Source organism: Leptopilina boulardi, unplaced genomic scaffold (genome assembly GCF_019393585.1).
Source record: "Leptopilina boulardi isolate dan_hultmark-lab unplaced genomic scaffold, ZJU_Lbou_2.1 LbouV2_62, whole genome shotgun sequence".
NCBI lineage: Eukaryota > Metazoa > Arthropoda > Insecta > Hymenoptera > Figitidae > Leptopilina > Leptopilina boulardi.
The window spans coordinates 185,192-257,280 of record NW_026138008.1 but is presented as its reverse complement, the minus strand read 5'-3'; the positions used below and the strand labels follow the sequence as shown (position 1 = coordinate 257,280).

The 72,089-nt window shown below is 30.8% G+C and overlaps 2 protein-coding genes and 1 long non-coding RNA gene across 3 annotated transcripts; 2 read left to right on the top strand and 1 right to left on the bottom strand.

Moving 5' to 3' along the window:
• Positions 1-42,909: 42,909 nt before the first annotated feature.
• Positions 42,910-43,709, bottom strand: LOC127290362 (uncharacterized). Its single transcript, XR_007844310.1, has 2 exons — positions 43,406-43,709; positions 42,910-43,077 (listed from the first exon to the last, which is right to left on the bottom strand). It is a non-coding gene; the product is annotated as an uncharacterized LOC127290362 (long non-coding RNA).
• An 11,078-nt stretch (positions 43,710-54,787) lies between these two features.
• LOC127290366 (uncharacterized) lies at positions 54,788-56,161 on the top strand. Its single transcript, XM_051318870.1, has one exon. It carries the CDS (start codon positions 54,788-54,790, stop codon positions 56,159-56,161), a length of 1,374 nt encoding a protein of 457 aa, XP_051174827.1.
• Positions 56,161-57,174, top strand: LOC127290364 (uncharacterized). Its single transcript, XM_051318869.1, has 2 exons — positions 56,161-56,311; positions 56,426-57,174. The coding sequence occupies exons 1-2, from the start codon at positions 56,161-56,163 to the stop codon at positions 57,172-57,174; spliced, it is 900 nt and encodes a 299-aa protein (XP_051174826.1).
• The last annotated feature ends 14,915 nt before the right edge of the window (positions 57,175-72,089 follow it).

Below are 72,089 nucleotides of genomic sequence, written 5' to 3'. Positions count from 1 at the left end.
GAATATTCGGATAAATAAAAATTCGACAAAAGAACAATTCTGATATATACCTAAATATTCTTTTTTATGAAAATTTTTCTAGATATAAATTTTATTAAATTAAAATTGTGTTATAGTTTAATAACTTTGTTGATAATAATCCGATTGAAGTGAAACTTTTTGAAAATGTGCCTCTCGCGATACTGAACATAATGAAAAAACTTCGAACCCAATCGGATGAAAAGTTTATAAATTATTCCATTTATTATTTTAAAACATGTTGTTTTTCAACTTAATTTTTACAAAACGATAATGCCATCTCAAAAATTTAACCATCGATTTATTATGACTTAAACAATATTCATGATTTTTTTCGCGTTTCTAAATGAGGCAGAACATGGTTAAAAGTTATAAACAAATTTTATTTTTTTCTAAAAGTTTAAGATCTTCCGCGTAAAAAACATTTACAACATTTTTCTCTATTTTTAATAGGAAAAAAGTTATAAGTAAAGCAAAAAAATATTGCTTAAATTTGTTATTGTAAATATCTCGAAAAATATTAAAAATTTCAAATCCAAAATTTGTACACTTATTTACACCCAGAGAAATGTTTTATTTGAATTAAATAAAATATATTTGACTTAAATAAAAATGGATATTTGTCTCAGAGCCTACTAAAGTTTTCTTTGTCTCAAATAAATTTTTATATTTAAATTTGAGACAAATAAATTTTTATTTGCTACAAATATATTTTATATTTAGGACAAATAAATAAAAAGTTTTGAATGTAATATATTTAATTGCAAAATTGCCTGGTATTCAGCCAAATATTCTGGAATTGATATAATTAAAATTTATGATTCAAATTGAAAATCTTAAATTTTTACATTTCGTGGTTATTTTTTTGTATGTTCCGTGGATATTGTTGAAACATAACAATTTCCATTTCTCTGTGTCAATGATAAGTTGATTTGAAATCTGTTTCACATTTGAGACACAACAGGGAGAAAGGCACTCAAAATAAAAGGAAAGTGTAATTTAATTCATAAACACTCGCGAATAAAAACATTTCTTTAATTATCCTGAAATTAGTATTTGTTTTAATCAAATAATAATCAATCCTTGTACAAACAACTGCTTGGTCGCGTTAATCTGTCACCTCGTATTCACTACGTCCGACATCTTTAAAGTTATATCGTATACAGTATTCTGCGCATGCTTGCGTTGAACTCGAATAAACTTTTATTTGAATTAAATATATTATTTATTTGCCACAAATGTACCTTTTTAAAAAGTACTAATAAAATTGTTTATTTGTAAGAAACATATACGACAATTTCAAACAAACATTTATTTATTTAATTTAAATAAAATATTTATTTGAAATAAATAAAAATGATTTAAATAGGGTAAATGCACCAGTGGTGGATCAGGCACCAATGGTGGATCAACAGCGTTAAAAAGGTTAAAATAAGCTATTTCTAATTGAACTAAATGTTTCAATCGTTTAGGGGAGGTGTATAGATAAGTTTTATGAAATAAAATCATTTGAAAATATTTAGGAAAACAAAGCTATACAACAATTGTTGATTTTATGCTTTTTCACATGAAATCTTAAAAAATAATTGTTTAGTCTAAATTTTTTTAATTTTTAGACTAGAAAGTAATCAATTCTTTCGATATAGAATACTTTTGGAAAAAAATTTACATCATTAAGTTATTTTTGTGCAGTGTAAAGGGGTAAATGATCCACGACTGGAGCAATGTCATTTTATTGTTGAATGTGGGTGTGAGGGGGTGTAAACGTTACAAGCAGGTCGAAAACTACACGATAGTGTCCTTGAAGACTTGTTAATTCATACTATTGTAAAGATTACCCTATATTTTTCATCTGAAAAAATCTGTACACCTTTAAAGTCAAAATTATAAATTTAGTAGGCTTAATTGATCCACCACTGGTGCAGTTACCCTATACGTTTTTATTCAAAACTAATAAATTTTTTCTCTGGGTGTAGCACCACTATCACTACAATTTATCAAAATACAGGGGAAAAAGCAGTCACGATTAGAGTTGATGATTAACTTTTCATCAAGTTTTTCAAGAAAAAATGACAATTTTAGGAAAAAATGTATTTTTCCACCAAAAACGAACAAAATTTTATTTAAAGGGATTTAAATTTATATATTTTGACGTATTTTTACGTGTAGATTACAAAAAAATATAGAGGGATGATTGGAGTTGATTTTTCTGGGGCTGTCAAGAAAAAACATAATTTTAGAAAAAATCATGAATTTTCTCCCAATAACGAAAAAAATTTTATCTTAAGGACTTCAAATTTACTATTTTTACGTGTAGATTATAGAAATAATTTAATAAACATGATAAGAAGTGGAAAAAGTGGACTTTTTCCTTAAGTTTATTTATTTAGTCGTTATAACTCTAAAATAAAATAGGGGCTCAATCAAAAATTTCAGTATTATACCAGAGTTGACTACTAGCGCAGTACTGGTTCAGTATTGGCTGTCGAGGCTGGGCAGTCTGTACTGAACCAGTACTGGTATTTTCATTGTATCCGTACTGGTGCAGTACTACCCTCCCAGTATTGGAAACCAGTACTGAGCCGATATTGAACCAGTACTGGCTCAAATACATTTTTTTTTTATTAATACTAGTTTAGCAATACATACAATTGAAAACGATTGGGAACGATTAGCGCTAAAAAACCTATCAATCGGGTTTAACCGTGTGTCCACGATTAAGAAACACGATTTAAACCGATAGAAATTTTCGTTCTATTGATTTCAATCGAATTCAGTCGATATTTTCTAGACGGGTATTCTGAAGGGATAAGATTTGAAAAAATTATAAAAACTGAACAAAAATTCTAAAAAAATCTTTTTTTTAATGCTTGTAACAGAGAGGAATTGAGAGTAAGCACGTAATGCAAATCGCGCTTTTCTATTAAAATCTGCCCCCTCGCGGTCAAAATATCGAAGCTTAGGTGGTTAGCTATATATATTGCTTAAATCGGTGAGGCTACACATATACGCATAATGTAATGGCTAAGCCGAATGACGTTCGGAATGGATCGGGCGGGCTCGTGTATCTTTGCGTGAATTAGAGAAACAAACTGAAAACGAACCGTGCGTGCGGGCCTCATTCAATGTTTTGACTTTTTTTTCAGATTTCATTATCGGCCAATATTTTTAAGGTTAAATTTTTATTAAATTTAGAATTATAAATGTTCTCTCGTCGAATATATACTTCAATAAGTACGAAATTCGTTTTCAAAAAATCTTATCATAATTATTAATTTATAATAATTAATTTAAAATGAAACAAATATTTACTAACCGCTGTAAAATAAAATTATTATTGATAAATTGTTTAAAATTATAATTTTTTTTAAATATTATCTTTATTTATTTAATTCAGTTAGATCATAAATAATAATGTGAAATAATGTGCTTTTGTCAAAGTCATAAGAAAAATCAAATTCTTTTTATTATTTTGCCGTAAAAATTTTTGAAAAATAATATTCTTTGTAATATTATAATAAAGTAACATATTTTAGAATTTAAAAATTTTAATAGTGACAACAATGTTTACAATTTAATTTTTAAGAATGTTCTCATTTTATTTAAAATTGAGACAATTTTTGATGTCTATTTAATAGTGTATAAAAAATATCATTTTCTTACATTAAACTTTCAAATTTTTTAAATTTTCGATTTGTAAATCTTTACACATTATAAGTACCTTATATTTTTTAAAATATTAAATTTAAAAACATTTTGTCAAGAGATTAGTTTTTTTAACTTAAAAAAATAAATAAAATAATCAATTTTAAAAAATATTTTATAGGTTTTTTTTAATCAGAAAAATTGTTTATGTAAGGCGTTGTCCGCAGTGGCGAGACATTAGGATATTTCAGACAGCTGAACTGACTGTGCTGGCACTTCTGGTCTGAAAGTCAAGTTTTATTGTGCTTTAACTTTTCAATATGATACATACGTTTTTGATGTACGAAATATCGCTATACTGTTAATAACAGTTTCAAGATATTTTAAAAGTTTTATTTCCCATCGGTATAAGTGATAATATATAAAAATTTCCGGAATTTTCTGAAGGGTTAAATGTTTTGAGTCTTTAGTATTTAAGTTTCCTTCAAAATTTCCAGAGCACTATGAATTATTGATCGATGCATAGGATTGTACATCGTCATGAAAGGATCAAATTCTAACAAGCCTAGCAAATTTGAATTGTTCCGCCTAAATTTATATCGAGACAGTAGAGTTGACATGCGTGAATGACTTTTCCCGCCGTATTCCTGGAAAAGCGCCATGATTTCTGAGAATCCCGCCAGGAATACGAAGAACGATGGAAGTGGGCTGGAGAATGACGAATGGGTGGGGAATTATTCCGTGTCGAATAAAAGTAACGATAAAGGGACGCGTCCTCACTAATTGTTCGTCGTTGGTCAAGTGTTTGACTCCGCGCCACATTTCCGTGTCTATCGCCGATGAGCTGGAGGTATTAATTTCAATAGTTAAATTCGAGTATCAAATATTTAAAAATCATATTTCGGAGTAAAATTAATAATTATAATTTAATAATTCTCATTTAGTGTGGCGTTTAATTAACATCCATTTTGTGGAATTGAGTTTGTGCTGTTTGCGTGGAGATCGAAGGGTCAAGGGAGAGTCCTCATTCGTTGATTTCAATTGTACTCCGTTGGTGTAATATTGGGGAAAAAAGCCGCCCGCTTCCGACAAAAAGGAGCCTACTTATCACATAACGAAGAATACACGGTGTTGCTCATTCACGAGGTTCAATACGTCTCCAGACCGCTTCCAAAGTTAAACCCGCTCAGAGCCAAGAATCCAACTGCCACGACGAACAATAAGTCACAAAAACCATTACTGTCTGTGTCTGTCTCAATCATTTCTTTTGTCTTTATAAAACTATTGATTTGATGTCTCTATAATCAAAAGCAATTATTTTACTATATCAATTTTTATATTTCATATTTATTTTTGTCCGACTCAATTTTATCTTGCTCAAAGCATGATTTGTGTAACATAATTTTGTATATCTGTGCGAGTGTGATTCGAATTCGTGGCTCGAGCCCGCGTGCGTTTCCTAATGTGTAGCTTGTAATTTGATTTTTGACGAAGGAACGTAAATTTGTAAGTCGTTGATTATGATAAATTTATTTGAGCAAGTTTATTTTAGAATATATTTTTTATATACGAGCTAATTATTGTTTAAATTATTTAATTTCCTGTTTCAATTATTGTTTGTTGTCAATTTATCTCAATTTAATTTTTATAAGTTCTAATTTTATTTGAATTTGATATTTCTAACTGATTTCAATAATTAAATATAACTAGTTTGTTACAGTCATTACCGAAAAATGCTGTTTCCGCATTGGCGAGACACTTGTTGTCGGCAGTGGCTTTTTTATATCTAATAATATTGTACATGTCCTAATGAATTTGATATAATTTTTGTACGTTTTGTCGACAATATTTTTCATAACTATAGTTTAAATTGAAAAAGATGAACTGGAAGAAAAGCTTATTTGTTTTTAATAACTGTGACATGGATTAGCGGCTCACAATCAAAAAAATATTTGCCTTTATTTTTATGATTGAATGAAACAATATTATGATTTAAAGGCATCAATTATTATACTATTTCTCTTTGATTCCTTTGTTTTTGTTACGTTTGAACGATAAAGACTCTGATTTTAAGATAGTGTCTCGCCACTACGGACAATTTTTTATGTCGGTAGTCGCGAGACATTATCGTAAATCGGCAATAACTTTTTTTCCAATATCTGTTCTGTAACTGTATAAGTTAAATTTGCAGTATAGAGTCACACATGTCCATGGATATATATACAGACTTGATGTTCTTGAAAATGTGAGTGCTATAACAAAAAAACAAAACGTGTCTCGCCACTACCGACTCTCCCTTAAATTAATTACTTAATTATTTTTACATTAAGTTTTTATTTTAATAAAATTGTTATTTATTTTTTTTATTCATTTATTATAATTTTAAATTTTATAATATAATTTTTATAATTATAATTTTTTGTTATAATTGTTATTAATTCTTTTATCGGGCCCACATATGAAAATAATTAATTTATTAATAAAAACAATTTTTTTATTTAAAAACTTATATCTTTACAATTTTTAATATATTTTATTTTATTTTTGAAGTTAAAGAAAAATTAATCTTTTGACAAAATTTTTCTAAATTTAATTTTTTTAAAAGATGTAAGCAATTTAAAATACCTACATAAATATGTATTTACAAAACCAAAATTTATAAAATTTGAAAATAAAAAATATGTAAGTACCTATATGATATTTTTTAATAATAAAAAATAGCAAATATATCAACCCGAAATTAAATTTTGAACTGTAACTTTTACGTGGGCTTGTCCAAATAAAAAAATGAGTTAATTTTAAATAAAATGAGAATATTCTTTAAAATTAAATTGTAAACATTGTTGTCAGTACCTATTAAAATTACCTAAAATTTAATACAATATTAATTTGTACCGAATTTTCTATTGTGTTTACTTTCACATTATTATTTAACTAAATTAAATAAATAAAGATAATATTTATAAAAATTATAATTTTAAACAATTTATCAATAATAATTTTATTTTACAGTGGTTATTAAGATATTTTTTTCTGTTAAAAAAAAATCATTAACTTTTATATATGGGTGATTTAACGTGAGATTTCATTGGACCCTTTAAATTCGGCCATATATTTTTTCTTCTTGTTCAAATTTTCGAGATATGTATTTTCAAAATTTCAGTTTTGTAAATGTAGACCTATTTTCCATCGCTGATAACTCAAAAAAATTAGATTTTTTCAATTTTTTTTTAATAATGTTAACAAAAAATTTTTTTCATTTTTTTTTTTAAATTACAATTCTTTATAAACAAATTAATATTTTTTTAATTTGGATGTGATTTTGGATGTGATTTTTTTAAACATACCTGGAAATAATAAGAAGATTTAGCAAAAAATTTAGAGTGTTTCTAATTTTCGAGCGTGAAACACGAGTGCCGTGATGAAAATGTTATCCTTAAAATCAAAGTACTTTAAGAAAATGAACTTTAATTTCTAAAAACCAAAAATTTCACTTATATTAATTGTACAAAAAAATTTTTCTGAATAAAAACATGAGAGCGAAACCTTATATAATAAATTTGTTGCTTTAAAGATACATTTACTTTAAAGTTCTTTTTTTTAATGTTTTTAAATTTTCAATTAATTTTTTGTTTTACTCAGTTCAAATTAGTTCGAAGCGGAATATCTTATTTTATTAAAATAATTTGGTTTGTTGATTTTCGTTAATTACAAAAACTTGGCCAATCCACGGCGCAAAATTAAGGAACTAAGTTTGAACAGCTACAGTGCCGCTATTCTCTTTTTTTTGCTCGATAAAAAAAATTCTAATACACTGAAAAAAAAGAGTCCGTTGCAGCATTTTTTAGAGTTCCCTCACACGACACGGAACTGAGGTCTGTAGCAAACTTTTCTGGGGAGCGTAGCGCTCCCCAAACTCGAAGCGAATTGCACTACGTTTTTTGAGTTATGTTGCGCGTTGACAAAGAGAGAGAGAGAGAGAGAACAGAAGAAGAGGTTATGATAACCCATATTAGAAAAGTTTATTAATTGTATTTTTATGAACAGTGATTTTGTTTTTGTTAAATATTGATTATTATGCATTTCATAACTTAAAAATAATAAATAATTTATTTCATATTTTTATTACACTTTATTACTTAGTAAATTATATATTTTAATTTATTGAAATTGTCATGAATATTTTATTTGTAAAAAGTTTAATGTATTTCAAATTATTATTCAAACTATTTGTAAAAAGTTTAATGTATTTCAAATTATTATTCGAACAATTTATTTATCCAATTTGTAATATTAATAATGAATTTTGTGCAACATTGTATCAAATAGGTATTGTAGAATTGTATTGTAGAAAAAGAAAAGTCTACTACTTACCTCAGTGCCGTGTCAGGGAACTCCAAAAAATGCTGCAACGGACTCTTTTTTTTCAGTGTACCTTTAAACCTTACCTTTTTGTATAATTGAAGTTAACGCATTTTAATAAAGACTATAAGTTGTTTCTAATAAATTTTTCAAACAAGTCGATTATATGAAGCCTCCCTTTTAAAGTAACTACTTTTGTACTTATTTTAACTCTGTGTGTTATTAAATTTACTCTTTTTAAGGAAGAACCCCCGACTTTAGAATTCACAGAGAGTTTTTAATGAAAGTTAGCACACTTATAGATATTAGTTTGAAAAAAATGTAGTTAAAGTTAAACAACCAATGATTAGATAATTTCAAAAAAAATGATCATACCTTACCTGTGAGACTCAAAATTAATTATTTTGTATAAAAAAACACCCTTTTTTATTAATCAGCAGTTACTAAGCACAACGCTTGGCAACGTTGCTTCTTAAAGGTTAGGGTAAGCAAGAAGCGGGAAATTTGAAATTTCGAAAGTAACATAGATCATATCTAATACTACATATCACATTTTTAATAACAATTTTTTTCAAAAATAATTTAATTACCTTTCTTATTTATAAATTTAATATAAAAATACAAGTACAATAGAATTTCCAATAGAAAATTTTGAGAAAAAGTTTACTTTTAACAATAACAATTATTTTAATAATAAAGTCATTAAAAATTTTAAAGCATATCTAAAATTAATTAGTAATTTTATTATACATTAATTACTAATTAAACATATTAAATAAATTTGCAAATAATAAATGATAAATTAAAAAATTTAATAAAACAAAATTTAAAAAATGTTTACAAGAACCGCAAAATTTATTGATGTCTTAAAAAAATGAGCTGTTAGGTAAAATAAAAAAAAATAACTATTTGGTGTTTTCACAAACTTTTCTGCTAATAAATTTAATTCCGACATAATTAAAACATTTGCAGTCGACACGAAGTAAAACGGGGAGAAACAAATACAGTGTTGCCAAGCGTTGCATTAGCACTACATAATTCAAATAAAAACTTAAATGGACATTGTTTTGACTCGCAATACAAAAGGGGTACCTCCTTAATAAAATTAATAAAAATAATTTCTTTCTTCCTCACATTTTACTTCAAAATTTAGTTTAATCAACTTCAAAATGTCATTATACCCTACCGAAAGAGTGGTACTGGAATGGTACTGAATTGGACTTGGCTTGAGTTCCACTTCAGTACCACTACCTGATAACCCATAAGAAGACATTTTTAAAGTACTTTAACAATAGTTTTAAAGGTATATAAGATCAACAAACCGTCTCTCACGATATACGTGTAAAACAGCAAAAAAAACATAATAGTTTGTAGAAAATTTCTGTTAAGTTTGGAAATTATATTGCAATCCCTCCTTGAACAATAGATCCCTAGGTCCTTTGTTGAAGGATTAAAATTTTAACCCGAGTTTTATTGTTTAAAAAATTTGTAATTTTAATAACTCAACTTTAAAAAATATATATTCAGATTCGTTAATATTTCCAGATTATGAATATCTAAAATTTATCATAAAATAATTACATTTAAAAAAGTTATAATTTATCTCGTATACCTTAAGTTTGATCAAAAAATGGACATCATTTTTGAAATTAGTTGACAAAGGAAATATCATATGCATAATAATGTATGAAAATAATATAAATCCATGAAAAACAAATATAATATTGAAATAAATATAAAGTTTTAGTTTAAACATATTGAAAAAGCTAGTCGCTTTTCACTTTTATGAGGGTATTAACGGTAACTCGACCTTTTTCGCAGGTAAATTTCCCAGTTCCATTTCAGTACCAAAATGCACCAAATTAGTACTGAGTTGGTACTGAGATCTCAGTTCCAATTTCCCAGTACCAATCCAGTACCACCCCAGCAAACACGTTCTATAAATGTTCTATAACAGTGATGTCACAGTTTTACAGAACAGTTGTTACAAAAGAGTGACAGAACTGTTCTATATTATGATAACGTCACAGTTCTATAACAATGTTATGTAACATGTCTATAACACGAAAGTCACAAATGATCTGTAACTGACGTTCCAAGGTAGTTCTAGAACTGTGCTAGAAGAATGTTATGTATCTGTTCTGAAATTTTGTTGCAGTTAAGTTCTAGAAAACATTTGTTATTACAAAATAGAACAATTCTGTAACTATGTTACGTCACAGTTCTATAACACAATAGTCACAAGTGACCTGTAACTGACGTTCTAACGTAGTTCTAGAACTGTGCCAGAACAATGTTATGTAGCTGTTCTGAAATTCTGTTGCTGTTAAGTTCTGGAAGACATTTGTTACTACAATTCGGAACAATTCTGTAACAATGTTACGTAACATTTCTGTAACACGTTAGTCACAAATAATCTGCAAGTGATGTTCCAACGTAGTTCTAGAACTGTGTCGGAACAATGTTATGTAGCTGTCCTTTGTCTTAAATATAAAGTTAAATTTGAACAGTTTAAATTTGACAGTGCCGTATATGTGGTTTTATATCCAAGATAGTAGTTGCTTATCTTAGCTTTTTTCTTTTTCTATTAATTTACATTAAAAATTCTGAAACACTTTCTCCGAACCAAATAATTCATGTTAATGCCATTAAAAGAAAGTGACTCAAAATTAATCAAAATGATAGCTTCATTGTTATTCCACTTCTGCACGTAAATAATTAATTTGATGTTGAATGTGTGATGCATATTTTATACTTGTAAATATATGTGACACAGACAGTTAAAAGAGACCTACGGTCCGAAAAAATCGATTTTCATTTTTTTATTGATTCTTATAGTAAATAAGCCGCTCTTTCCAACGCATTAAACCGCAGCTTTCTAGCTGCATTAGTTTTTTAACAATTTCACTTCAAAGTTAGGTACTTTGACAAAAAAAAAGTACAACAAAATCAAATTTGACAAACTTTTCTAAGATTAGTCAAATTCGCTTGAAACTCGTTACTCAGGGGTTTTCGGGGTCGCTGATTACGAATCCGCTGTTAGTTTTTGAAAATTCAAAATGGCGGATTCAGTATGGCGGATGGCTTTTTTAAAAATTGATCGGATTCGCTTGAAATTCGTTACTCGGGGGTTTTTGGGCTCGCTGATTACGAATACGATGTTAGTTTTTAAAAGTTCAAAATGGCGGATCCAATATGGCGGATGACGTTTTTAAAAATTGATCTGATTCGCTTGAAATTCGTTACTCGGGGGTTTTTGGGGTCGCTGATTACGAATCCGATGTTAGTTTTTAAAAATTCAAAATGTCAGATCCAACGAAATTTTTGAGTTTTACACAAATTCGAACAAATTTTAAATGTTGTCCTCCATATTGGATCCGCCATTTAAAATTTTTAAAAACTAACATCATATTTGTAATCAGCGACCCCAAAAACCCCTGAGTAACGATTTTCAAGCAAATCCGATCAATTTTTAAAAAAGTCATCCGCCATATTGGATCCGCCATTTTGAATTTTTAAAAACTAACATCATATTCGTAATCACTGACCCCAAAAACCCCCGAGTAACGAATTTCAAGCGAATCAGATCAATTTTTAAATAAGTCTTCCGCCATATTGGATCCGCCATTTTAAATTTTTAAAAACTAACACCATATTCGTAATCAGCGACCCCGAAAATCCCCGAGTGACGAATTTCAAGCGAATCTGATCAATTTTTAAAAAAGTCATCCGCCATATTGAATCCGCCATTTTGAATTTTCAAAAAATAACATCATAATCGTCATCAGCGACCCCCAAAACCTCCGAGTAACAAGTTTTAATTCATTAAAACGTTCACAAGCATCAAAACCAACTTGCTAAACTTCAAAGTCGTTTTTCTCGAAATCTTTTTTTCGGATCGTAAGTCCCTTTTAACTGTCCGTGTCACATATATATTTCGCCCTGATGTAAATTTGTAATAAAAAAAATTATTAATTTCATAATAAGACATGTTTTGTGTACACTGTTAGAAAAATCTGTATTAGATTTAATATACATGCGTATGAAGCGAATATGCACTACAGGTATTGAAATCTAAGATACATGTATATTAAATTTAAAGTGACAACATGGCGGCTGTAGATGCCTATTTCACCAAACGGTCATTATTTCCTTGATATTGAAAATTTATTTGAAATTGAAACAACAGTGCGTAATTCTTTAACTATTGTGTTGTTTATGTCCAAATAATGTTTTATAAGGGGAAAATTTTTCAAAAAAAACATTCTAAATACAAGAATTTTAATACTTATATGTGACATTTAGGTTAAGTACTATAAATGTCAAATTATATGCATTTTTATAATGTAAACTGATTTAAACTTGTATTTACATGAAAGAAATTACTTTGCTTTATTAATAAAAACCTTATTTTGTACACAAGAACATGTATAAATTGAGTAAAATGCAATTTTTTTATTTGAATTTTTTTCAGTGACAAAATTTAATATACTTTGTATATGAATTACACACTAATATACCAGCTTCTTAAATTTAAGTACTTTATGTATATTAAAACTACAAACATTTTTAACAGTGTATTTGATATATAGTTATTTGAATATTAACTTTGTGAGTAACAATAGTAATAAAATTCTATTATATTAACAAGCATAAAGCATTTGTGCATACATTTGTAAGAAAAAAGCAGTATGTCAAATCAAACTAACTCGATATAAACATTTACATTTAATTTTTTAATGACATAAGAATGTGTTAAATATAAATTATATAACTTAATAACAACTTTATTATGCACCACAATAGTACAGGGTGTCCTAAAATTTTAGGGATGTCTGGATATCTCGTAATAATAGCCTTTTTGACAAAAAATTTAAAAATTTGTTCAGAATAGCAAAATATGTTAAAATATGCAATTTGATTTTGTTATTCTGAACAATCTTTCATTTAAGTTTCTTTTTCTCAAAAATAAGATCGTTACAAAATACCCAAATGTCTTGGAAATTTCGGGACAACATGTATAACAACACTAGATCGTTGTTACATTCACAGAAAACTAAAAGGTATTAAAATAAGCTGCAACACTTCTTATTTTAATCAAATGTTTCTTATTTTAATCCATTTTGGTATTAAAATAAGTAAAAATGGATTAAAATAAGAAGCGTTGCAGCTTATTTTAATACCTTTCAATTTTCTGTGTTACTGTTCTTCTCATTTAAAGAACTATGATACATATTCATACTGAAACAATGTTATGTCACAAATATAGATTTTTGTTCCTACACTGTGATACGTTTACGTAACACATATATAATATTTTTTTATCTCTGTTACGTAATTTAGTTACGTAACAAATACAGAACTCTGTTCCTTACTGGTTACATTCCTCTTTTCATAGTTGTTACAACACAGTTCTAGAACTGTTACAAATGACTTTGTAACCGCGTTCTAGATTTGTTACATATCTGAACATACCTGCTGAGTACGACGTTTTGCGTAACCAGTGACTCACACGTTCTTAACCAGTTACAGAACATGTTCTCAAGAAATTTGTAACAGTTCTAGAACAGATATATAACAGTGTTTGCTGGGACCCTTCCGGTAGGGTACCAAATGGATTCTTTGGTCATTCAACTACTTTCTGGTAGTATATATATTAATACAATTTTTAAATTTAATTGAGAAATTTTTTAATTATACAGTGTAGTTAAAAAGTAATTATTGCTAGTAGTTTTTGAATTGGAATAAACAAACGTAGCGCAACGCTTGGACAATGTGCGCGAAGCGCGCATCAATATTGGACCGCGAAGCGGGACGATCATCTTTCGCACGCCCCGGAGGGCGCTCAAACTACACGGAAAGAAATTTTCTGTAGAATTTACAAAAACTCCTGCGCCATCTACTGATGTTTCTCCAAATAGAGAAATTTGTAGAATCATTGGCATTAAAATCTGTTAATTCTACAAGTTTGAGCTACAGTTCTTAAAAACTGTTGACTGACCAAATTATGTATAGTATATGGGGTAATATATATTTGGTAGAGTATTTCTTATAGGTTATATTCTCCTCCGAATACATTAAATTCGCGGAACATTATTGTATAAATTAGTATAACTTCTATGTAAATAAATTCATCCTTCAATAATTTTCTAACAAAAAAAATGAGGAGCAAGTTTTCAAAACTTATGATAAATCCACTTTTTCTTATGTCGAGAAATTGAAACAAACGACTTTTCTCACTTAATCACTACAGTTAATTTGAAAATAAAAAATTTGTAATAATTTATTTCTATAATAATGTTTATATACTTAAGACGTTTCCTTTTTAATTAAACTTTCTTGCCGACACTATGATAATAATAAAAACAGTAAATTCGCCTTAACCTCTCGCACTCAATCGTACTCAGCCTTAGTCGAATCACTGCATTGTTTTCGCGCATGCGTTAAATCCTTACAGAAAATATCTGTAGAATTAACAGATTTAGGAACATGTAAAATCTCCAAATCGATGTTAAATAATTACCAGAAAATTTTTTTCCGTGTAGCGAGCGAAGCAAGCCCATATAGTCCAGTCAGTGGGGCGTGAAAAAGACCAAATAAAAACAATAATTGGGAAGTCTAAAATTTTTTTTGCAATCGATCGGGGGCATATTACTGAGTATAAAACTAAGTTTTCGAATTTGGGGGGGTGGTAAATTTTTACGCCATCTTGAAAAAACGAGAAATTTTTTAAATTGCAAATATTTCAAAAACTATTACTCCTACGTGAAAAATTGTTAACATCAATTTTGTAGAGTTCAAATTTGCCTTCAAAATTGTTTTAAACAATTTTGTCAGATGATGAGTATTTTTCATGTTTATATTTAAAAAATCGAAATTTGTAATTGCAAAAAATTCATTTTTATCATTTTTTAGAAATCTGGTACAATTTAAAGCAAAATTGGTCCTATTAAAAAATAAAGGCATTTTAAAACTATGAAACTTTGAATTTCACTTTTTTCCATACACAAACTAAGAAAGAGTGGAGAACGCTTTGAAGTGCACAAGTACCAGAGGTGCGTTTAACATACTATGTGACGCTCCCCAAATGCATTAGACTTTATAGATGAGTATTTGTTAAACGCACATCTGGTAGTTGTGCACTTCAAAGCGTTCTCCACTCTTTCTTAATTTGTGTATGGAAAAAAGTGAAATTCAAAGTTTCATAGTTTTAAAATGCCTTTATCTTTTACTAGGAGCAATTTTGCTTTAAATTGTACCAGATTTCTAAAAAATGATATTTGCAATTTAAAAAATTTCTCCTTTTTTTCAAGATGGCCTAAAAATTTACCACCCCCTAAATTCGAAAACTTTGTTTTATACTCAGTAAAATGCCCCTATCGATTTCAAAAAGAATTTTTGACTTCTGATGTTTTGTAAGTTGAAATATTGAATTTGTGATGAGAATGTGGCCGCCTCCGAAGGGGGCTGCCGGATTTTCTCTTTACAAAAATTTCAAAAAAAAGAATGATTTAGCTTAAAGAGGGGGGGAGATAATTTTTTATTTTCAAAAAATTCTTCACCCTATAATTATTATTTTTTAGTCAAATTTACAGTACTTCAAGCTTAATTTACGTACTATAAAATAAAAAATTGTAAACATTGTAGGAAATTTTTTTCTTATTTATAAATATCATTATTAAACTGTAATAAAATATAATTTTTGCATTATAAAAAAGTGCATACTGTTACATGAATGTGTATAAATAATTTTAATAATTTTTAAAAATTAAATAACATCAAAATGTTTAAAATTATATGCGATTAAAAAAAAGAATAAAAATTTTTGAATTAATGAAAAAATTTTGTTATTAAAAAAAAGTGTTAAAATATTGATAAAAAAATTTTTTTATTAAAAATATAATTCCATTTTTGAAAAGAGGAGAAAAAATAACATAAAATCAAACAAAGAAAGATTAAAATCGTTTAACAATTAACCGACTTACAACAACTTTTGTAAATTTGAACGGGCGATTTCAGTTTTATAGCGGGCGTTAATCCGCTCTACAAGTTCCCCCACTCCGCCATTTGGAGCAAGGAAAAATGATAAACTCCCTTTAGCCCACTTTATAAATAAGAACAAAATTTCCTACAATGTTTACAATTTTTATCTTATAATACGTAAATTAAACTTGAAGTACTGTAAATTTGACTAAAAAATATTAATAATTATAGGGTGATGAATTTTTTGAAAATAAAAAATTATTTCCCCCCTCTTTAAGCTAAATCGTTTTTCTTTTTTTTGAAAGTTTTGTAAAGAAAAAAGAAATCGAGAGCAAACTATGGGGCCTTTGTACTAACCCCCTAAAGTACCAAAATACATTTAGAAAAATCTGTAAGCAATAGACCTTTTCATGCTGATCATTCTGTCCTCTTCCAACTGATTCGTCATTGTATGCGCTAGATAAGGACAGAACGGTCAGCATGAAAAGGTCTATTAGTGGCACTTTTTGTTTTTATTGACTAGCCTATACCACGGAGGAATAGTAAGGAGACCGATCTCTGCGTTTAAAAATGTCAAAAAAAACATGTACGATAAGTGCCAGGTTCAGTGCATTGTACTCAACTGGCAAAATTAAGTGAGCATGCGCATTGGACCTTAATTTTGACAGATGAAAAGTGTGGTTATGCGATATACATATATGTCACAAAAAAAATCTTAGTGTTCAGCGTTTATTTCAGAAATTTTATTTACCATTGCGATATTGTATCTCCAAAATCATGTTTAAGTATATAAAATAAACATTAATATTAATTATTAAAATAATAACATAACAATAACACATAACCCCTTCATCACAACACGCATGGAAGACTTGAGAAATATACGTCAGCCAAATCTCACTCGCACGCTTTTTACGAGAGAAAGAGACAGCACATGGCTAATGCGCATGCTCAGCTATTTTGGTGGTTGAGTAGAATGCAGTGAAACTGGCATTTATCGTGCATGTTTTTCTGACATTTACAAAAGCGCTACTACAGCAAGATCGGTCTCCTTACTATTCCTCCGTGGCCTATACGTATCCGCCTGCGTGTTTCATATTTTGTTCAAATGTTGGGTAAAACGAAGATCCCTTCCACTCAACTACTATCAGGCTTCGATTCTCACAAGTGGTGTGTATATTCCCTGCTAAAAATAAAATCAGAAATCAGTCCCAAACCTTAGAAATCCTGACGTTTTGAGACTATTTTGATGTTTTGTGATGCTGCTGACTAATTCTGACTTAAATAGTTTTTATGGGCCTGACGTTTTCTAAAAAGTGACTATTTCTCACTACGTTTTATTTTTTTGTAAAAAGGGTTCCAAGAGAGGTACCAAGGCCACTCAAACCCACCATATAACTCTATTATGTTAAGAAAGCCATTAAATTTGAAAAAAATATTTTTTCTATATTTTTGGTATTATTGATATGAAAATGAGATATTTGGAAGACTCAATTTTTCAGGATTCTAGACATCCAAAAAAATTCTATAAATAGTTAAAAATTAAAAAATTAAATAGTTAATTTCTATGAAAAATTTTTAAATACATATGTATTTGAAATCCTCAGGACAATTTTTTTTATTTTTTTCAAACCGCTTATTTACTTTTTCCTACTACAATTTACATTTTTTTATATATTCCCTTTTTCCAATAGAAGGGTCCTTTCGAGGGTCCATCAGGTTTTATGACTTTTTAATGCAAAATAAAAAATTATTTAAATTTAAATAAATATTTTTTTAAATGTTATATTTGTAATTTATAGATTTTATCGATTCCAATGATGTAAAACATTATGTAAAAACTCTAAAATTACATAATGATTACACCGTCCGACACGATTTTTCACACACGAAAAAATCAATGATTTTCAGAAACTAGGACCAAAAAAAAGATACCCGTGTCTGGCCGTTTAGCTAGATCAGGTCATTTTTTGCTTTTAGGGGTTAAAACAACCCTTAAATGAAAGGTGATAGAAAATCTTGTACAAATTAATAATTTTTTATGAAACCTGGTATCTCGAGGTTTTCCGGGTCGCTGATTACGAATCTGATGTCAGATTTTCAAAATTTAAAATGGCGGATCCAATTTGGCGGTCGAAATTTATAAAAATTCACCAATTTATTTGAAAGTTGTAACTTAGGGGTTTTTGGGGTCGCTGATAATGAATATGATGTCAGATTTTGAAAATTCAAAATGGCGGATCCAATATGGCGGTCGAAATTTATAAATATTAATTATTTTTTGTAAAACTTGGTATCTAAGGGTTTTTGGGGTCGCTGAGCACGAATCTGATTGTAGATTTTTAAAATTCAAAATGGCAGATTCAATATGGCGGTCGAAATTTATAAAAGTTCATCGAATTCACTTGAAACTTGTTACTTGAAGGTTTTTGGGGTCGCTGATAACGAATGCGATGTCGGGTTTTCAAAATTTAAAATGACGGATCGAATATGGTGGTCGAAGTTTTTAAATGTTATTAGTTTTTTATAAAACTTCGTATCTCTGGGTTTTTGGGGTCGCTGAGTACGAATCTGATTTTAGATTTTCAAAATTCAATATGGCAGACTCAATATGACGGTTGAAATTTATAAAAATTGTTAATTTTTTATAAAACTTGGTATCTAAGTGCTTTCGGCGGCTCTGAGTACTAAAATGATGTCAGATAAGAATAATAAAAACGCCAAATCTAATAAAGGTGAAGATCACAAATCTAAAAAATAATTTGGAAAATTTAAATGTTCGATCAATTTTTTGTTAAAATTTGCAAGCCAACATTTTAAAATTTTTATTTTAAGTGATTTTTAATAAATTAAGTTTGTATTAGAATTAATAAATTCAAAAGGTTATAATCAAAATTTATTAAACAAATATAATGCAATAAAATAAAATTAATAGAAGCATTTCATAACAACTCTTGTATTACGTTTGTGTAAATTTTAGACGCTTATTTTTACGATTTAAAGATTCGACCACCATATTGGATTCGCCATTTTGAATTTTGAAAACCCGACATCAAATTTGTAATCAGCAACCCCAAAAACCTTCAAGTAACAAGTTTCAAGTGAATTCGACAAACTTTTATAAATTTCAAACGCCATATTAAATCTGCCATTTTGAATTTTAAAAATCTGACGTCACATTCGTACTCAGCGACCCCAAAAACCCCTAAGAAACAACTTTCAAATGAATTGGTGAATTTCTATAAATTTCGACCGCCATATTGGATCCGCCATTTTAAATTTTGAAAATCTGACATCAGATTCGTAATCAGCGACCCGAATAACCCCGAGATACCAGGTTTCATAAAAAATTATTAATTTGTACAAGATTTCCTATCACCTTTCATTTAAGGGTTGTTTTTACCCCTAAAAGCAAAAAATGACCTGATCTAGCAAAACGGCCAGACACGGGTATCTTTTCTTTGGTCCTAGTTTCTGAAAATCATTGATTTTTTCGTGTGTGAAAAATCGTGTCGGACGGTGTAATCATTATGTAATTTTAGAGTTTTTACATAATGTTTTACATCATTGGTATCGTTAAAATCTATAAATTACAAATATAACATGTACATTACAAATATAATATTTAAAAATTATTTTTTTCAAATGCAACAATTTTTAATTTTGCAATGAAAAGCCATAAAACCATAAAAGATCCTTCTGGCCTATACTTTTTTTTGTCCTTTTTTAACGTACATATAATATACATGGAATCACGTTTGTAAGACAAGGACAGAAAAGGGAAGACGTCAATGACTACGACTATACTTTTAAAGTCCCTACTTCAAATTTGTATTTATTATTTTACAGTAAGCTAGTTTTGTCACGGTGGTACCTAAAAATTTAATTTTTTTTTGTATTGTGGTGAAATTTACTTCTCGTAAATTTTAATACAATACTTTGATAATAAAACTCAATCGTCAGCATAATGCGATGGGAACGGACTCGGGCTTGATTCTTGAAATGTCATATATGCACATATTATTATTATTACAAATATCTAAAACAAAATGTCATAAATATAACCAATAAAAATATGTGCATATACATTCTAATATTATTTCTACGAACATTCATAATTGAATATAACATTAAAAAAATAAAAATTATATTCACATAGTTAATTGAAAATCGTTAATTTTAGTACTGTAAATGTTGCGAATGTGTTAATGAACATTGCGGCAGCGTTCTGAGCGCATTGAACGTTGCGGCAATGTTCCCCACTTAAAATTGAAGAAAGTAGCAAACGGTAATGTTGCGAATGTTGCGAGTGCGTTAACGAACATTGCGGCAGCGCCCTGAATGCGTTGGACGTTGCCGCAATGTTCATAATTAAAAATTACCGGAATTATTGATCGCAAGTAACAACAGTAGACACTCTCTGTTTATGAGGTTCGCTATTATCACTTGTGGGTCTAAAAATAAGTATGGATAAGTACAGGAACCACATTAGGAATTGGACTTCTCGCGGAAAAAAAGGGATATAATAATAATAGTTAAAATAAATCTACGCGATGAGGTTTTCTTTGAACGTAATTCTTCAGCTTCCATCCTTTCTTACTCTACCCCCCCCCACTCTTTTTATTACGTATTCTGGGCCTAACAATCTTACATGCCCACGACAATACAACATCAAAGTTGTAATTGTCACAAATGAAAAAGGGGTAAAAATACCCAAAATCAAAATATTTTCCAACAAGGAAATTCATAAAATAAATCCAAAAGGCAACAAGTCTTTCAATGATAATTTATGTTTGATTTTATCAAGTGCATATAATTATATTTGGCTATACCATTAAAAGAAAATAGAAACTCAGCATTATTGGCATAGTAACAGGCCCAGAGCTCACGCCTTTATCACGTGTTAAAAACCCTTAGTCCACAAAATTTTCCCACCTGAAGTCTCTAAACGTTCATATAAAAGAATATCGCGGAAGTCAATTAATTGCAGTACAACTCTCATTCGCGAGTCAGCTCTGAAATTTTTCAGAGGCATAAAAACGATTTTGAGACGCCGGGACTAATCCCGTCCGTGAGTCGGATTTTCAATTTTCACAAACCACTACAAAGATAGTGTAACGATTGTTTATAGAAATCAACCAGAACATTTACAAAAGTTAAAAAAATAAAAGATTAATATAATTATATAAATAGAAAACTATGAATTTACATCGAAGATAAGCGAATAAATAAAAAACGCGAAACTATTAATCTTTATCCATTTATTGATACGTATATATTGATATGAAAAATAACAATGAGATGATCATCCGAAATATAATAGTAAAGTAATATATGCAATTTAATGATTCACTCTGATCAGAGTTTCGTTAAAGCTATCTTTTATATTAAATACTCCATATACAAATACAAGGAGTACACGTTCAAACATATATATATATAGATAAAATTATAATGAAAAAATACACAACGCACATCAGAAAAATATAAAAAAAACAATTAAATGAAATAATATGATATACAAAAATTTGATTCGCAAAACTCAACTTATTATCTCTTCAGCCACAACGCGACACACACTCTCATACGCCTTCGATATTCAATAACCGGAAACTTTATATATTTTAACCAACTAATTTGGTAGAACGAAATATATAGATATGTATATAATGATGTACAAAAACAAAAACCAACAAGTGGATACTTATCCAAGAATGATCAACATAACGAAATGATCGTTGATTCAAAAGGTGAAATCAGAGGAGAATTCAATCCTGATTCAAACCGTAGTTTCCGATATCATAGATTAATAATCCCGAGCCATGCCATCAGGTCTCAATTTTTAGATAGAATGTTGATATTCCGTTCAATATACTCATCCAGAGTGTATATTGGTATCGTTGGCGCACGATTTAAAACGGCCACACTTTTAAATAAAAAAAAGGAAAAAATACAAAAAATATACTATAAATATTTCAAAAAAAAGAAAAAGAAATTCAACGACAATTAATAGAAAATCTACCTTTCCGTGTCCTCGGCCGGCACGTGAGAGTGTAGCCTTGGTCTGCGTCGTCGACGAGGCGAGAAATGCGAATGAATTATTAATCGCAGCAACACCCGAAATCACGACACAATCCAGCACACTCTCCCGCCAACCCCCTTATCACCTTTAATTTTGAGGAACACGGAAATGCTCACGTGTAGACCTGGTAGCATCGCCAAGGGACAACAATCCTCGAAAATCATATCACAAAAGCATCGCTTTAATAGTGATTAAAATTGGACGGACGAAAAGTTAAAATAAATACTTCACGCCGACGAAGTCCAACGGAAGTCGTCTTTAATAAAAATTCAGTAATTTGAATAAAATCAAATTATTGAATTTTTGTCTTTTTGACCGGCCAGTCCGCACGTGTGGTGCCTGCGCTGTTTAGATTCGGTGGACCCGTGAGTGCATTCTTGTGCGCTACCAATTGACATTTTCGCGCTTCGATAATTGTGCATATTTTTCCGCCCGTCGGATAGCAGCTCGACGCCTCGCCCTCGTTAGCTTGCGACGGTATAATAAGCAGTAGAGTAAGTTTTTGAACATGTATCGTTCCATCTTCTTATCTTACTGTATCATTTCATTATTTTAAAATCGAAATTTCTTTTATAAAATAAATGTATAAAAGGGTCTTAATTGTTTTATTGTGTTTATCTCTTAAATTCATTTTCGAATAACGTAACTTGGCAGTTTCTTTTAAAATAGGATACACGATCCCATAAAATAAACGGAATTTTTTTTTAATTTCGGCAGCTTGGTGCCTCCAGGACATAAGGAATAATAATTTTTATAATTAATATTTTTTCGGTTCGTAACAAGATGATGGTGGCAGCGGTGGGATTTTTCCTTACGTTGCTGCCAGCTTGTACGTTATCGGAACAATTGATGTTCATCAATTGTCACCATAGAGTTTTTCAAAAAATATGATTTTGACAAAATTTCACGTTTACTTTTAATTTAAAATTCTTATAATTATACCATACTAACATTTCAAAACTAAAAATCAATCATTCTAATTTATTGAGTGTTTGATTTTCTTTTCCTTATATTGAAAGAAAAGTACATAACGACTTTGTCTTAAAAATAAATTCTGGATTATGGCTCTCCAACGTATGTTGTTGATGATGACGCAATCCTAATTTATGATTTTGGCTCTCCGACCTTGGTCGTTGATGATGACATTATCTGAGACATTGGTTCCGAAAATTCTTTCAGTTAAAAGAAAAGAATAGTTAAAAACTTTAATCAACTAATTTCAAACTTCTTTTTGAGAATTGTGTAAGAGAGGATTTTTCCGAGGAAAAACCTTTCAATTTCTAAGTGCATTCAAAAAGTACATGACGACCTGTTTGAATTGGGGAAAATTTTGAATTTGGCTCTCCGACCTCAGTCGTTGATGATGACTCATTCACAATTTTGATTTTGGCTCTCCGACTATGTCGTTGATGATGACTAATCGAAATTCATAACAGTAACTCTGGAAATTTGTTTCTTTTTGAAATAAAGAAAAAATTCTCATCGAGAAAAACCGAAAGAAGTGATACTTTCTTTAACTGCCTAATATTTTCCTTCATTCCTTATACTTTACTTTGAGAATTCAAAAGAGAAAATTTTTCAAAAGCAAAAATTTTCAATTTCCTAATGTATTCAAAGATTTAAGTGACAATCTGTTTGAATTGCGAAAAATTGTGAATTTGGCTCTCTGACCTTGGTCATTGATGATGACTCATTCTCAATTTTTGATTCTGGCTCTCCGACTATGTCGTTGATGATGACTAATCAAAATTCATAACAGCGAAGTCCTAAAAATTTGTTTCATTTTTAAATAAGAAAAATTCTCACTGCGAAAGAAAGAAACCTATTTTTTTTCCTTCTATACTTAAGATGTCTTTAATAGAAATTTTTCTTCTATTGCCTTTCGTGTTACTTATAGTCACCTTTTCGCACTCTCTAATTACGGAATTATTAGGAATCTTATGTCAACTTTTCTGTTTAAGGGCCACTTTACTCTGTTAAAGAAGTAATTGAAAACTATTGATTTTTTTTTTGCTATGAATCATTCAAATTATGCCACATAAAATTAGGCCCCGTGGCGGTCGCTCAAAAAAACGAATTAACTCACGCAATAAGAGTATTCAAAACAAATCGGAAAATTCAGATAAGAAAATAGAGACTACCCCTGCTAAAAACGAAATTGTTAAGGAAAATCAAGTTTCGGTAAAATCAGAATATAAATTTCATCCCTTGAATAGACGAATTAAACCAGAATCACAAATTAAATTAGATTATTTTGTGACATATAACCCAAAACATCCACTTCACCACGGAGGCATTGTTAACCGACGAGAATTACAGAGACTCTCACTCACACTCGTTGGATCAGCTGACGTGCTTACTCATACGACTAAACAAGACCTTAGAGTTCGAAGAATAGAAACGGTCAGTTTCTGGTTTAAAAGACTGAACGAAAGAATAATTTTATCATAAACAAATATTTTTTTTGTCATGTCTAAATTACTATGACTATTCGAGTACAATATAACAGTGCACAAACTGTGACAGTACATTCAGAACACCTCTGTAATAGTTTAGAAATCCCTGTCAATAACGATACTAAACTTAATTATATTTGTGAGACACAACTTAAGACAGACTGCGCGATTCTTGGCTTCCCGTCGGGAGACTGCATAAATGACGAATATGCAGAAATCTTAGGCATTGTTTTTCTACCAGTAAATGGAATCGAGATCTGTTTTTGTGTAGTGGACTCTTTCTTCTCGCATGATTGTCACATTACAACGGGAATAATTGGCAAACAAAGGGCCATTGAATTGGGATTACTATCATTCCAAAATTTATAAATACTGTTTGAAATTTTCTTTTAAAAAATTTTCCACTTGAGGTTTTGCCTTTAAGAGAATTGTGGCAAAACGAAGTTTTAGAATTATTAAATTGATTATAAAACCAGTTACTCTCCATCGCTGTTGCCGGTTTAAACGAAGTTTTAGAATTATTAAATTGATTATAAAACCAGTTACTCTCCATCGCTGTTGCCGGTACGACACCGCGAGATCGGAAATTCCTATGCTGCATTTGAATAATTTTTTTGAAAAGAAAAGTGAGATAGGAAGAAAATAAAATTCTCTTTCGCATCTCGTAATATTCTAAAGCGCTGGTTTTAGTACGATCTCCCCGTGAGGAAAGCTTCTTGCAGAGTTGTTATACTGCGAAAATTCTCTAATACGGAAAAACTTAAAAGAAAATCTGAGTCCTGAGAATTTCCTTAATATCCATGCAGAAAAACCGTTACAAAACGAAGTTTTAGAATCATTAAATTGATTATAAAACCAGTTACTCTCCATCGCTGTTGCCGGTACGACACCGCGAGATCGGAAATTCCTATGCTGCATCTGAATAATTTTCCATAAGGAAAAGCGAGATAAAAAGAAAATACAATTTTCTTTTTCACCTCGTTATATTCAGAAGCGCTGGTCTTAGTACGATCTCCCCGTGAGGAAAGCTTCTTGCTGAGTTGATATAAATGTAACGAATTCCTGGCGTGAAATTAATGAAAATCAGTGAAAAGAAAGGAAAATTTTCGATAATGGACACTTCATAATGTCGTCCAGTATAAACGGATTTTCTCCCAATAAAATCCTTAGAGGAAAAAGAGCAGGAAAGAGGTGGGGAAAAATTGCAGGAAAAAAGAGTGCACCCACAATTACAGAAAAACAACCAGCGACAAGAGTTCCGAGTTCGGAAATTTATTATAACCTTACCGAACCGACATTAAAAATCAGACCCATTAATAAAGTGAAACCTTTGTCCCCAGTTGTCCTCCCCATAGCAGGTCCAAGTAACCCCCAGGTTCCCCCTCCACAAGCTCGAGTAATTGTCCTTGAAATAGAGGAGGAATTGGCTCGTCGCAGAATAGAACTCTTACAACAACACTTAGACGATAGTTCAAACGACTCTGACGAGACTACGGCATATGACAGTGACGTAATGATTTTGGATTGAAAATAATTAATAATTTTTCTAAAATGGTTTCACCTATTCTGACTGACAAAACACTCAAAGATTTAACACCTACGCCGACGTCGCCTTGTAACATCCCCTTAGTACTGGTTTTTAAGAAAGCGAATAACCGATTCTACATCGACTATGCTCAATTAAACAAAAGATAGTTTGTTCCCCTCTCGAAAAGAAGACTGCCAAGTTTGTGTATAAAAGAGCACATAAGTATATGTGTATGTGTTCGTGGGCATATATATGTGTATGTATTTATATATATCTACCTATATTACAAAAAGATATCGCCGCCAACGCCGCCGCCGCCGCTCGTCCAAGACTCTGAATATAGCCGCAAGTAAAGAGAAGGAGGGTAGAAGAGAAGGGAGGGGAGGGGACTTGCGGCTATATTCAGAGTCTTAAAACGATATTAACCTCTAAATTTAGGGTGGGTGGAGGAGAAAAGGAGGAGAAGAGAGGAGGGGGATGGGGGTTGGGGCGCGAAGCCGCTGCCGCCGCTGTTCTAAGACTCTGAATATAGCCGCAAGTCAAGAGAAGGGGGGTAGAAGAAAAGGGAGGGGGGACTTACGGCTATATTCAGAGTCTTGAAACGATCTTAACCTTCACATTTAGGGTGGGAAGAGGGGAAAAAGAGGGGAAAAAGAGGGGAAGAGAGGAGGGGGGATGGGGGTTGGCGCGCGAAGCGCGCAGGGGGCATAGCCCCCTAGTATTATATATATATATATATTTGTAAACACACATATCATCACCCCTTGTAATATTTCAATTTTTTTATTCCTTTTTGTCAATTAAGACCCTTTTGGCAAAAATGCCGGACCATCTCGAAGATAACCCCGGCGCAAGGGGCGGGAATAATCACTCCCTATTAGAGGCAGAACATGCCAATATGACCCTTCGACAAATCAATCAGGACACTACGGCCGCCATGGCATCCGTCCTCGAATGTATGACCCTACAACAGAGTACATACCACATCCCTTTCTTTGACGGAAAAAATCCACCCTTAAGTGAATTTCTACAAGATGTAGCACATGGTGTCGTATTCACCTTTGATGCCACAGAACCGGGTTTCCTCAAAGCAGTCCTTAGTAAGTTAAAGGGCGCAGCTAGGGAAAGTGTTAGAGATAAACATTTCAATAGGGTGGACGAGCTTGTCGCCCATTTGCAAAAACGATTTGCATCTTCAAAAAAATACCAATGGTATTTCGAAAATATTATGACAATAAGGATGAAACAATCCGAAACTGTGCGGGATTATAACGATAGGTTGCGCGGACTTCTCAGTGGTGCAAAACATGCCCTCGAAGCAAAATATAATAGACGATTTCGCGAGGTCGATGCCCCTAACGCGCGTACTCGAGTGTTTCCCGAAAGTGAACTTTTGATACAACCGATTATAGACTGTGCCCTCGAATCTTTCATTCGGGGACTGCCAGAAGAAATGTCAATCTTCGTTAACACTAGAAATCCCATAGACTTAGAAGAGGCCTGCGAACATGCCCTCCGCGCAGAAGAGCGCCAAAAATACTCGGATAAAACCAGGGCATCTTCGTATCACATTACTAGATCCAAGGAACGACCAAGGTCTCCCAGCCCTTATTTCAGACAAAATGAGAAACCATCTTCGGACAAACGGAAATCTGATGGCGAAAAGGAAACCTCGATTCTGAGATCATCACGAGGATCAAATAATGAGACGCCCTAGTTTACCCCTGAGCAACTAGCGGCCTTCTACAGGACGATGATGCCTCAATTCATTCCACCTATGAATTACCAACCCCCTCTTCAACCGATGGCGTTTCAACCACCCCCCCCCCTATGCAGCCCATGAATTACCAACCTACCCCTGGACAGGCAATGGGATACCAACCTAATTACAACTGGCAGCACTCAAGATTTAAACCAAGTGCCACTCCACCCCGTTCAGTATCCCCTGGTCCGCAAGGAAGTTCAAATTCTCCACAAGAAAATTTAAACTTTCAGCCGACTCGACGCTTAGACGCGGCAGCGAGTCCCACTCCCCAGCGTCAACGGAGCGTCCACTTTGTGGACAACCAAATAGGGTCTTTAGAGCAGGATCCCAAGCCGAAGACTCCCCAGTAGTGCAGTTATCTGCACCTGAATTCAGGATACCCAAGGTCAACTTTCTGGTGGATCCTGGATCCGACACGAATTTGTTAAAGTGTGTGTATTGAGTCCTGACCTCACATTTACACGAAGCAAATGTGCTGAGATCACTGGAACCACGAATCACACCCAGTAAAAAATAAAAGATACAAGAACGGCGGATTGCGGTTACAAGCTCAATAGCTGGTAAACGAATCCATGAGAATCTCGGATACAAGTGTTACATCCCGAGCGAAAGGCGAGGTTGAATTTAATTTTAATTAATAAAATCAATTTTAAAATTTTGGAGGAATGGTAGGCTGATTAAGTCAAGTTGGTAAAGCTTGACCATTTATTTTTATGTGAGAACGTTTGTTCCTATCGATCCTACGGGGGTCGTCTTTTAATTTATTTTACTATTAAATAATTGCCTTGACACTTATCGTTGTTAATTTAAATATGAATTTAGGTATATGAGAATCTCAATGAAGAATTTTATTGATATAAATGTTGTATAATTTATTAATATAAATGAATCAAATCAAAATGTTACAATAATGTTTTATGTTAAAAGATGTTGTTACAAGAATTGTGAATTTTAAAATATAGTACTTACAATTACCTCTGTTTAGAGGGCAGAAACAAATATAAATTGACAAGTTGGCACTTGTCCTTGACGCTGTGAGTTTTTACAACTCCTGAAAAGGAACGGTTGAGACTTCCTCACAGTTTTTTAGTTCGTAAACTCCGAAATGCACACACGTCACGTTTGCAAAATCGTTAAATTGAGAATACACTAATACGACGATTAACAATAAAATTCAATAAATGACAAGCTTACAAATCTGGCGATGATGATTACTTGCTCTAATACCGAACAACGAGTAAACATATACTGTTTGAGATGCAAGAGTTACAGTCATAATAATTTTAAAGTAACCGAAGGGTCAAACTCACGATGGTAATTTCACGTTATGAAACGAACTATGAAATGATTCCGGAGCAAATGACAAATGACAATGCATTTGCATGGGTTTTTATACTAGAAAATCATCCTCAGTGGGAGTATATAAGTTCAAAGATCACCCCATCTCCAAGCTTGACTCTTAGATCTTTCATAGAATTAAGACAATTCTCAGAACTTAGATGGACACCTGCATCCTGTATCGCATAGCGCAAGTATCGCTATTACATCGTCTACAAGCATCTTCCAATAGTACTACGCTCGAAAACTGTGCTTGCGCCTCGCTAAAGCATACATGAGTCATAAGTCCATTCGTTGCTAGAGAGTATTGTGCGTAATAGTGTCAAATGGCATAGGTATAATTTCTAGGAATTGCCTACCAACAGGCTTTCGATATTCAAGTCAAAGGTTAGCCTATGCTATTTGATGCAAGTGAGAAATTGAACATTGCATAGAATTTTATACTTTATGCAGCTGCAAAAACAATTCCTAAGAATTAGCCAAAGAATTGCGTGGAAATCATATTAGGAAAGTTTTTATATTTAGCATTATTCATACTTTTGAATAATAGCGTTTTGTAATCTTAAAATATTGAAAATATGAGGTTTGTTATTTTGATAATAATAGGTAATTGAATTTTATATAATATTGCAAAAAGAAATAATTAATTTTGAAGAATTAGGGCGAAAACTAGTATAGATAGTTTTCGCTCTTGTTCAACAACCACACGCGATTCCTCAGCATAGCCCTTCTGTAGCGGGAGGTCACCTTCGGTGATGCATCTACTCGCTATATCTATATTCACATATCCATGCCTGTACGCACTATATCTATATACATTGTTTGCTCGCGTCGAGTCATAGCATGCAGGCAGAGATATGCATATATATAGATATAGACACATGTAATGATATATATGAGTCAATGCTTCAATATAATATTAGAAATAATTATAATTTTAGATTATCAATTTTGAAAGATTGAGAGTAAAGCTTTGTTTACTATTATTTTTACTACTTATTATATGCCTATATAAATGAAATATATTTTAATATATTTTTAAAATTTTTGTTACTGGGATGTAACAGTCCTCCCTCAGAATTGTTCAACGTCCCGATTGAACATAGAATTGTTTTTGGCTGTTTTAAGTTTAACTAAAAGAATTTAATTTTATACGTGACGTTTAATAGCAATTCATTTACCATTCTTCCCACTCACACTATAAGGGTAACAATAGTGATTTCGGTGGATTTTATTTACGGAAATAAGAACATTGCATGGCTAGGAAGCTATGTGCATTTTTCTATTACGCGTTTGTAGTGTATAGTGTAATGTGAGTAGTGTGTTATCAGTGATACCTCTAGTGCAGTGATCTCCATTCATATAAAGATGATCTCGTCTTCCATCTATGGCCATTGTCTCAATGCCAGGGCAATGATCTTGATTTTGTTATTTCGTCAACAAATACTCATCCTTGGGTGTCAAAGTGGGAGTAATTATGCATTAGTAATTAAATCGGCACCATGGAAAGAAGACGTGCTTCATCGGAGAATGTGAACTCTGAGGACTTCTTGGCAGGTAATTATAATTTCCAATCTTCATAATTTTGTACTTTGTTTAATTGTAAAAAAAAATTATGTTTTAAATTTAACTGTTTCTATTTCAGGTCGAGTTCCTCCACGATGCCCGGTCACTTTGGACGAATTTCTTGACAGAGTCATGGTGCTTGGTGTGGTGTTACACCACAGTGTACAAATCTGGAGGCACCTTGACGATGTCATGGAAAGCAGCCGAGGGCCTATGCGTCGACGAGGTCGACCCAGCCGAACAGTCCTTGCAAGGACCAATCTTCTTGAGGCACAACACACGGAGTTGGAAGAAGCTCAGAGAGAAGTGGGTGCAGTATCGCAGGAATTTGCAGAAATGACGGACTTCCTAAGGTTGGTTTTTACACACATTTTAAAACACATGTGCATTTACATATATGTAATAAATATATATATATATTTTTTTATTCTGTTTTTTTATATATGTACACGGAGAGAAATCTGCTGCGATTTGTGCATGAGCAAGTCCATAGGAATATAGCATGGACACTTCCAAGCAAAAACTATAAGATTCCATCTGAATATCAGGTGAGACTCATACAATAATACCTCGCTCACTTAGGATTTTTGCTTGAAAGCGTCTGTTACTATATTCCTAAGGACATGCTCATGCGTAAATCGCACCAGATTTCTCTCCGTGTAATCTGTAATTCTTTTTACATAATTTTCTTGTTTCTATTTGTTTGTTACAGCTTCCAGGGACAACATCGACGGTTTTGTTTATGTGGACGGTTGCTGAACATTACACAGCGGGCAACCATGTGTAAATGCGGAACAACGTTCGAGGATCCAAGGATGCCTGGTCCTTCAAATTCTTCTCTTAAGGAATATATCCCTCCCTATAAGGTTATGTGTGGTCGTCAGTGTGAATGTGGAAAATATGTTGTGAATGAATTTAGAATAGATAAATGTAAATGCGGGGCGAAGTTGCCTTATGCAGCGGATGCCACCGAGTATTTTAACCCTAGGCCTATAGATCTTAGTTTTAGTGATACAGATATAGACGTAGAAAATTAAGATTATTTTTAACCTTTTAATATTTGTATATTTTTATTGAGTTTAATATAATAACAATAATAATAAATTTTTAACCTTGATTTTCCTTGATTTTTCCTTGATTTTATTTTCAGGTGTTTATTAATTTTTTAAAAATTAAATTTTTAATTTAAATATTAAATTTCATTAAATTTTTTAAAAATTAAATTTTTAATTTAAATATTAAAGTTCATTAAATTTGTATTTCATTTGTTGTACTGGCTGGACTAATAAGTGTCATTATTATTATTATACATCATTTAATAAAACTAGTGTGAAATATTAAAAATTTTTTTTTTTTTTTTTTTTTTGATTTTAATTATGTCATATATAAGTGTAGCCTTTCTCAGTAATTATTTAAACTATTATTATTTAAGATTAACAAATAATATCCTTTAAATATAACACAGGCACACAAAAAAAAAAAAAGTCAGGTCCCAAAAAGCACAACCCCATATTCCTATGTTTTTGGGGTCGCTGAAACCGAATATGACCATGAAAAATTTTTTTGCCGACCCATTTTCCCGCAACCACCCCCTTGCACCTACTCACGGGGGTTGGAGTTTCAAATTAAAAAAAAAGTCAAGTTCGGTGTCTAATCCTACGTTTTTTGGGGCGCTGAAACCGAAAAACGCCACCAAAAACAAATTCTTTACCCCCTTAACCCCCTACAACCCTCTGGGAGGGGGTTAAAATTTTAAATTTCACAAAAAGTCAAGTTTGGTGTCTAATCCTACGTTTTTTGGGGCGCTGAAATCAAAAAACGCCACCAAAAACAAATTCTTTACCCCCTTAACCCCCTACAACCCTCTGGGAGGGGGTTAAAATTTTAAATTTCACAAAAAGTCAAGTTCGGTGTCTAATCCTACGTTTTTTGGGGCGCTGAAATCAAAAAACACCACCAAAAACAAATTCTTTACCCCCTTAACCCCCTACAACCCCTGGGAGGGGGTTGGAATTTCATTTTTCACGAAAAGTCGAGTACGGTGTCTAATCCTATGTTTTTTGGGTCGCTGAAACCGAAAAACATCACCAAAAATAAAGTTTTCTAGAAAGTTACCTATGATTACACAAATACGCACCTACAAAGTCTTAAGGAAAATTATTTTTCTACACTTAGCGCCGTGAAAAATGATATTCCAACCGCCTCCCAGGGGTTCTAGCGGGTTAAGGGGGTAAAGAATTTGTTTTTGGTGGTGTTTTTTGATTTCAGCGCCCCAAGAAACGTAGGATTAGACACCGAACTTGACTTTTTGTGAAATTTAAAATTTTAACCCCCTCCCAGAGGGTTGTAGGGGGTTAAGGGGGTAAAGAATTTGTTTTTGGTGGCGTTTTTTGATTTCAGCGCCCCAAAAAACGTAGGATTAGACACCAAACTTGACTTTTTGTGAAATTTAAAATTTTAACCCCCTCCCAGAGGGTTGTAGGGGGTTAAGGGGGTAAAGAATTTGTTTTTGGTGGCGTTTTTCGGTTTCAGCGCCCCAAAAAACGTAGGATTAGACACCGAACTTGACTTTTTTTTTAATTTGAAACTCCAACCCCCGTGAGTAGGTGCAAGGGGGTGGTTGCGGGAAAATGGGTCGGCAAAAAAATTTTTTATGGTCATATTCGGTTTCAGCGACCCCAAAAACATAGGAATATGGGGTTGTGCTTTTTGGGACCTGACTTTTTTTTTTTGTGTGCCTGTGTAATTAATGAATTTTTCACAATAGATTGATCAATTTATTGATTTAATTGATCAATCTAGCGTTCTTAACGGAATAAACGCATTAGTATAGTATGCGCGCAGAGAAGCATTGCATATATATGATGCGTCAACATGGCCTTTGCTCAGCGCGCTCATATATATATGTCATGCAGGCTAGTCGCGACAGCGAGTATGACGGCCATGTGAGAGTAGGCGGTAGCCCAGGCGCGTGGCTGCTGGGCTGGGGGCGTGGGCCTGACCACACCTCACGTGCCACTTTCGTTTTTCCATGCTCGCTTGATACTCGGGACTTATTTCGAAGCCTTTTGCACTCGATTATTATTAATAATAATAATATTAATAATCAACTTAATATGACTTCTATATGTATATTATATTATTAATCGTTAGAATTATTGATGGTTAATGAATTATGATGATATTTTATTACTAATATTATTAATTATTGATTAAAATTAATAGTTTTAGTAATGAAACCCTCAAAGATATTTTATTTAATTAGTAAAATTGCTATTTATTGTTACTTATTATTAATATTGATTTATATATTGTTAGTTTCTATTATTATTTCAATCTTTAATAGTATTAATGGTGATAATTGTTGTATTCATATATAATGTTATATTTAATTATTATATTTTATTATAATTATATAATAATTAAATTATTTAATATTAGTATTGATGATAAATGTTATATATTTGTTATTTATGTTTTATATACTTATTCATATGTATTGGATAAGCATTTTTCTTTTGTATTGATGTCCTTCATTTAGTGGCCATTGTGGTGTTGGTCTTGAAATTTTTAGGGTCAATATATGTGGTCGATGTACAAGTTTTAGGTTGGCGCGTAGGTTTGAAAACTGTTGCCTCTTCTTTTTTCATATTTTCTTGATAGTTTAGCTTGGAGAGATACTTTATTTAATGAAAGTTTTTGGGGTTTTTTGGGGCTGGTCCTCCCTCCTTGGAATAATCATTGTCCCCAATGATCTATTTTATGGATTGTTTAAATTTTTCTTCGTCCTTCTTTTAAATTTATTATTACATTTTTATTATAGTTTTATGTATACATTTCTTATAATTTAATAATTATTATAATGATTATTATAGTTTTTGCCATTCGTCGAATTTTAACATTTATGTTTGTTATTCGTGCATTGTTCATACTTCATAATTGTTCATGCATTTTCTTATATTATTTAAGTGTTTTCTCTTCTTCTTATTAGTTAATAATAGTTTAAAATTATTTACATCTTCATTATCCTTTATCAATTGTTGATTTTTATCCTTATTAGGTAAGTTATAGTATGATTATCTGTAAGAAACATAAAAATTTTTGAATTCTGTTTTAAATATATTTGGGTGTTTTTGATGTTTTTATTTATGGGGTTTAATTTATTATTTCATATGTATATTATTTATTATTATTATATATTATTTAATGGTAACTTCTTTATCCTTGTTGTTGTGTAGTGCATAGGGCTTATTTGTTATCTTTTTGAAATGTGCAACGGTCAGCAATTTTTGCGATTGAGTCATTTGAATGCAGCTAATTGAGATGAATACACGTGAGTATTTTAAATATATTTACCTTTCTTAATAGTTTTATGTGTTTTTATTAATAGTTTATATTTAATTGTATTTATTATTTTTGTTTCAGAAACTGAAAATAATAAAGAGGGACCGAAGGGGGTGGACCGGTTGGAGGTGGCCTCTCGTTGGGGTAAGTTTTGTTTCATAAATTTTTGATATATGTAAGCATATACGTTTTATTTTATTTTATTTTTTTTATTTTTTTTATATATATATATATTTTTTATATATTTTTACATTTATGTCCCTTTTTTTTTGTTTCAGGTCCACCTTACTCTAATTTTTTAGTCTCTGTCACAGGGGAGAGGGAGAGAAGACTTATTCACCCTCCCCTGAGGAATGTCATGGTGTTTTTGTCGCCTAATGGGCGATGTGTTAAGAAGGGGCGGGGTGTTGTGCCCTATGAAAAATAAATTGTATTGTTTTTAAAATAAAATTTTTATTTTCTCTATTTCTACTGTTTTTATTTAGTTATTAGAAAATTAGATTTTAATTATATAATATTTATTTATTTATTTATATATTCTTTTATTTATTTATAGATATATATATATATATATATATATATATATATTTTTTTTATTTTATATATTATTTTTATATTTATATATTATTTTATATTGATTTTTATGTTTAGATCATTATTTTTTATGGGGACTGTCATTTGCGGTTAACTTCACGCAAATGGCAGCCTTAAGCTTTCATTCTCGCCTTTAGGTATTGCGGTCATTCTGCAATACTAATTTAAAGGTGTCTTCATATTGAGATTTATTTTATTATATTCTAGTTATTTATTATATTTTAGGATTATTATGAAATAATTATTATATTTATAATTATTTATATTATTATTATTTATATTTTATTTTATAAGATATAATGATTTGTCTTTAATTTTACTTATTTATAAGATGTGTAATTATACATTTTTATTTCAAAATTGATAGAAGTTTTATTTTTCTTAATTTTATTGTTATTATTTATTCCCATGTTACTGAGGGACCTGGTAGGTTCCAAAATTCATCAGAATCTATTGATTCCACAGAATTTTTTATTTCTTTTTCTTCCTGTTTCTGGATTTTCTTATGTCTAAGGATGCCATGGCAATTGTTTTTTGTATGGCCTCTTTTATAAGAATATTCGCAACAATTTTCCCATTTAAACATTTTTAATTTAATTTTATTAGGTTCATTAATGGCCATTACGTGGACTCTACCCTTAATATTTTTCTGTTTTTCCTCCTCACTAAAATAATAGACTCTATTTAATTCTTTCAAAATTTTCAATGCTGCACAAAGTTCGGATTCTCTAATGGTTCTATTTTCGTCGCTTATTGCCGTAAATACATTCCCATGTTTTGTATCCGTAACCGTACATTTAACTTGCCATAACTTATTAAATTTAGGGCCGGTTTGTATTATTACTGAATAATTTGGTTTGTCGATATTGTATTCCGCCGTTATTTCTTCTAGAATTCCTTTTGGATAGTTAATTTCTGCAATATTCCCTTTTGGGAATTTAAAACTCTCTATGATTTCTCCTTGTAACGGTGGTGTAAATAGGATTGTCTCCAACATCTAAAAATTAAAAATTTATTAGTTCTTGTTATTCATAAGCTAGTTTTAGTTTATCTATGTGTTTTTGAAATCTTTGACCGTCTTCATTTATTAAAATTGCGTTACTTCTATCCAAGATACTAACAATTTCGTATGGGCCGTGATAATGGGGGTCAAATTTTTTTTAGGACCTTCTTTCAATACGTAAGCCTTGTCTCCTACTTTTCCATTGAAGGGTTTAGCTGTTTTATCGTACCTTTCTTTGGATTTCTGTTTCGCGCTTACTAAATTTTTGGCTGCTAATGCCCTTATTTCTATTAATCTGTTTATTAATTCGGATAAATAGGAACCATATGTCTCCAATTTTTCTTCTTGAGGAAAGGAGCTAGGGGTACGAGCGGTTTTTCCAAAAATTAACTCATATGGAGTGAAATTAGTAGCTTCGTGGACGGAAGTATTATATGCAAACATGGCGAAGGGTAATAATCTATCCCAGTCGTCATAGTCTCTAGCATATTGTTTTATGTATTCTGCCAATACGGCATGACTACGTTCTAAAGCTCCATTTGTTTGGGGCCTGTATCCTGATGTTGTTACTTGTTGAATTTTGAAAATTTTTGACAATTTTGACATTAATTTTCCTATGAATGAAGTGCCTTTATCTGTTAAGATTACTTTTGGGGCTCCGTAGACCGAAAATAATTCTTTTGCAACCGCATGGGCTATAGTAGTTGCTGAAATATCAGGTATTGCAACAGCTATGCAATATTTTGACAGGTGATCCTGCATTGTAAGGATATGACAATTCCCGTCTGGTGTTGTGGGTAATTTTTCTACTGTGTCTAAGGAAATTTTATCGAATGCGTCTAAAGGAGTATCGGTTATAAGCATAGGTTCTTTTGTTTTTACACGTACTAGTTTTTGAGACTGACATGTAGGGCATCTTCTTACAAATTCAGTTACTTGTTCTTTTATTCCTGGCCAATAAAATTTTTCACGTATTCTTCTATATGTTTTAACTATTCCTTTGTGTCCTGCTATTTTACTTTTATGAAATTCACTAATGATGTCTTCTCTAATTTCTTCTTTTGGTACTGATACTTGTCCATAGCAAATGGTTACTTGAATGTTGCTATTTTCGAAAACAGAATTGATAATTTGGAGAAATTCTCCCCTAATTAATTCGTCAGTAATATCTCCATGTCGAGAAATATGTATTTCTTCTAATTTCTCGTGATAAAGGAGTTTTTTTAAATTACGCATTCCTATCGTAATATCTTCTTTTATTAAGGGTTCAAAATGATTATTTTTAACAATTATGGTGTAGATATTATGTTTTCCTCTTGGGGTAACATAAATTTGTCCTTTTATAGGTCTTTTTGCCTTTATTTCTAATGGGTCTAGTACTCCAATATCGATAAGTAATCTACTTATTGGTGTGGTGAATTCACAATCAGCTGCTAGAAAATGAACATAATTGTTTCTATAATATGTAAGATTTTCTCTGCTGCTAGTAATATTTTTAGTTCTTGTATTTGCATATTTAGGCAAAATTGAAGGTTGAATTTTTGATAATGGTACGTTTATCATTGGTTTTCTTTTAGTTGTTTCTTTTTCTTCACTTTCTTCTTCTGAGGTTTCTTTCTCGGAAGTGGATTCGTTTTGTTCGTACAGAGAGGTGTGATACGGTGTGGAAAAAGCTTTAGGATTTTTTATATGGTGGGGTGTGTGAATCTCTTCTAATTGTTCTTCTGTCGTGTCGTATTCTAAGTCTGTATTTTTGTTTTCTGGATTTTCTTCTGGGTTTTGTTCCCATATTGATTCACCTTTAGCGTAATCCCAATAAAAATCTAGTTTTTTGGAAAATTCTGAGTGATCTCCAGTTATTATTTCGTTTGCTGTTTTATGTATTTCTTCATCGTCGTTTCCATCAGAATTTGTTGTCCAATTTCTTGGTGAAATTCTTATTGAATTCGGGCGATTTGATAAGTATTCATTAAATTGTATTATTGACTTGTCTAATGTTTTAGCTATTTCTTCTTTTGTTAGGCATAATTCTTCTTCTTCTGAGCTACTATCGCTTCCGCTTGCTGGAGGATCTAATGCATTTATTGTTTGCATTTCTGGTTCTATAGTGGGTATTTCCATTGTGACTATTTCGGGAGGTGCACTTTTTGGACCTGGTTCCGTTCGTAATGACATTGGAGGAAGTTGTAGACTGGGAAGTACACTTCTACTTGGTTTTTGAATTGGGGGTTCAGGTATTTCAATCTCTTCTTCATTGTAGCTTTCATCATTAGTCGAATCTTCGATTATTTTGACTCTAGGTTGTAAAGCTCTTCTTTTTGCTACTCTTTCTGCTATAGTACTTTCATATAATTTTGTTTTGGATGGAGGTGGTTTTCAAATTGACTTTGGTTTAGGAGCTGGCTTTGGGATTGGGTTGGGTTTTGGTTTAGGTCTAGGGGGTGGTTTAGGTTTATCAGTTTTTCGATTCATTAATATTTTGATTCGTGACTTGTTTCTTTCCAATTGGGAATCTTCCTCTGAATCATCAGTTATGACATTTCTGGATAATGCATCTGCATTGGTATTTAGTTTTCCTGATTTATGTTGAAATTCATAAAAGTAGTCTCTCAATTTTAGTCGCCATCTTATTAATCTTTGTCCAGGGTCTTTTATTGTATCTATCCATCTTAAAGGTTCATGATCACTAATTAATGTAAATTTCTTTCCGTAAATATATGGTCTGAAATTGTGAACAGCGTATAATACAGCTAGGCATTCTTTTTCCGTTGTTGAGTAGTTCAATTCAGCAGCATTTAATACTCTAGAGAGATAAGCTATGGGTAAATCAAAGCCGTCTTTCTGTTGACTTAAAACAGCACCTATTGCAAAATCAGATGCGTCAGTGGTTATGGTAAATGGTTTATCATAATCTGGGTATTGTAAAATAGGGCTTGTACATAATGCTTCTCTTAGTTCTTTAAAACTACTTTCTTCTTTTGGTCCCCAACTAAATTTTATGTCCTTTTTCAATAGGTTTGACAGAGGTTTTGCCTTTGCTGAGAAATCCTTTATGAATCTTCTGTAATATCCAGCCAAGCCTAGGAATTGTTTTACATTTCGGGGTGTTTTTGGGGTTGGGAAGTTTTTTACTGCTTCTATCGTTTTGGGGTTAGGTTTTACACCTTCACTACTAATTATATGTCCTAAATATGCTACTTCTTTAAACAAGAATTCACATTTTTCAGGTTGCAAGGATAAATTTGCTTCTTTAAGTCTGCTTAATAATCTTCGCACCTTTTTTCCATGTTCTTCTAGGTCCTTAGCGTAGATTACTATGTCATCTAGGTAGACGAATAGAAGTTATATGGGGTAGGGGATAAAAGTCGCCTATGGTCTTATCATTTAATGCTCTGAAGTCAATTACTATTCTCCACTTCTTTTTTCCAGTTCCGTCAATTTTCTTTGGAACTATGAGTAATGGTGAGTTATAAGGAGAGCAAGAAGGTCCTATTGCACCTTCCGACTTCATCCTATCGATGACTTTATCGATTTCCTCTTTTTGGGATGGGGAAAATCTATATTGCTTTGTATGTATAGGTATTTCATCTGAGGTAAGTATTTTATGTTGTACTAAATGTGTTGACGTTAAGTGTTCACCTGGAAGGTGAAAATTATCTGGAAATTCTTGTATCACTTGTTTGACATGTTCTTTTTCTTCTTCATTTAAATGATTTAATCTTAAATGTTCTATAACGGCAGTGGCTTTATCTGGGGGTTCTATATATTCTTCTTCTGAAGAATATTCATTAGAATCTTCGCCTGGTAGTTTATAAAATTCAAATGGTATAAGTTCTTGGGGTAAAATTTCAATTTCTATGTCTTCTGCTGTTGTATTTATAGCGTAAACATGACATACACCATCGTTGTTTGTTACTATTCCTTCACCTATTATTAATCCTTCAGTTGTATCTAGTAATGGTAAATATCCTTCTTTTAAATCCGTATTTAATACTTCAACTGGTATTACTTGTTTTGTTCTTGCTTTAATGGTTAAATTCAGCCTTTTATTTGTCTTATTTTCCGTTAGATTTTCTCTTGCTTCTTTAGATTCATTGTCACAGAAGAATATAGGATGAATAGGATTAGAATGAGTCACTAAAGTGTTATGCCAAAAAGATATTTCGACTTTTTCTTCTCTTAAATATTCTCTTCCAAGAATACCATCTGACTCAATGGGAAAGTTTGAGGGCACTGTTTGGAAAGTTACTGATTTTCCATGAATTTCCACTTGCACAGTTCCTAGTGTTTTAAATTTTATGGGAACTATTCCAGCTATGTGGATGGCTTCATCTTGAATTACTTCTAATTCTGGTTGTAAGACGCATAATTTTATTAAATTAACATCTGCTCCAGTGTCAATTAGTGAAGCCGTGAATTAATGATGCAGTTGTTTCTAAGAAACTAGATGATCTTATTTTTATTACTGGTGATTCTCTTGAGTTTCTTGCATGCAAGACGGTTCTTGTGATCGTAGAATCCTCACGTTTATTGGACGCTCTTTTAGATTTCCACTCATCGTCGCGTCTGTCCGTCGAGCCATGTTTGAGTTTAAATTGTCCTTTTCTAAGGAGTGGGGAGACTGAGCCCGTGGAGGCGTTCTAGAACCTTCATTAGGTTTATAATGTTGACCTTCTAATCGAAGTACTTGAGGAAAATAAGGGTATGAATTGTAAGGAACGTAAGCGTTGGGAGGAAAATAATTAGGATGATTAAGATAGGGTTGTTGATTATTTGTGCCCGAAAATTGAGATGAATAGGGATTTTTTAATATTCCTGAAGGGCTTGTTGGTTGGGAAAAATATCTGGGCTGTTCCACAGGATAAGGAAATCGCACCCTTGGACTAAGGCTTCTTTCTCTGTTTCCATAATCATTAGATTGATTGGATCGTGAATAATGATAAGTGTTATAGTCTGACTTATATGATTGATGACGGGCTTCATATTCTAAAGCACTTTTAAATGCTTCATCCAAGGTTTGTAAATTTCTAGCTTCTATGGCGCTAGACATGGAGTCTGGGAGTCCTCGAATAAATGATTCTAGGGCACAATCTGCTAAAGGTCTCATCATGTTATCGGCACACAGCGTATCATATTTTTCCACTAAGGCTGCCTTGGCTCCTGCCATTAGGGTTGATATTTTGTCGTAAAATTCGCTGACACTATCACTGCGGCCCATACGAATTGTAGATATTTGTTGTAAATATCCTGTGTATGATTTGCGAGGTGCAAACCTTTGCCTTAAATGTTCTATTAACTCATCTATTTTACTATAAGTTTTACCATAAGTACTATCCCTTGCAGTACCCTTTAATCTAGAAAGAATACATTTTAAATATTGATCTTCACAACCGATTGGTATGCTGGAAGCACCATTTATTATGTCTTCAATAAAATCTCTTACGGGTATATTTTTACCATCATAAAAGGGAATGTTCATCATACCTTGTTGTAACGCAAAACATTCTGCCATACAAGTGATCATAGAATCGCTTAGGGTTCTATCTATGTTACCGGTCATAGTGTGTCTAGTATTATCAGTAGCCATTGTTGTTAATGGTTTACTAAATATAGGAGGAGTGATTAAAATAACTCGTTAATTATATCAAGGGAAAATGGGAGTCCTAGAACCCCTGCAATATCAGTATTACTTTCACAATGTATTGTTTGAAATTCTAATACAGTATAATTTATACACACTTTTGCTTCTCCACATGTGTTTATGGTACTATCGCGTAATGAATATTTTATTATTCGATTTATGCCCAAATATGGATTTAATTCGCTTTCTTTAATTAAATTTATTGGTAAAGATGGGTCTATTAAAAATATACCCTCATTATGCGTAAAGAATAAAGAATTTAAAAGAATTTTTGGGTATAATGTGTTATATTTCTCAAGAAATTGAAAATACGTGTTCATTCGTGTAATGGCGGCTACGTGTGTTCGATCCGTATCCGTAACGGCGGTCGCGCCTGACTTAATACTCCTGGGGCTGACGCGCGGTGTGTATACTACTTACGGTCTACTGCACGCGGCGTCAGTGAGTGGTTTAAGTCAATGGCGGCTACGATGTACTTGGTTCGCGACCGTAACAATGATCGCGCCTGAACTTAAGGGGGGAACACCAGTTGTAACTCAAAAAATAATGCTTTATACAAGAATATTTTCCAAAAGAACAATGAATCTTTTTAAAGAATACTATTTATTAGTTAAAAGTACATGTAAAAAGCTGTAATTTAAAAGAAAAAAAAAATTTTTTTAACAAAAACTTTTGGAGATATGAGCCATTGAAGTGGCGCCTTAAGAAAAAAGGCGAATTGCGGTGACCAGCATTCTGCAAGTATACTTCGTCTGAAATACAAAAATGAAATTGATTTACATTTATTATAAGATTATCTAGTTCGTGATCGAAGGATTTAAAAAAAAAAAAAAATTTGACAAATTGGCGACCTGTCAAAGTCAAAAGTATGATTTTCGTTAAAAAAATACGGTCGATTTTCAGCTATATAAAAAAAAGTTTTGCATAAAAAAAAAAATCCTTCGATCACGAACTAGACTTATATGTGTAAATGAAGCACACTAAATTTTAAATAAATCGGTTTAATGGTATTCGAGTAATCGTGGTCACCGACTTGGAAAATGTCATTTTGAGAAAAACGCATTCAAAGTTTCAACTTACTTTTTTTTGTTCAGGAGAAATTTTGTTTCCAAGTTACAAAGAGTCATCGATTCCTGGACCATATAATAACTCTTCCGCAGTGGTTGCCGTTTCTAAATCATAGGAAAAGGCCATGTGTCGTTAGGGTCAGGTATGGCTGGCCACCTTGTATAAAGCCACGGGACGCGCCGCTGCAGTGTTCTGTATATCTCATTTATTTTTCACCGGATCAACTTTGAAATTTACAGACACATTTCTAAATATGTATACTTTAAGAAAATGCACAAAAAAAAAATTCGATTTTTCGAAAGTTACAACTGGTGTTCCCCCCTTAAACTCCTTGTGCTGTGTACACTACCTACGATCTACTGCACGCGGCGTCGATGAGTAATTCAAGTCGGTGGGAATATTAGCCCATAATTATGCGCCTAGATGTGCATGTAATTTTATATGCTCATATTCTCCTGTTACTTTCTTTTAAAATTAACTTTGTTTAATTAATGTTCTTCAGGAAATTATAAATTAAGAATTTGATTATTATTATCAATATTAATAGAGAATATATTAGGAATGATTTCTATAATTTATACAATTTTATTAAAATTTATATTGGTTGAATATATAAAAATTTTTTTTTTTAAATGAAATTCATTAGGATTAGTATTTAAAAATGATAATCCAAGAATACCTGTTAATTCAGGTTGATTATCCTTAATAAATGTATGAAATTTAATCAATTTTTGAGCAATTGATATTTGCGTGGTTCCAGAAGTGAATATGGATCCTGGCCGTAAAATGGCAATTTCTGATCTGTTAATCTTTGTATTTGGGGTTAAATATTTTTCGTTAATTAGATTAACATCTAAAGAAGGATTTATTATAAAAAGACCTCTTGAATCTTTTATGTTTTTAGATGAAATATGAATTTTTGGATAAATATCAATATTGAAGGTGATATTATTAGATAATTTGTTCATAACCAATAATGTTAAGATAATTTTCTAGTACAACACCTTGGTGTTAATAGAGAAAAACAAGTTCGGAAAATATTTCTTGATACTCGTAATCTTTCTCTTTGTAATGCCTCGTAATCTGAAGCCCAATTTGAAAAATAACTTGTTTGAAAATTGAAATCTAAGAACGGGACACCTAGGATATATGTATGTACAAAGCATGATTTGGGGACTCACGTTTTTTGCCGCATATATAGGTTCCTGATGAAAAATACTACATTATGCAATTGGAATAATTGATTTATACTCAAATTTACTACTTTTAAATCAAGGATTAAGTACACAAGGCATAGTTTGGGGACTTAAAAATTTATATACCGCCAATGACCTCAAAGAATGCATTGTACTTGTACGTCTTTTATATGTACAGGGCATAATTTTTGGACAAAATTATATATACAACGAATGCTTTGAGGACAATTTTATGTACAGAACGCATAATTTGAGTACAATGTTTGTAACAACCGTGTCCTTAAAACATGCATTGCATTAATAATCTGGACAAAGTAAAGTGTACAGTATACTTTCAAAAAGTCCTGAAAGTATGCGTTTTATAAATAATTACTAAGGCTTAAAATCGAAATTTGATAATCATCATGCGCAGTGTAGCAGTCCTCAAAATATGCGTTACTTATATATCCAAAACCAAATAACATACACACTACACTATAAAAAAGTCCTCAAAGTATGTGTTACATAAATAATAATTAAGGCTTAAAATCGAAATGTGATAATCATCATGCGTAGTGTAGCAGTCCTCAAAGTATGCGTTACATAAATAATAATTAAGGCTTAAAATCGAAATGTGATAATCATCATGCGTAGTGTAGCAGTCCTCAAAGTATGCGTTACTTACATAACCAGGACCAAATAAAATACACACTACACTAAAACAAAGGACTTCAAAGTATGCGTTTCATAAATAATAACTAAGGCTTAAAATCGAAATGTGATAATCACCATGCGCAGTGTAGCCGTCCCCAAAGTATGCGTTACTTACATAACCAAGACCAAATGACATACACACTACACCATAACAAAGGTCCTCAAAGTATGCGTTTTATAAATAATAACTAAGGCTTTAAATCGAAATGTGATAATCCCTATGCGCAGTGTAGCAGTCCTCAAAGTATGCGTTACATACATAACCAAGACCAAATAACATACACACTACACCATAACAAAGGTCCTCATAGTATGCGTTTCATAAATAATAACTAAGGCTTAAAATCGAAATGTGATAATCACTATGCGCAGTGTAGCAGTCCTCAAAGTATGCGTTACTTACATAACCAAGACCAAATAACATACACACTACACCATAACAAAGGTCCTCAAAGTATGCGTTTCATAAATAATAAAATTTATTAAACGAATGTTACTGTACAAGAACATGAACGTGTTCATGTGAAAGTACTTGTACATGAAACCTGCACAAAAAATATGTACAAGAACATGTACATTTTCTTGTACAAGTTTTTTCAGCCCGATATATATATTCAGGGCAAACTAACATGCAACCTACACTATAACAAAAGTCTTCAAAGTATGCGTTTCAAAAATAATAATTATTGTTGAAATAAAAATTTAATAATCACTATGCGCAGTATAGCTTTCTTCCCTGTTTCCTTTACAGTAAAGTAAAATTATGTTGTTTTGAGTTTTTTTGCAGTATGTCAAAAAAATTCGACGAAAAGTAATCATGGTAAAGAAAATTACTTTCTTCCACTTCGAGACACTTTAGTAACTATAGATAATTATTTTTAGGAAAAACATTTTTCAATTCAGTCAAATATTTTTCAAGAGGCATGGTTCGAAATTTTGGTAGATTTTCAAAAACAACGCATAATTTGAGTACAATTCTAACAATGTGTCCTCAAAGTATGCGTTACTTATATATTTAGGGCAAACTAACATGCACACTACACTACACAAAATTCATCAAAGTATGCGTTTCAAAAATAATAATTATTGCTTGAAATAAAAATATAATAATCACCATGCGCAGTATAGCTTTTTTTCCCTGTTCCATGTTAAGTAAAGTAAAATTATGTTGTATTGAGTTTTTTACAGTATGTCAAAAAATCCTGCGCAAAGGGATTATGGTAAAGAAAATTACTTTTTTACACTTCGAGACACTTTAGTACTTATAGATATTTAGTAAAAATATTTTTCCATTCGGTCAAATATTTTTGAAGAGGAATGGTTCAAAAGAGACCTCAAAGGCAGAAGTTCACCGTTTTCAACCGTTTTCTCTAATCCACTAAACAATTGATGCATGCAGAAACTTTGTCAACAGGACCATACAATAGAGCCACAAAACCATATCCGGTTTTAGACCCCAAGATAATATAATTGCCCTTCTGCAAATCCAAAAAGTAGTGCAAAACATACTATATTGATATTCTGAGTGCTTTCTCAAGATTAGCTTCTTGTCCAGAATCACTCCTAGATATTTAACCGAATCAGAAAAAAGCACTTCTTTTCCATAAAATACAGGTTTCCTCACAGTTGGAACTTTGTATTTTCTAGTGAAGAAAACAATATTTGTCTTGTCTGGATTAACAGGGAGGCCAGTGCTGACAGTACACCTTATCCGGTGGTAAGAGTTCATTTTCTGTTCTTGGAAAGTAACCAGAGGTAAGAATCAACTCTTTCTTACTTCCATTTTTATCTCGATACATGACTTTTATAACTGCCAGATCTCGACTAGTTAACTCTGAAAGAGGAACCGTATTTACTCCCTTATAGAAAATACACGCCCTGGGTGGTAATTCTTGTGGTGAATACACTAACTCCCCACAGTTATTTAGTTTTCTAATCTTACACTTGTAAACCCAAGGTTCTTGAATGAAGGCAATAGCTGTAAAGTTCTTGGCTAGAATCGCCGTTGCGCTTATACAGTGATGCAAGTTAATCTGCGAACATTGAATACTGTGGTCCGTCAATATTAAGACTTATCCACGAAATCCTCCGTCGCTTCGCTAGCCGTGTCTTGTCTACAACTCACCGGATCCATTCTGTGCTTACTCACTCGAAGAGTGATATGCCTAAGACCGAAACACAGTTTGTAGTGAAGACACTCAAGCACACCCAGCTTACTCTCAGGCACATCTACCGCGAGAGTCCAGCTTGCAGCCGTAGAAACTACCCCTGATCCTGTTTAACCTCCCGAATACAACCTCCAATTAGTTGTATACACCCCAGGATTCTGTTACCTGAGGTTAGTCAGGATTGAAGCTTGGTCCACCTTAGGACCTGGTACCCAAGCAACCACCCTGGCCCTCTTAATGAGGTTAGAAGTATCTATCACTTTAAGTGGCAGACCCTCGATTGCCTAACAGATATTTGGTACGTGGACATTTAACCACTCCCGAGAATCTGAGTCAAGACACTCAATTAAAATCGCCCCTCTTGTGAGGCGAACTTCTCAGAAACGAGGTGCAATCCCAGATCTTGACACTTGGGAGAATTAGGCGGTTCCAACTAGGGGTCTCTGCCTCCTTCTCTTCTCCTGTTGTGGAGAGGTGTCTGACTCTTATCGGCGCGAACTCCTTTTCGTGCCTGACCAACAGACCCAGCTTTACTGTTGGCCCGCATAGAAGTCGATGTTGAAGCAGGTTGAGACCCTTGCCGGTTCTGTACCCTTGGATTCTCCAACCTCCTTGTTGCGCTGCCACTGAGCTTTTTACCCTTAACGGATTATCTCGCCATTAGGTCTTCGACCACAGTAACAGTGGAACACTGAGATAGTCCCGAACTTTTCTGTATTAGAGCCTCAGAAATATATTGTTCCCTTTCAGGTTACATTTCATCCTGAGGCGATATTACCGAGGCTGAAGTTAACGTTAAATGTGCCCTTTCTTCCTGCAGCAAAGTCTCAAGCCCTGAATCCCGACTCTTCAAAGAGTGTTCGGTACTCTCAGGCGAAACACTTTTGTTTTTGTTGTTTTCTGTAGTCTCCATTTAGATCCCACGAGTACATGGGAACAAAAGGTCCGTCCTTATATTATTATTTTTATTTCTTTATTTTGTCCAAGCAAACCATGAGGACAATAATTCAAGTACAATACAATCCATAATATACACAAATGATAATATATAAATTCATAAATTATTTTTTATCTAAAGTTGAATAACAATGATAAAGATAAAACTATATATAATTCTTTCAAGAGGGAACCATTAAAATTTTTGTAGTTTTTCGAAAAAACGCATAATTTCAGTACAATTTTATCAATGAGTCCTCAAAGTATGCGTTACTTATATAATCAGAGCCAACTAACATGCACACTACACTATAACAAAAATCCTCAAAGTATGCGTTACAGAAATAATTTAAGGCATGATATTACGTGAAACCACAAACTGTAAGATTTTCGTATTTTTATAAATGATCCTGTTAGATTTACACAAAATCTTTTTCAGAAGCATTATCTATTATATCGAATAATAATAATCTTATTATGTTAGTGTGGTATAATATGTTAATTGTCTTTATCCGGGTTTCTGTACTTTAACCTTCGACCCATCAGTAATAGATTTGTTTATTCATTCCGAAACCGGATTCGGACTTAGTTGTCCAATTAAACAATAATACTGCATGTTCCATACGAACCATTGTACTCGGTGTAATTTATTTTGGATTCCAGTATTAAATATGGTCAAAAATGGGAGTATTTGTACTTTCGATAAATGATAATTAAAATCTGGTACCTGTATTGACTTCCGACCAATTTTGAACATCGTTAAAATATCTAAACATATAAATTATTTAACCATACTATGTATACTTTCCTTCAAGGAAAGCACATAAGTAAGTTGTAAGTAATATTTGATTGCAATACTTTATTATGCTTAAAAACTAATTTGAGTTTCTATTTGAAATCTTAATATAAGAAATTAATATTTTCTTGCATATCATTATACTTTCTTTTCTCTTAATCTCTAATACTCGTTCCTTTCAAATAAATAAGAACAATTTCTAACGGTCCATGTAAGCAAAGGAATTAAGGCCAGGTCCAAGTGAGGCAGCGCCATCTACATTGAAACTAAAATTTTGGAAAATTTTCAACAGCCTTTTCTTTAAAACAAGAAGGTAAAATGCTTTTTCCTTTATGGATAATTGATTATTGGCAAGATATACACCAGCTAAAACTTTTTTTGAGTTATAATAATGAAAAAAATTTCATGTCAATAAATTAAATATGAGCACTTTTTTCACAAAAACTGTAACAGTACTTTCTCAGAAATTACAATAAAAAATGCAATTTCCATTTGGAAAATTAATAAACGCTAAAAAATACGGATTTTATGTTAAATTACACAGTGGGACATATATTTCTTTCGTTAAATATATAAAAATTAAACTTTACAAAGTCATTACGTGAAATAGCAAAATTTGAAATTTGTGTCTCTTTTTATGATTCATCAAAAAATTACAAAAACCAATCTTAAACTTTGATATCTCTGTGAGTGTTATATAAATATTTTCATGTCTGCTATAACATTACACTGTTACAAGAAAATGATTCCGCAAATGAAATGTTAAAACTTTAGATTCCAAAGTAAGTTTGCTCGCAGAGGGACAACTTACACAGGCACACAAAAAAAAAAAAGTTGTCTGTTTCTTGAACTACACATATATTTCCTATAGTATTTTGGCCCGCTGAAACCGAATCTGAGCTCAGAATTGCTCCATCACCCTCAGTTTTTTTTTAAATCGACCAAAACCACCCTTAAACGGACAAATTCACACTTCGGAGATAAAAAATAAATCAACTTATTTTTTAAAAAAACCAAATTTTATATCTACGAAACTTTGCTCCACTAACTCAAAAACAAAGCCAGCATTGATCCAGCACCCCCTGAATTTTTTTTAATGAAAAAACTACCCCTAATCTGAAGAATCAAATTCAGGTGGTAAAACAATAAAATAACTAATTAAAAAATTTTATAACCAGGTATTTTTACTCCAGCAAGGCAGAAACAAAGTCAGAAATGCTCCCTCACCCTCTAAAATTTTTTTAAATCGAAAAAACCACCCTTAAATAGAAAAATTCAAATTTAAGAAGTAAAAAAATATTAAATTACCGGCTTTTTTTAAAAACAGAACCTTACATGTTTATAGTTTTGCTCTACTAACTCAAAAAAACAAAGCCATCATTGATCCAGCACCCCCTGATTTTTTTTAATCGAAAAAACTACCCCTAATCTGAAGAATCAAATTCAGGAGGTAAAACAATAAAATAACTGATTAAAAAATTTTATAACCAGATATTTTTACTCCAGCAATGCAGAAACAAAGCCAGAAATGCTCCCTCACCCTTTAAAATTTTTTTAAATCGAAAAAACCACCCTTAAATAGAAAAATTCAAATTTAAGAAGTAAAAAAATATTAAATTACCGGCTTTTTTAAAAACAGATCCTTACATGTTTGTAGTTTTGCTCTACTAATTAAAAAAAATAAAGCCAGCATTGACCCATCACCCCCTGAATTTTTTTAATCGAAAAAACTACCCCTAATCTGAAGAATCAAATTCAGGAGATAAAACAACAAAATAACTGATTGACAAATTTTATAAGCAGATATTTTTACTCCAGCAATGCAGAAACAAAGCCAGAAATGCTCCCTCACCCTCTAAAATTTTTTTTAAATCGAAAAAACCACCCTTAAATAGAAAAATTCAAATTTAAGAAGTAAAAAAATATTAAATTACCGGCTTTTTTTAAAAACAGAACCTTACATGTATGTAGTTTTGCTCTACTAACTCAAAAAAATAAAGCTAGCATTGATCCATCACCCTCTGAATTTTTTTAAATAAAAAAACTACCCTTAACCTGAACAATCAAACTTAGGAGGTAAAACAATAAAATAACTGATTAAAAAAGTTTATAACTAGGTATTTTTACTCCAGCAATGCGGAAACATACCTGGCTGTAAAATTTTTCAATCAGTTATTATATTGTATTACCTCCTGAATTTGATTCTTCAGATTAGGGGTAGTTTTTTCGATTAAACAAATTCAGAGGTTGATGAATCAATGCTGGCTTTGTTTTTGAGTTAGTGGAGCGGAAATACATAGATGTAGTAAGGTTCTGTTTTAAAAAAGTCAGTTATTTAATTTTTATTCTCCTAAATTTGAATTTTTATATTTAAGGGTGGTTTTTTCGATTTAAAAAAAAATTTAGTGGGTGAGGGAGCATTTCTGGCTTTGTTTCTGCCTTGCTGGAGTAAAAATACCTGGTTATAAAATTTTTTAATCAGTTATTTTATTGTTTTATCTCCTGAATTTGATTCTTCAGATTAGGGGTAGTTTTTTCGATTAAAAAAATTCGGGGGTTGCTGGATCAATGCTGGCTTTGTTTTTTTGAGTTAGTAGAGCAAAACTACAAACATGTAAGGATCTGTTTTTAAAAAAGCCGGTAATTTAAGATTTTTTTAATTCTTAAATTTGAATTTTTCTATTTAAGGGTGGTTTTTTCGATTTAAAAAAATTTTAGAGGGTGAGGGAGCATTTCTGGCTTTGTTTCTGCCTTGCTGGAGTAAAAATACCTGGTTATAAAATTTTTTAATTACACAGGCACACAAAAAAAAAAAGTTGTCTGTTTCTTGAACTACACATATATTTCCTATAGTATTTTGGCCCGCTGAAACCGAATCTGAGCTCAGAATTGCTCCATCACCCTCAGTTTTTTTTTAAATCGACCAAAACCACCCTTAAACGGACAAATTCACACTTCGGAGATAAAAAATAAATCAACTTATTTTTTAAAAAAACCAAATTTTATATCTACGAAACTTTGCTCCACTAACTCAAAAACAAAGCCAGCATTGATCCAGCACCCCCTGAATTTTTTTTAATGAAAAAACTACCCCTAATCTGAAGAATCAAATTCAGGTGGTAAAACAATAAAATAACTAATTAAAAAATTTTATAACCAGGTATTTTTACTCCAGCAAGGCAGAAACAAAGTCAGAAATGCTCCCTCACCCTCTAAAATTTTTTTAAATCGAAAAAACCACCCTTAAATAGAAAAATTCAAATTTAAGAAGTAAAAAAATATTAAATTACCGGCTTTTTTTAAAAACAGAACCTTACATGTTTATAGTTTTGCTCTACTAACTCAAAAAAACAAAGCCATCATTGATCCAGCACCCCCTGATTTTTTTTAATCGAAAAAACTACCCCTAATCTGAAGAATCAAATTCAGGAGGTAAAACAATAAAATAACTGATTAAAAAATTTTATAACCAGATATTTTTACTCCAGCAATGCAGAAACAAAGCCAGAAATGCTCCCTCACCCTTTAAAATTTTTTTAAATCGAAAAAACCACCCTTAAATAGAAAAATTCAAATTTAAGAAGTAAAAAAATATTAAATTACCGGCTTTTTTAAAAACAGATCCTTACATGTTTGTAGTTTTGCTCTACTAATTAAAAAAAATAAAGCCAGCATTGACCCATCACCCCCTGAATTTTTTTAATCGAAAAAACTACTCCTAATCTGAAGAATCAAATTCAGGAGATGAAACAATAAAATAACTGATTGACAAATTTTATAAGCAGATATTTTTACTCCAGCAATGCAGAAACAAAGCCAGAAATGCTCCCTCACCCTCTAAAATTTTTTTTAAATCGAAAAAACCACCCTTAAATAGAAAAATTCAAATTTAAGAAGTAAAAAAATATTAAATTACCGGCTTTTTTTAAAAACAGAACCTTACATGTATGTAGTTTTGCTCTACTAACTCAAAAAAATAAAGCTAGCATTGATCCATCACCCTCTGAATTTTTTTAAATAAAAAAACTACCCTTAACCTGAACAATCAAACTTAGGAGGTAAAACAATAAAATAACTGATTAAAAAAGTTTATAACTAGGTATTTTTACTCCAGCAATGCGGAAACATACCTGGCTGTAAAATTTTTCAATCAGTTATTATATTGTATTACCTCCTGAATTTGATTCTTCAGATTAGGGGTAGTTTTTTCGATTAAACAAATTCAGAGGTTGATGAATCAATGCTGGCTTTGTTTTTGAGTTAGTGGAGCGGAAATACATAGATGTAGTAAGGTTCTGTTTTAAAAAAGTCAGTTATTTAATTTTTATTCTCCTAAATTTGAATTTTTATATTTAAGGGTGGTTTTTTCGATTTAAAAAAAAATTTAGTGGGTGAGGGAGCATTTCTGGCTTTGTTTCTGCCTTGCTGGAGTAAAAATACCTGGTTATAAAATTTTTTAATCAGTTATTTTATTGTTTTATCTCCTGAATTTGATTCTTCAGATTAGGGGTAGTTTTTTCGATTAAAAAAATTCGGGGGTTGCTGGATCAATGCTGGCTTTGTTTTTTTGAGTTAGTAGAGCAAAACTACAAACATGTAAGGATCTGTTTTTAAAAAAGCCGGTAATTTAATATTTTTTTACTTCTTAAATTTGAATTTTTCTATTTAAGGGTGGTTTTTTCGATTTAAAAAAATTTTAGAGGGTGAGGGAGCATTTCTGGCTTTGTTTCTGCCTTGCTGGAGTAAAAATACCTGGTTATAAAATTTTTTAATTAGTTATTTTATTGTTTTACCACCTGAATTTGATTCTTCAGATTAGGGGTAGTTTTTTCATTAAAAAAAATTCAGGGGGTGCTGGATCAATGCTGGCTTTGTTTTTGAGTTAGTGGAGCAAAGTTTCGTAGATATAAAATTTGGTTTTTTTAAAAAATAAGTTGATTTATTTTTTATCTCCGAAGTGTGAATTTGTCCGTTTAAGGGTGGTTTTGGTCGATTTAAAAAAAAACTGAGGGTGATGGAGCAATTCTGAGCTCAGATTCGGTTTCAGCGGGCCAAAATACTATAGGAAATATATGTGTAGTTCAAGAAACAGACAACTTTTTTTTTTTTGTGTGCCTGTGTTATGTGCGTCGTATGTAGTCGTATCTGCGAAGTTTTTAGTTTCTGTTTGTCTTTCGTACGCATCATATAGAACCGCTCTGTAAAAATCGCTTTACCTGTTTTATCTCAAATAAGTTAATAAATTCAGTGTTAATTTTACTTTCACTATCTTATTCTCCTTTTTTTCACAAGTCCTTTATGTTAAACTGTTTAAATTCATAACATGGTCCTTCGAGCCGGATTTCCAAAAAGGAGAAAAGAAAGTGAAATCAGTGCTTTGTGTTAAGTGACGCTTAAGGGATTTTTCCTTTATATATTGCATTTTTTTATTCTCTCAAGTGACTTGAATAGTCAAAAAGTACTTTTTTTAAGACTTTATTGTGTTTTTTCCGCAATATTTTGGTGCTATTTTACTTTTTTTCTCAGTATCGAGAACCTTTTTTCATGAAAAATTTTTTTCACTATATTTTACGTAGCGTGGTCGGCCATTTTTCCTGCAACAAACATGGCTACGACTAGTTATGAACGAGTGTTAAGTGACCAAGAAACTCTATTTAACTCTATCAAAAAGATTGTTAATCGTGTTTTAAATTACGAAAATCCACCTCGACAACTGTTGTTAGGACGCCTAACAAATTTACAAGATTGCTGGCTGAGGTGTCGACAAAATCATGCCGCTTTACTTGCAAATCCTCCAATAATAGATCCTCCTAATCAAGCCGAAGGAGGAGAGACAACAATTACAATTTATAATTCTGATGAGTTTAATCAGATTGAGGACTTGTATGAGGAGGCCATATACCACATACTTAGCAGTCTTCCTGAGCCACCGCCCATGCCGGTACAAGACCGTTCTCAACCACCAGATCCAGATGCAACGCCACGAGGAGCATCATCATCTGTAAAACTTCCTCGCATTACTATACCCACTTTCTCAGGTTCGTATTGTGAGTGGCTCACCTTTAGAGATCTGTTTAAATCTCTTGTAACTGACAACGATCGCTTGTCGGATGCAGAGCGTCTTCATTATCTCAAATCATCTCTTAAAGGTGAGGCATTAATAGTTGCTCAAAATCAACCAGGGACAGATGGCAATTTTCAGAATATTTGTGAAAATCTCGAAACTCGTTATAGTAATTCTAAAGTTTTAATATATGAATATTTAAAAAAGATTGTTGAATTGCCACCTGTCACATCAGATTGGTTGAATAATTTAAAAACTATGCGTAACGTTGTTATTACTGCGACATCTGCTTTAAAAAGTCTAAAACGTCCTATCGATGAGGGGAATGATTTGTTAGTTTTTATGTTAATAAACAAGTTAGATAAAATTTCTCGTGATCAGTGGGAATTGTCAATTAGTGAAGAGACAGATCCTCCCTCTCTTGATCAATTTGTTAAATTTCTTGATTCTCGAATTCGCGCTTTAGAAGCTACAGTAGATATTAAAAAGCGTCCTGAAAGTAAAAATTCAAATCATTCGCAGTCGGTACTCAAGAAGGTACACACGCATCAAAACTCAACAAAGTTTGTATGTCCAATGTGTAACAGAGAACATAACCTCTATGCTTGTTCTGTATTTAAAGAAAAAACAATTGATGAACGTTCTGAATATTTAAAGGCTAATTCACGATGCTTCAACTGTTTAGGTAAGCATAATCGCAATTTATGTCAGAGCCGAAAATTTTGTAATATTTGTAAAAAGCCTCATGATTCTTTATTGCATCGCGATAATAAAAATTTGTCACAAAGTCGCGAATTAAAAACTGATCATAGCGTTTCAGAATCAAATCAAGTGTCTGATGATGTGGCGATTTCATCGCATTTGAACTCGTCTAAAAATACCGCACTACTGTTCTGTTGGCAACCGCTCGAGTGATGGTTGAGGCGCCTGATGGCCGCCGCGTTCATGTCCGAGGTCTTCTTGACCAAGTGTCAGAAGCTACGTTTTTGTCCGAATTAATTGCTCAATTATTACGTCTTCCACGCAAAAATACGAATGTTACAGTGTCCGGTTTGGGAGGAAGTTGTACGAATAAAATCCTTCATTCCGTTCCTATCACTATTTAAACGATTAAACCTTGTTCAACCACGCTCCAAACTCAAGCATTCGTACTTCCAAAAATCACTGCATATGTTCCAGCTGAATTTACCCTTTTAGAAATTCCTGAAAATCTTCAAAGTCTCGAACTTGCCGATCTAAATCCATGGGAAAGTGACCGGATCGATTTGCTGATTGGAGCCGATCTGTACGCTCAATTGCTCAAACCTGAGATTAGTCCTGGACCACGTGGAGATCTCGTTGCTCAGTCAACTATATTTGGTTGGATCTTATCAGGACCACTACAAGGATCTCCTCTTCAAAGTTATCACATTAATGTCCACTTTTCCATGGAAACCCGAGTTGACGAAAGCTTGCGTCAATTTTGGGAATTGAAAGAGATACCAGCAGTGAATTTAATGACAAAAAAAGAAATTGAATGTGAGCATCATTTTATGGAGACACATTTTAGAGACTTAAATGGAAAATATGTAGTTCAATTACCTTTTGATGATTCCCCCTCGAAATTAGGTGACTCTTATAACATAGCTCTCAATTCGTTGTGTAGTATAAAAAAAAGATTTACTCGTGATCCTCTGCTTGCTGAAAATTATCGTGATTTTCTAGGAAAGTATCAAGAGATGGGACACATGACTCCAGTTGACGTTGACCAGACTGATTCATCTCGTGTCTTTATTCCGCACCACCCTGTCGTTCGCGAAAGTAGCCAAACAACGAAAGTTAGAGTCGTCTTTAATGCTTCGAGTCCAACGTCCAACAAAACCTCGATTAATGACATTTTACACATCGGTCCAAAATTACAAACAGATATTTGCTCCATCATTTTATGATGGCGTCAATTTGAATTCGTGTTGTGTGCTGATATTGCTCCAGGCCATTTTTTAATCGGTCACCCCTTGAATGTTTTGCCTGAACCTTCTTTAGACAGTATAAATGTAAACCAGCTTAACCGATGGCAGCGAATACGCCAGATGATGGAGACTTTTTGGGTTAAATGGTCGCGTGAATGTCTCCAGCGTTACCAGGCAGTATATAAATGGAACCGATCATCTGAACCTGTCTCGGTGGGAGCAATCGTATTAATCATCGACGATCGTTACCCCCCATCCAAATGGCCACTTGGCCGTGTAGTTCAGACTCACCCTGGAAAGGATGGTTTAGTCCGCGTCGCAAGTGTGAAAACCCAGACTAGTACAGTTACACGACCCATTGTTAAGCTTTGCCCCCTTCCTATTCCAATCAATGGGGAATAATTTCGTTATTGCATAACGAAGGCGGGCGGAATGTTTAAAAAAGTTAGAATATATTCGTTGAATAGTTAGAGGCTTGTATGTCTCGGTTTCTTTTTCATTTCACGCTCATTCCAGTTACCTGAGAAAAGGTCTTAGTTTTATAACTAAGCAGGTATTTTGCAATATTATTGACCAGTTTCCCCTTTTTTCCTTACGTCATGCTCATTGTGCCCATCCAGGTAAAGTTTTCCCTTTCCCTTTGTCCTACGGGAACGTTTTTCCCCCCGGTTTTCATTACAGGCTGAAGAAGGGGGCATCCTTCTTGAGACAAGGAGAATTGAGTCAGTCGATGAATTACTGTGGTTCGAGAATAGTGGTTCCTGCCTTACGAATTTTCTCCATCGCTTGCAGCTTGGACGGTGCGTGTCTCTGGCAGTTCAATCTTGGGGAACCTCAACGCTGTGGGTTACTACTATTGGTGAGATCGCTCAGCTCCCACGTGCAGGTGCTTTCACCTGGTGGGTGTACGGCACCCCTTGTGTATTATATACTAATTTAATTGATTTTTACATATATTGTGTTCTGGTTTTGTGTGAATGTGTTGTGTTATTGAGTTATACTATTTTATTGTTGATTCTGAGACGAGTGAGTTCTTGAGACCACGAGGTGATCACCATGCGATCCTCTTGAGAATCGTTCGATCGCATGGAATCATTGATCGCCTTTTCGGTAAACTTTCGCGAGCTGACCTTTGAGATCCTCCCATGAGATTCTTTCGATCTCAAAGTCGTCTGTCTCGCCCGAGGCTTGAGACTTTTGCCGGTCCTCATCTTTTGTACTTTTGAACGAAAATAAAGAATAGTTCTTTAACTAAATATTCGTCAACTTACTTATCCGACCTCACTACCCCTATCCCTTAACAGTGTCTCTTTTTATGATTCATCAAAAAATTACAAAAACCAATATTAAACTTTCGTATCTCTGTGAGTGTTATATAAATATTTTCATGTCTGCTATAACATTACACTGTTACAAGAAAATGATTTCGCAAATGAAAAGTTAAAATTTTAGATCCCAAAGTAAGTAGTAGATTAGTTCGATGGAATCATTTATCCAGAAAGTTCTCAGTTCCAATTTCTCTATTTCTCAACCTAATTTATGTGATTTTTAAAGGAACAACTATGTTACTACGATATTTCTTAATTGAAATGTAACATCTGGAGTACCCCAAAAATGCAGTGTATGAGTTCAATGAAATTTACTATCCAATGAGTGTTCTGTTATAAGATTTTTAAGTCAGATTCTTTTATTAAATTTTATTGCTAAAAAAATAGGTCATAATCATTTAATAAGTTTTTTACAAATATAAGGATATTTTTTTTGTTTAATTACATAATTGGACAATTGTTACTTTCGTTAATTATATATAAATTCAACATTACAAAGTCATTATGTGAAATGGCAACATTTGAAATTTGTGTCTCTTTTTATGATTCATCAAAAAATAGCAAAACCCAATAATCTTAAACTTTGGTTTCTCTGTGAATGTTATATAAATATTTTCTATACTGCTATAACATTACACTGTTACAAGAAAATGATTCCACAAATGAAAAGTTTAAATTTTAGATCCCAAAGTAATTAGTAGATTAGTTCGATGGAATCATTTATCCAGAAAGTTCTCAGTTCCAATTTCTCTATTTCTGAACCTATTTTATGTGATTTATAAAGGAACAACTATGTTACTATGATATTTCTTAAACGAAATTTAACATCTGGAGTACCCCAAGAATGCAGTGGATGAGTTCAATAAAATTTACTATCCAATGAGTGTTGTGTTATAAGATTTTTAAGTCAGATTCTTTTATTAAATTTTATTGCTAAAAAAAATAGGTCATAATCATTTAATAAGTTTTTTACAAATATAAGGATATTTTATGTTAAATTACATAATTGGACAATTGTTACTTTCGTTAATTATATATAAATTCAACATTACAAAGTCATTATGTGAAATAGCAACATTTGAAATTTGTGTCTCTTTTTATGATTCATCAAAAAATTGCAAAACCCAATAATCTTAAACTTTGGTTTCTCTGTGAATGTTATATAAATATTTTCTATACTGCTATAACATTACACTGTTACAAGAAAATGATTCCACAAATGAAAAGTTTAAATTTTAGATCCCAAAGTAAGTAGTAGATTAGTTCAATGGAATCATTTATCCAGAAAGTTCTCAGTTCCAATTTCTCTATTTCTCAACCTATTTTATGTGATTTTTAAAGGAACAACTATGTTACTATGATATTTCTTAATTGAAATGTAACATCTGGAGTACCCCAAAAATGCAGTGGATGAGTTCAATGAAATTTACTATCCAATGAGTGTTCAGTTATAAGATTTTTAATTCAGATTCTTTTAATAAATTTTATTGCTAAAAAAATAGGTCATAATCATTGAATAAGTTTTTTACAAATATGAGGATATTTTATGTTTAATTACATAATTGGACAATTGTTACTTTCGTTAATTATATATAAATTCAACATTACAAAGTGATTATGTAAAATAGCAAAATTTGAAATTTGTGTCTCTTTTTATGATTCATCAAAAAATTACAAAAACCAATATTAAACTTTCGTATCTCTGTGAGTGTTATATAAATATTTTCTATACTGCTATAACATTACACTGTTACAAGAAAATGATTCCACAAATGAAAAGTTTAAATTTTATATCCCAAAGTAAGTAGTAGATTAGTTCGATGGAATCATTTATCCAGAAAGTTCTCAGTTCCAATTTCTCTATTTCTCAACCTATTTTATGTGATTTTTAAAGGAACAACCATGTTACTATGATATTTCTTAAACGAAATTTAACATCTGGAGTACCCCAAGAATGCAGTGGATGAGTTCAATAAAATTTACTATCCAATGAGTGTTGTGTTATAAGATTTTTAAGTCAGATTCTTTTATTAAATTTTATTGCTAAAAAAAATAGGTCATAATCATTTAATAAGTTTTTTACAAATATAAGGATATTTTATGTTAAATTACATAATTGGACAATTGTTACTTTCGTTAATTATATATAAATTCAACATTACAAAGTCATTATGTGAAATAGCAACATTTGAAATTTGTGTCTCTTTTTATGATTCATCAAAAAATTGCAAAACCCAATAATCTTAAACTTTGGTTTCTCTGTGAATGTTATATAAATATTTTCTATACTGCTATAACATTACACTGTTACAAGAAAATGATTCAACAAATGAAAAGTTTAAATTTTAGATCCCAAAGTAAGTAGTAGATTAGTTCAATGGAATCATTTATCCAGAAAGTTCTCAGTTCCAATTTCTCTATTTCTCAACCTATTTTATGTGATTTTTAAAGGAACAACTATGTTACTATGATATTTCTTAAACGAAATATAACATCTGGAGTACCCCAAGAATGCAGTGGATGAGTTGAATGAAATTTACTATCCAATGAGTGTTCAGTTATAAGATTTTTAATTCAGATTCTTTTATTAAATTTTATTGCTAAAAAAATAGGTCATAATCATTGAATAAGTTTTTTACAAATATAAGGATATTTTATGTTTAATTACATAATTGGACAATTGTTACTTTCGTTAATTATATATAAATTCAACATTACAAAGTCATTATGTGAAATAGCAAAATTTGAAATTTGTGTCTCTTTTTATGATTCATCAAAAAATTACAAAAACCAATATTAAACTTTCGTATCTCTGTGAGTGTTATATAAATATTTTCATGTCTGCTATAACATTACACTGTTACAAGAAAATGATTTCGCAAATGAAAAGTTAAAATTTTAGATCCCAAAGTAAGTAGTAGATTAGTTCGATGGAATCATTTATCCAGAAAGTTCTCAGTTCCAATTTCTCTATTTCTCAACCTAATTTATGTGATTTTTAAAGGAACAACTATGTTACTACGATATTTCTTAATTGAAATGTAACATCTGGAGTACCCCAAAAATGCAGTGTATGAGTTCAATGAAATTTACTATCCAATGAGTGTTCTGTTATAAGATTTTTAAGTCAGATTCTTTTATTAAATTTTAATGCTAAAAAAATAGGTCATAATCATTTAATAAGTTTTTTACAAATATAAGGATATTTTATGTTTAATTACATAATTGGACAATTGTTACTTTCGTTAATTATATATAAATTCAACATTACAAAGTCATTATGTGAAATAGCAACATTTGAAATTTGTGTCTCTTTTTATGATTCATCAAAAAATAGCAAAACCCAATAATCTTAAACTTTGGTTTCTCTGTGAATGTTATATAAATATTTTCATGTCTGCTATAACATTACACTGTTACAAGAAAATGATTCCACAAATGAAAAGTTAAAATTTTAGATCCCAAAGTAAGTAGTAGATTAGTTCGATGGAATCATTTATCCAGAAAGTTCTCAGTTCCAATTTCTCTATTTCTCAACCTATTTTATGTGATTTATAAAGGAACAACTATGTTACTATGATATTTCTTAAACGAAATGTAACATCTGGAATACCCCAAGAATGCAGTGGATGAGTTCAATAAAATTTACTATCCAATGAGTGTTCTGTTATAAGATTTTTAATTCAGATTCTTTTATTAAATTTTATTGCTAAAAAAATAGGTCATAATCATTGAATAAGTTTTTTACAAATATAAGGATATTTTATGTTAAATTACATAATTGGACAATTGTTACTTTCGTTAATTATATATAAATTCAACATTACAAAGTCATTATGTGAAATAGCAAAATTTGAAATTTGTGTCTCTTTTTATGATTGATCAAAAAATTACAAAAACCAATATTAAACTTTCGTATCTCTGTGAGTGTTATATAAATATTTTCATGTCTGATATAACATTACACTATTACAAGAAAATGATTTCGCAAATGAAAAGTTAAAATTTTAGATCCCAAAGTAAGTAGTAGATTAGTTCGATGGAATCATTTATCCAGAAAGTTCTCAGTTCCAATTTCTCTATTTCTCAACCTATTTTATGTGCTTTTTAAAGGAACAACTATGTTACTATGATATTTCTTAAACGAAATGTAACATCTGGAGTACCCCAAGAATGCAGTGGATGAGTTCAATAAAATTTACTATCCAATGAGTGTTCTGTTATAAGATTTTTAATTCAGATTCTTTTATTAAATTTTATTGCTAAAAAAATAGGTCATAATCATTGAATAAGTTTTTTACAAATATAAGGATATTTTATGTTAAATTACATAATTGGACAATTGTTACTTTCGTTAATTATATATAAATTCAACATTACAAAGTCATTATGTGAAATAGCAACATTTGAAATTTGTGTCTCTTTTTATGATTCATCAAAAAATAGCAAAACCCAATAATCTTAAACTTTGGTTTCTCTGTGAATGTTATATAAATATTTTCTATACTGCTATAACATTACACTGTTACAAGAAAATGATTCCACAAATGAAAAGTTTAAATTTTAGATCCCAAAGTAATTAGTAGATTAGTTCGATGGAATCATTTATCCAGAAAGTTCTCAGTTCCAATTTCTCTATTTCTCAACCTATTTTATGTGATTTATAAAGGAACAACTATGTTACTATGATATTTCTTAAACGAAATGTAACATCTGGAATACCCCAAGAATGCAGTGGATGAGTTCAATAAAATTTACTATCCAATGAGTGTTCTGTTATAAGATTTTTAAGTCAGATTCTTTTATTACATTTTATTGCTAAAAAAATAGGTCATAATCATTTAATAAGTTTTTTACAAATATGAGGATATTTTATGTTTAATTACATAATTGGACAATTGTTACTTTCGTTAATTATATATAAATTCAACATTACAAAGTCATTATGTAAAATAGCAAAATTTGAAATTTGTGTCTCTTTTTATGATTCATCAAAAAATTACAAAAACCAATATTAAACTTTCGTATCTCTGTGAGTGTTATATAAATATTTTCATGTCTGCTATAACATTACACTGTTACAAGAAAATGATTTCGCAAATGAAAAGTTAAAATTTTAGATCCCAAAGTAAGTAGTAGATTAGTTCGATGGAATCATTTATCCAGAAAGTTCTCAGTTCCAATTTCTCTATTTCTCAACCTATTTTATGTGCTTTTTAAAGGAACAACTATGTTACTATGATATTTCTTAAACGAAATGTAACATCTGGAGTACCCCAAGAATGCAGTGGATGAGTTCAATAAAATTTACTATCCAATGAGTGTTCTGTTATAATATTTTTTAGTCAGATTCTTTTATTAAATTTTATTGCTAAAAAAATAGGTCATAATCATTGAATAAGTTTTTTACAAATATAAGGATATTTTATGTTAAATTACATAATTCGACAATTGTTACTTTCGTTAATTATATATAAATTCAACATTACAAAGTCATTATGTGAAATAGCAAAATTTGAAATTTGTGTCTCTTTTTATGATTCATCAAAAAATTACAAAAACCAATATTAAACTTTCGTATCTCTGTGAGTGTTATATAAATATTTTCATGTCTGATATAACATTACACTGTTACAAGAAAATGATTTCGCAAATGATAAGTTAAAATTTTAGATCCCAAAGTAAGTAGTAGATTAGTTCGATGGAATCATTTATCCAGAAAGTTCTCAGTTCCAATTTCTCTATTTCTCAACCTAATTTATGTGATTTTTAAAGGAACAACTATGTTACTATGATATTTCTTAATTGAAATGTAACATCTGGAGTACCCCAAGAATGCAGTGGCTGAGTTCAATAAAATTTACTATCCAATGAGTGTTGTGTTATAAGATTTTTAAGTCAGATTCTTTTATTAAATTTTATTGCTAAAAAAATAGGTCATAATCATTTAATAAGTTTTTTACAAATATAAGGATATTTTTTTTGTTTAATTACATAATTGGACAATTGTTACTTTCGTTAATTATATATAAATTCAACATTACAAAGTCATTATGTGAAATAGCAACATTTGAAATTTGTGTCTCTTTTTATGATTCATCAAAAAATAGCAAAACCCAATAATCTTAAACTTTGGTTTCTCTGTGAATGTTATATAAATATTTTCTATACTGCTATAACATTACACTGTTACAAGAAAATGATTCCACAAATGAAAAGTTTAAATTTTAGATCCCAAAGTAAGTAGTAGATTAGTTCGATGGAATCATTTATCCAGAAAGTTCTCAGTTCCAATTTCTCTATTTCTCAACCTATTTTATGTGATTTTTAAAGGAACAACCATGTTACTATGATATTTCTTAAACGAAATGTAACATCTGGAGTACCCCAAGAATGCAGTGGATGAGTTCAATAAAATTTACTATCCAATGAGTGTTGTGTTATAAGATTTTTAAGTCAGATTCTTTTATTAAATTTTATTGCTAAAAAAATAGGTCATAATCATTTAATAAGTTTTTTACAAATATAAGGATATTTTATGTTAAATTACATAATTGGACAATTGTTACTTTCGTTAATTATATATAAATTCAACATTACAAAGTCATTATGTGAAATAGCAAAGATTGAAATTTGTGTCTCTTTTTATGATTCATCAAAAAATTACAAAAACCAATATTAAACTTTCGTATCTCTGTGAGTGTTATATAAATATTTTCATGTCTGCTATAACATTACACTGTTACAAGAATATGATTTCGCAAAAGAAAAGTTAAAATTTTAGATCCCAAAGTAAGTAGTATATTAGTTCGATGGAATCATTTATCCAGAAAGTTCTCAGTTCCAATTTCTCTATTTCTCAACCTAATTTATGTGATTTTTAAAGGAACAACTATGTTACTATGATATTTCTTAATTGAAATGTAACATCTGGAGTACCCCAAGAATGCAGTGGATGAGTTCAATGAAATTTACTATCCAATGAGTGTTCTGTTATAAGATTTTTAAGTCAGATTCTTTTATTAAATTTTATTGCTAAAAAAATAGGTCATAATCATTTAATAAGTTTTTTACAAATATAAGGATATTTTATGTTAAATTACATAATTCGACAATTGTTACTTTCGTTAATTATATATAAATTCAACATTACAAAGTCATTATGTGAAATAGCAAAATTTGAAATTTGTGTCTCTTTTTATGATTCATCAAAAAATTACAAAAACCAATATTAAACTTTCGTATCTCTGTGAGTGTTATATAAATATTTTCATGTCTGATATAACATTACACTGTTACAAGAAAATGATTTCGCAAATGATAAGTTAAAATTTTAGATCCCAAAGTAAGTAGTAGATTAGTTCGATGGAATCATTTATCCAGAAAGTTCTCAGTTCCAATTTCTCTATTTCTCAACCTAATTTATGTGATTTTTAAAGGAACAACTATGTTACTATGATATTTCTTAATTGAAATGTAACATCTGGAGTACCCCAAGAATGCAGTGGCTGAGTTCAATAAAATTTACTATCCAATGAGTGTTGTGTTATAAGATTTTTAAGTCAGATTCTTTTATTAAATTTTATTGCTAAAAAAATAGGTCATAATCATTTAATAAGTTTTTTACAAATATAAGGATATTTTATGTTAAATTACATAATTGGACAATTGTTACTTTCGTTAATTATATATAAATTCAACATTACAAAGTCATTATGTGAAATAGCAAAATTTGAAATTTGTGTCTCTTTTTATGATTCATCAAAAAATTACAAAAACCAATATTAAACTTTCGTATCTCTGTGAGTGTTATATAAATATTTTCATGTCTGCTATAACATTACACTGTTACAAGAAAATGATTTCGCAAATGAAAAGTTAAAATTTTAGATCCCAAAGTAAGTAGTAGATTAGTTCGATGGAATCATTTATCCAGAAAGTTCTCAGTTCCAATTTCTCTATTTCTCAACCTAATTTATGTGATTTTTAAAGGAACAACTATGTTACTATGATATTTCTTAATTGAAATGTAACATCTGGAGTACCCCAAGAATGCAGTGGATGAGTTCAATGAAATTTACTATCCAATGAGTGTTCTGTTATAAGATTTTTAAGTCAGATTCTTTTATTAAATTTTATTGCTAAAAAAATAGGTCATAATCATTTAATAAGTTTTTTACAAATATAAGGATATTTTATGTTAAATTACATAATTGGACAATTGTTACTTTCGTTAATTATATATAAATTCAACATTACAAAGTCATTATGTGAAATAGCAACATTTGAAATTTGTGTCTCTTTTTATGATTCATCAAAAAATTACAAAAACCAATATTAAACTTTCTTATCTCTGTGAGTGTTATATAAATATTTTCATGTCTGCTATAACATTACACTGTTACAAGAATATGATTTCGCAAAAGAAAAGTTAAAATTTTAGATCCCAAAGTAAGTAGTATATTAGTTCGATGGAATCATTTATCCAGAAAGTTCTCAGTTCCAATTTCTCTATTTCTCAACCTAATTTATGTGATTTTTAAAGGAACAACTATGTTACTATGATATTTCTTAATTGAAATGTAACATCTGGAGTACCCCAAGAATGCAGTGAATGAGTTCAATGAAATTTACTATCCAATGAGTGTTCTGTTATAAGATTTTTAATTCAGATTCTTTTATTAAATTTTATTGCTAAAAAAATAGGTCATAATCATTTAATAAGTTTTTTACAAATATAAGGATATTTTATGTTAAATTACATAATTGGACAATTGTTACTTTCGTTAATTATATATAAATTCAACATTACAAAGTCATTATGTGAAATAGCAAAAATTGAAATTTGTGTCTCTTTTTATGATTCATCAAAAAATTACAAAAACCAATATTAAACTTTCGTATCTCTGTGAGTGTTATATAAATATTTTCATGTCTGCTATAACATTACACTGTTACAAGAATATGATTTCGCAAATGAAAAGTTAAAATTTTAGATCCCAAAGTAAGTAGTAGATTAGTTCGATGGAATCATTTATCCAGAAAGTTCTCAGTTCCAATTTCTCTATTTCTCAACCTAATTTATGTGATTTTTAAAGGAACAACTATGTTACTATGATATTTCTTAATTGAAATGTAACATCTGGAGTACCCCAAGAATGCAGTGGATGAGTTCAATGAAATTTACTATCCAATGAGTGTTCTGTTATAAGATTTTTAATTCAGATTCTTTTATTAAATTTTATTGCTAAAAAAATAGGTCATAATCATTGAATAAGTTTTTTACAAATATAAGGATATTTTATGTTAAATTACATAATTGGACAATTGTTACTTTCGTTAATTATATATAAATTCAACATTACAAAGTCATTATGTGAAATAGCAAAATTTGAAATTTGTGTCTCTTTTTATGATTGATCAAAAAATTACAAAAACCAATATTAAACTTTCGTATCTCTGTGAGTGTTATATAAATATTTTCATGTCTGATATAACATTACACTGTTACAAGAAAATGATTTCGCAAATGAAAAGTTAAAATTTTAGATCCCAAAGTAAGTAGTAGATTAGTTCGATGGAATCATTTATCCAGAAAGTTCTCAGTTCCAATTTCTCTATTTCTCAACCTAATTTATGTGATTTTTAAAGGAACAACTATGTTACTATGATATTTCTTAATTGAAATGTAACATCTGGAGTACCCCAAGAATGCAGTGGATGAGTTCAATGAAATTTACTATCCAATGAGTGTTCTGTTATAAGATTTTTAATTCAGATTCTTTTATTAAATTTTATTGCTAAAAAAATAGGTCATAATCATTGAATAAGTTTTTTACAAATATAAGGATATTTTATGTTAAATTACATAATTGGACAATTGTTACTTTCGTTAATTATATATAAATTCAACATTACAAAGTCATTATGTGAAATAGCAAAATTTGAAATTTGTGTCTCTTTTTATGATTCATCAAAAAATTACAAAAACCAATATTAAACTTTCGTATCTCTGTGAGTGTTATATAAATATTTTCATGTCTGATATAACATTACACTGTTACAAGAAAATGATTTCGCAAATGAAAAGTTAAAATTTTAGATCCCAAAGTAAGTAGTAGATTAGTTCGATGGAATCATTTATCCAGAAAGTTCTCAGTTCCAATTTCTCTATTTCTCAACCTATTTTATGTGATTTTTAAAGGAACAACTATGTTACTATGATATTTCTTAAACGAAATGTAACATCTGGAGTACCCCAAGAATGCAGTGGATGAGTTCAATAAAATTTACTATCCAATGAGTGTTCTGTTATAAGATTTTTAAGTCAGATTCTTTTATTAAATTTTATTGCTAAAAAAATAGGTCATAATCATTGAATAAGTTTTTTACAAATATAAGGATATTTTATGTTAAATTACATAATTGGACAATTGTTACTTTCGTTAATTATATATAAATTCAACATTACAAAGTCATTATGTGAAATAGCAAAATTTGAAATTTGTGTCTCTTTTTATGATTCATCAAAAAATTACAAAAACCAATATTAAACTTTCGTATCTCTGTGAGTGTTATATAAATATTTTCATGTCTGCTATAACATTACACTGTTACAAGAAAATGATTTCGCAAATGAAAAGTTAAAATTTTAGATCCCAAAGTAAGTAGTAGATTAGTTCGATGGAATCATTTATCCAGAAAGTTCTCAGTTCCAATTTCTCTATTTCTCAACCTAATTTATGTGATTTTTAAAGGAACAACTATGTTACTATGATATTTCTTAATTGAAATGTAACATCTGGAGTACCCCAAGAATGCAGTGGATGAGTTCAATGAAATTTACTATCCAATGAGTGTTCTGTTATAAGATTTTTAATTCAGATTCTTTTATTAAATTTTATTGCTAAAAAAATAGGTCATAATCATTGAATAAGTTTTTTACAAATATAAGGATATTTTATGTTAAATTACATAATTGGACAATTGTTACTTTCGTTAATTATATATAAATTCAACATTACAAAGTCATTATGTGAAATAGCAAAATTTGAAATTTGTGTCTCTTTTTATGATTCATCAAAAAATTACAAAAACCAATATTAAACTTTCGTATCTCTGTGAGTGTTATATAAATATTTTCATGTCTGATATAACATTACACTGTTACAAGAAAATGATTTCGCAAATGAAAAGTTAAAATTTTAGATCCCAAAGTAAGTAGTAGATTAGTTCGATGGAATCATTTATCCAGAAAGTTCTCAGTTCCAATTTCTCTATTTCTCAACCTATTTTATGTGCTTTTTAAAGGAACTACTATGTTACTATGATATTTCTTAAACGAAATGTAACATCTGGAGTACCCCAAGAATGCAGTGGATGAGTTCAATAAAATTTACTATCCAATGAGTGTTCTGTTATAAGATTTTTTAGTCAGATTCTTTTATTAAATTTTATTGCTAAAAAAATAGGTCATAATCATTGAATAAGTTTTTTACAAATATAAGGATATTTTATGTTAAATTACATAATTGGACAATTGTTACTTTCGTTAATTATATATAAATTCAGCATTACAAAGTCATTATGTGAAATAGCATAATTTGAAATTTGTGTCTCTTTTTATGATTGATCAAAAAATTACAAAAACCAATATTAAACTTTCGTATTTCTGTGAGTGTTATATAAATATTTTCATGTCTGATATAACATTACACTGTTACAAGAAAATGATTTCGCAAATGAAAAGTTAAAATTTTAGATCCCAAAGTAAGTAGTAGATTAGTTCGATGGAATCATTTATCCAGAAAGTTCTCAGTTCCAATTTCTCTATTTCTCAACCTATTTTATGTGCTTTTTAAAGGAACAACTATGTTACTATGATATTTCTTAAACGAAATGTAACATCTGGAGTACCCCAAGAATGCAGTGGATGAGTTCAATGAAATTTACTATCCAATGAGTGTTCTGTTATAAGATTTTTTAGTCAGATTCTTTTATTAAATTTTATTGCTAAAAAAATAGGTCATAATCATTGAATAAGTTTTTTACAAATATAAGGATATTTTATGTTAAATTACATAATTCGACAATTGTTACTTTCGTTAATTATATATAAATTCAACATTACAAAGTCATTATGTGAAATAGCAAAATTTGAAATTTGTGTCTCTTTTTATGATTCATCAAAAAATTACAAAAACCAATATTAAACTTTCGTATCTCTGTGAGTGTTATATAAATATTTTCATGTCTGATATAACATTACACTGTTACAAGAAAATGATTTCGCAAATGAAAAGTTAAAATTTTAGATCCCAAAGTAAGTAGTAGATTAGTTCGATGGAATCATTTATCCAGAAAGTTCTCAGTTCCAATTTCTCTATTTCTCAACCTAATTTATGTGATTTTTAAAGGAACAACTATGTTACTATGATATTTCTTAATTGAAATGTAACATCTGGAGTACCCCAAGAATGCAGTGGATGAGTTCAATGAAATTTACTATCCAATGAGTGTTCTGTTATAAGATTTTTAATTCAGATTCTTTTATTAAATTTTATTGCTAAAAAAATAGGTCATAATCATTGAATAAGTTTTTTACAAATATAAGGATATTTTATGTTAAATTACATAATTGGACAATTGTTACTTTCGTTAATTATATATAAATTCAACATTACAAAGTCATTATGTGAAATAGCAAAATTTGAAATTTGTGTCTCTTTTTATGATTCATCAAAAAATTACAAAAACCAATATTAAACTTTCGTATCTCTGTGAGTGTTATATAAATATTTTCATGTCTGATATAACATTACACTGTTACAAGAAAATGATTTCGCAAATGAAAAGTTAAAATTTTAGATCCCAAAGTAAGTAGTAGATTAGTTCGATGGAATCATTTATCCAGAAAGTTCTCAGTTCCAATTTCTCTATTTCTCAACCTAATTTATGTGATTTTTAAAGGAACAACTATGTTACTATGATATTTCTTAATTGAAATGTAACATCTGGAGTACCCCAAGAATGCAGTGGATGAGTTCAATGAAATTTACTATCCAATGAGTGTTCTGTTATAAGATTTTTAATTCAGATTCTTTTATTAAATTTTATTGCTAAAAAAATAGGTCATAATCATTGAATAAGTTTTTTACAAATATAAGGATATTTTATATTAAATTACATAATTGGACAATTGTTACTTTCGTTAATTATATATAAATTCAACATTACAAAGTCATTATGTGAAATAGCAAAATTTGAAATTTGTGTCTCTTTTTATGATTCATCAAAAAATTACAAAAACCAATATTAAACTTTCGTATCTCTGTGAGTGTTATATAAATATTTTCATGTCTGATATAACATTACACTGTTACAAGAAAATGATTTCGCAAATGAAAAGTTAAAATTTTAGATCCCAAAGTAAGTAGTAGATTAGTTCGATGGAATCATTTATCCAGAAAGTTCTCAGTTCCAATTTCTCTATTTCTCAACCTAATTTATGTGATTTTTAAAGGAACAACTATGTTACTATGATATTTCTTAATTGAAATGTAACAT

Bases quoted from the DNA above. Each gene is read 5' to 3' on its own strand.
- LOC127290366 (XM_051318870.1), top strand. From the start codon at position 54,788: ATGGCTACGACTAGTTATGAACGAGTGTTAAGTGACCAAGAAACTCTA.
- LOC127290364 (XM_051318869.1), top strand. From the start codon at position 56,161: ATGGTTGAGGCGCCTGATGGCCGCCGCGTTCATGTCCGAGGTCTTCTT. The intron at 56,312-56,425 runs GTACGAATAAAA...CATATGTTCCAG, and splicing joins GTCCGGTTTGGGAGGAAGTT to CTGAATTTACCCTTTTAGAA.